Source organism: Peromyscus eremicus, chromosome 8a (assembly GCF_949786415.1).
Source record: "Peromyscus eremicus chromosome 8a, PerEre_H2_v1, whole genome shotgun sequence".
Lineage (NCBI taxonomy): Eukaryota > Metazoa > Chordata > Mammalia > Rodentia > Cricetidae > Peromyscus > Peromyscus eremicus.
Window position 1 is genome coordinate 32,052,623 of NC_081423.1, and position 69,720 is coordinate 32,122,342.

At 45.2% G+C, this 69,720-nt stretch overlaps 3 protein-coding genes, 1 long non-coding RNA gene and 7 other non-coding genes across 12 annotated transcripts in view; 7 read left to right on the forward strand and 4 right to left on the reverse strand.

Annotated features, from left to right (window-relative positions):
- Positions 1-27,283: 27,283 nt before the first annotated feature.
- LOC131916839 (uncharacterized) lies at positions 27,284-32,054 on the reverse strand. The gene is made up of 2 exons (XR_009380605.1): positions 31,737-32,054; positions 27,284-27,869 (listed from the first exon to the last, which is right to left on the reverse strand). It is a non-coding gene; the product is annotated as an uncharacterized LOC131916839 (long non-coding RNA).
- Rack1 (receptor for activated C kinase 1) lies at positions 31,818-37,113 on the forward strand. Its single transcript, XM_059270398.1, has 8 exons — positions 31,818-32,060; positions 33,103-33,274; positions 33,768-33,915; positions 34,626-34,721; positions 35,083-35,193; positions 35,474-35,614; positions 36,580-36,690; positions 37,001-37,113. Exons 1-8 carry the CDS (start codon positions 31,952-31,954, stop codon positions 37,064-37,066), a joined length of 954 nt encoding a protein of 317 aa, XP_059126381.1. The 5' UTR covers positions 31,818-31,951; the 3' UTR covers positions 37,067-37,113.
- Positions 32,336-32,403, forward strand: LOC131918122 (small nucleolar RNA SNORD95). Its single transcript, XR_009380864.1, has one exon. It is a non-coding gene; the product is annotated as a small nucleolar RNA SNORD95 (small nucleolar RNA).
- On the forward strand, positions 33,532-33,611 carry LOC131918112 (small nucleolar RNA SNORD96 family). Its single transcript, XR_009380856.1, has one exon. It is a non-coding gene; the product is annotated as a small nucleolar RNA SNORD96 family (small nucleolar RNA).
- On the forward strand, positions 34,329-34,396 carry LOC131918121 (small nucleolar RNA SNORD95). The gene has a single exon (XR_009380863.1). It is a non-coding gene; the product is annotated as a small nucleolar RNA SNORD95 (small nucleolar RNA).
- A 582-nt stretch (positions 37,114-37,695) lies between the features above and the next one.
- On the reverse strand, positions 37,696-49,662 carry Trim41 (tripartite motif containing 41). The gene is made up of 6 exons (XM_059270399.1): positions 48,125-49,662; positions 44,135-44,230; positions 40,473-40,703; positions 39,974-39,996; positions 39,622-39,749; positions 37,696-39,262 (listed from the first exon to the last, which is right to left on the reverse strand). The coding sequence occupies exons 1-6, from the start codon at positions 48,929-48,931 to the stop codon at positions 38,661-38,663; spliced, it is 1,887 nt and encodes a 628-aa protein (XP_059126382.1). The 5' UTR covers positions 48,932-49,662; the 3' UTR covers positions 37,696-38,660.
- Positions 49,663-50,965: 1,303 nt separating this feature from the next.
- Trnav-cac (transfer RNA valine (anticodon CAC)) lies at positions 50,966-51,038 on the forward strand. The gene has a single exon. It is a non-coding gene; the product is annotated as a tRNA-Val (tRNA).
- Positions 51,039-55,599: 4,561 nt separating this feature from the next.
- On the forward strand, positions 55,600-55,672 carry Trnav-aac (transfer RNA valine (anticodon AAC)). Its single transcript has one exon. It is a non-coding gene; the product is annotated as a tRNA-Val (tRNA).
- A 9,891-nt stretch (positions 55,673-65,563) lies between these two features.
- Trnak-cuu (transfer RNA lysine (anticodon CUU)) lies at positions 65,564-65,636 on the reverse strand. Its single transcript has one exon. It is a non-coding gene; the product is annotated as a tRNA-Lys (tRNA).
- A 408-nt stretch (positions 65,637-66,044) lies between these two features.
- On the reverse strand, positions 66,045-66,116 carry Trnaa-ugc (transfer RNA alanine (anticodon UGC)). The gene has a single exon. It is a non-coding gene; the product is annotated as a tRNA-Ala (tRNA).
- Positions 66,117-69,659: 3,543 nt separating this feature from the next.
- Trim7 (tripartite motif containing 7) overlaps positions 69,660-69,720 on the forward strand; it is an 11,244-nt gene continuing 11,183 nt past the window's right edge. The window contains exon 1 of one of the 2 annotated variants that reach the window (XM_059270401.1): positions 69,660-69,720. This exon is cut by the window's right edge and continues 742 nt beyond it. The gene's annotated coding sequence lies outside the window, so the exon portion shown is untranslated. The other variant, XM_059270400.1, reaches the window with a different exon arrangement.

The following is a 69,720-nucleotide window of genomic DNA, read 5'->3' on the forward strand; positions in this document are numbered from 1 at the left end:
GTGAAGTCAAATCTGAATTCAGTTTCTAACTCTGCCACCTGTTGAGCTGTTGTGATCCTAGACAATTTATTTCATTTTTCTGACCCTCAGATTTCTTTTTTAATTTATTAAGTTATGTGTATGAGTGTTTTGTCTACATGCATGTCTATGCACCACGTGTGTGTCTGGTACCAAGGGAGGATAGAAGAGGATATTGGATCCCCTCTAAAAAGAGAAATTGGATATTGGATTCACAAACAGTTGTGAGCTGCCTTGTGGGTGCTGGAAGTCAAACCCAGGTCCTCTGGAAGAGCAGCCAGTACTCTAACCCACTGAGCAATCTCTTCAAGCCCAGATTTCTTATTAACAAAGCAGGAAGCAGACTAAAGCCTACAAAACAGAGTGATTATGAGGAGGGAAATGCATACAAAGCGCAATACCTAGTACACAGTAGGTGTCTGACCACACTGGCAGGACTATATAAAAGTCCAAAGCACAAAACAGCATGTCAGGTGTGAACTACGTCAAGTTTGGCATGATTTCATAGGCCAAGAAGAGGTGTATGGACCTCATCCCCAAGCCTGTGGAAGGCCACTAGAGTCATTTGAGTATGCAGTAGGATAGTACAGAATAAGGCAGAGAAGGGCACGAAAGATGCCTACATGTTTCCCTTAGCCATGCCACTAACAGTGGCAATTAACACAGTGGCTTCAGGGCAAACAAATTCTGAAGGGAGACTGTATCTAACACTCACCAGATCTAGGGGCTCCCCAATTGGGGTGCCTGACCCATCAGGCCTTAAGCATGAACTCCCAAAAGAGTGCTCTCTCCTTCCCTCCCACCTTAAACACAGGATGGGGTGTAAAGGGACTTCCTTCCCTTCAGTTACTTACCCAAGGAATCCCACCTTGTTCTCCATCTGTCCTCTGCCCTGTGCCAAACTTTCTTTGGACCTTGACAAATCTGTAACAAGCAGGCCTGACCTGAGTCAAAAAACAATTTCTCTCCAGTTCCAAGCTATGCATGCACCTAGACCACAGCCTCACCTCATTTAGGGCAGCATCATGTGATCACGTCTTTCCCATCATCCACTTAATGTCCATTAATCACCTGCTTAATGTCCTGCTCTCCCCTGAGTTCTCTCTCCACCTGGGAAACCTCAGCTTGTCTGTGAAAACTCAAGGTAATGAGTAGGCATTGTGTTCCGTTGTCACGGACAGGCACCTACCTGTCTCCACTTTGATAGCAGCCGGAGAGAGCAGCCTCTCACTGCCTCGGAGAGTCCTTGTGAACATTCTGTGGGAACTCCGGAACTCTCTAGAACAGACTTTGCAGCTGAGCAGCGGGAACTCTCCTGCTCCCTCAGCTATTCCTGATTTACTCACTAACCCACACGTGGATTTCAACAATGTTTTACAGCTCAGCTGGTTTCTTCTTGCCCACTCCATCCTCTTTGACAGAGTTAGGTTGCACAGACCCTCTTTCCCCGACACCTAGCTCAGCTCATCTCTCTTGAGCTAGGTTATGCGGTTCCTCACTAACCTTATCTCTAAATGATTCAACAGGGGTCATGAGTTTTGCCATTTGCCTGTTGTTTTTCTCCGTGTTGGGGGGGAGTGATGCATTTTTGCAGCCTCATATCATAAGAAGAAACGTAAATCCATTTAAAGGACAACTTTGTCCCATAACAAATACGTATCCTTAAGCATGAATGAGGACTACTTTTATCGCTACACAAGAAAGCATACTGTTTTCATAACAAACCTTTTCTCTAGCTGCATCACCCTTCAGTCTTCCAAAATTTCCTCGCCCCTTTATTAAGCTTCACAGGTGGCCTTAGATTGATATCATCTGCTTTAAAAACCTGGTGTTTTTTATTAGAATTCAAATGGCTGGAACATTGAGTCATATGGTGTGCCTTACCATTTATTCAAGCTTTCCTTCAGGTCCCTCAGTGATGCTCTACAATTTTATTTATGTATGCCCACATGCTTCATTTATTCCCAAACATTTAGCTTTGTACTAGCTTTTTAAAATTGCTGTCTTGTGTTTCCTGATGAGTGTTGATTTTAAAGGATAAACTCTGAGATTTACAACCCGATTTTCACAGCAATTGCCTTACTGAACTCCACTTCTGAGAAATTGGGAGGGGTCGTGTGTGGGTGAAGTATGCACGTGTGTGTGTGTGTGTGTGTGTGGAAACTGGAAGACAGCCTTGAGTGTTATTCCTCGCGCACTTCCCACTTCTGTTTGCGACAGGGTCTCTGGCTGGTGCGGAACTTCACCCAACAGGCTAGGCTAGCTGATGCACAAGCTTCCAGGGGTCCTTCTGTCCCTCGGCCCATCTCACCATGGGTGGAATTACAAGCATGCACCACAGAGCCTAGCTTTTCACTTGAGATCTGGAGGTCCTCCACTTGCACAGCAAGAGTTTACCAACTGAGTCATCTCTTCAGCCCCTTCTAATCATCCTCATTGACTTTCCTGGGTATCTAAGAAACGCGCAAGTAATAATCTACTCATTTTCAATAAAATCTCTTTGTTTATTTTACCACTTTGACTGTGCTCTCGGAAAATACTAAATTAATAGTGGATACTGGGCCTTGCCTGACCCTGGTGAGAAACACCCAGAGAGTCAGCAATATGATGATACTCGGGGCAGATAAAGTAAATGGACGGAAGCCATCTCAGAACACCAACCTCAAACAATGCTACTCTGAGACTAAAAGAGATGAAGCACGCCAGGTGTGGTGGCGGCGGCCTGTCAACTCTGCACTTGGGAAGAAAGCAGGAAGACCAGGAGTCCAAGGTCCTCTTCAACTGCATGGAGAGTTTGAGGCCAACGTGGGCTTCGAAGGACCTTGTCTCAGAAAAATAGATGGATGGATGGATAGATAGATGGATAGATAGATAGATAGATAGATAGATAGATAGATAGATAGCAAATAAATAAGATGAAGTTAGTCACATCAGAATTTTGTCTAAGAAGACAATAATGGGCCGGGCGGAGGTGGCACACGCCTTTAATCCCAGCACTCGGGAGGCAGAGCCAGGCGCATCTCTGTGAGTTCAAGGCCAGCCTGGTCTACAGAGCGAGATCCAGGAAAGGCGCAAAGCTACACAGAGAAACTCTGTCTTGAAAAACCAAAAAAAAAAAAAAAAAAAAAAAAAAAAAAGGACAATAATAAGGTTATTGCAGCACCCACAAAATGCCAAACATCTCTTTATTTTGGCCAAAAGAGTGACTGTTGAGCTGGCAAGATGGCTCAGTGGATAAAGGCTCCTGCTACCAAGCCTGATAACTGGAGTTCACTCCTTCAAACTCATATGGTGTGAGGAAGGCACCAACTCCAGCAAGTTGTCCTATGTCACACACACACACACACACACACACACACACACACACACACTCACACACACACACCACAGCAAGTGTGTGCCCATATACTTACACACAAAATAAAGAAATAAGTAAAATAATAAAAGTGACTGTTCATTCTTTAGCAAACAATGCCTATTTTCTCAGTCATGCCTCAGCTGGGAACTGGCACCAATCGTCTGTAACACATTTTGTTTGCTAAAGAAGCCACAAAGGGGGCTCGGATGTCAAGAGCACTGGCTGCTCTTCCAGAGGACCCCGGTTCAATTCCCAGCACCCACATGACAGCTCACAACGGTCTGTAACTCCACTTCCAAGAGATGTGACACACTTACACAGATATAAATGTAGGGAAATACCAATGCACATAAAATAAAAATAAATCATTTTTTAAAAGTTTTTTAAAAAAAAAAAAAAAGAAGAAAAGTCACAAAAATCAACCTAGTTTCAGACTCCACTCTCTTATGAAGAGAGCTGCAGAGTCACGTTGCAAAGAGCATGGGCCTGGGAGAGAAGTGAGGGAGGCTCTGTGACAAGCGACGCTTATGTCATCAACATCAAGGCTTCCCACCCTGGAGCCCGCCATGGGCTCTCAGGATTCGTGGCGCTGATCTCCCAGGGGGCTGGACATTTTCTCAAATTAACTCCAGAATGCATTCCTCATCGTGTACATTAAACAACACTTTTGGGTTCATGTGACACTCTTTCCTTAAATTCCACTTTCTTCTACAGTAATAGTGTCATCCTCTGCTTTCCAAAGGGAAATTTTTATGATCGTTCTTAGGCCATAAGTAAAAAAATGATGATTCATTCAAGTCTCTAATGGAGACAATGTTTAAAATATTCTATTTTAGTGCACAAGTATAATTCACCTGCCAATATTTCCTCCCTTATTCAATGTACCTACAATATCATAACAGACATATTCTAAATTACATGTTTAAAAATTCATAGTAGGCTGGTTTAAGAATATAGCCTAGGGCTAGGATGAAGCTTAATTGATAGAGTGCGTGCCTGGCATACACCAAGAAGCCCCGGGCTTAATCCCCAGCACCATATAAAGTGTGGTGGCACATGCCTAGAATCCCGGCATAGTGGGTAGAAGCAGGAGGACCAGAAGTTCAAGGTCATCCTTGGCTACACAGTGAGTTCAAGGCCAGTCTGGGCTACATGAGACCCTGCCTCAAAAAAAAAAAAAAAAAAAAAGTGTAGATATAAACTTGATCCTGGACAATTAAAAGTTCAGAGACTCACCCCCTAAAAGCTTTAATGTCACCCTAGTGTTACCTTCTCCTGCTTTGGAATCTGTCTGGATTCTCACCTAACTCCAAAAACATTTCCTGTTTTAAAAACACGTGTGTAAATGAGCCCCTTTTAATCAGCTAAAATTGGTAGTGCAACCTCTCTGTTAATTAAGAAGAAATGCAGGGAAAATAACTAATTTCACTCCAGCGTTTACAGAGAAGCAGATCCGTTTTATTTTACAGTGTCTGCAGGATATACAACATATCTTTCTCCCTGGACTTAGACCGAGCCCTGTATGGATGATTTAAACCTAGTTATCTCCAAAGGCCATGTGTATACCACCCTGCATTTCACATAGGTCTTGTGAAGGAGTGGTGCAGTCTTGACATTAATACTATAAAAATGAATCCCTTTGAGTTTATATAACTTTTTTTTATGTGCATTGGTGTCTTGCCTGCATGTATGCCTGTGTGAGGGTGTCAGACAGTTACAGACAGTTGTGAGCTGCCACGTGGGTGCTGGGAATTGAACTCAGGTCCTTTGTAAGAGCAGTCAGTGCTCTTAACCGCTGAACCATCTCTCCAGCACAATGTAACTTTTTATCGATCCATATTTTGTCTTTACCTTTTTACTCTCATTGCATCTCTTGTTTTAAAGATTGATTTTAGTTTTTAATTATGGGCAGTGCCCATGGAGGCCAGCAGAGGGCGGCAAATCCCCTTGGAGCTGGAGTTACACGTGGTTGTGAGCCACCAGATGCGGTCACTTAGGAAGTAAATATGGGTCCTTTGCAAGAGCACTTAACTGCTGAGCCATCTCTCCATCATCGTACCTCTTTAAGGAAGTAACTGTCCAGCCTCCTGCCCTTCCAAGTTTGTGACACACAGCAGTCATCACTTTCGGTGGCTGATTTTTAGACTCTTTCCTGTCAAGAAGAATGGACTTCACTGAGCAGTAACTGTGCTTATTCTGTATCCTCAGAAGCAGGTGTATAATGGGTGCCCAGAGAATTATGTGAAGCTGAACAAAACAAAAGCTGGCTACCTTTTTTTTAAAAAAAAAAAAAACACCTTTTATTAGATTAAGATAAGAATCACAGACAAGCAGGGTTGCACATTTAATCAAAGCAAGCTGCAGGCAGAGGCAGAGAACTCTCAGTGAGTTCCAGGCCAGCCTTGTCTATATAGCAAGTGCTAGGATAACCAGAATTACATACTGAGACCCTGTCTCAAAAAAAAAAAGTTACATTTAGGGAGTAGACAAAGAGTAGTTGACTGAGAGCATAAAGGGGACTTTGGGGTTGCTATGACTACTTTGTTTCTTTACCTGGAGGGGGTTATGTGGGCATGTTCACCAGCCAATCATTACTGAGCTTTCTAATGTGCTTCCTCAATGTGATCTGCTCAACAACAAGTTTAAGTCTATGACTCCTAAGTATTTGAAGACTGCACTAAAGAACAGTAGATATTAGCTTCTGAACGTGTAAAGTTAAACTGAAAATGGGGTCCTCAACAGTCTTTTACATTAAAAAGTGCTCAAGCCAGGTATGTTGAGGCACATCTATAACCTGCCCTTGAGAGGTAGAGGGAGGAAGATGACCCGACATAGGTCATATATCAAGTCTAAGGTCAGCCTGGGCTACTTTCTTAACGTGTACCAGGTCTTCTGCACACGCACGCACTCAAATCCAAGGTTTTTCCTGTTCCTTGTCCCTTTAAAATAGCTCACAGAGCCTGCCTGAAGCAGTGTTTTCATAACTTAACTTTTAGTTAAGGCATTCACCTAAGAAGTCAGACCTCCAAGGCTAAGAACCATAGAGCATCTGGGTCAGAACACACAGAACGCCTCTGCTCCACCCGTTCTCCAACATGGAGCTTGGTCATCAGGGCATTTGCTAAAGGGGAAGGTCTCCTGGTCCCCAGTACTGGAGGGGCTGACTCACTTAGTCTGGGTATAGGGCTAAGTACTTTCATTTGGAAATAAATCTTTTCCTTTTTCTTCTTTTTGAGTCAGAATCTCCCTACGTAGCCCAAGCTGACCTCAGACTCCCCTGAGCTGGCATTACAGGCATATAGCTCCACGCCTGGCTCTTCAAGTCATTCAGAAGACTGTCCTCAGAGAACACTCTGGGCTCAGATTCTTGTTTTCTAATGAATGAAATTGGTGGGGAGGGGGTTGCCTCATCCTCCTAGTAAGGAATACACAAGAACCAGAATAAAGTCTGCCTTTCCCTTCTCTGGTGTTATTCTGTGACTCCATGCTGCTCTGCAGCTCAGGCCCCTGGAGGAATCTGGCCTGAAGCTTGGTTTAGTACACGGAGTCCTAAGGCCTTTTCACACATGAAAGAGATTAGCTGGAGAACCCCCAAAACCCACCTTTGCATTTGCTGAGAATGCAGACCCAGCCACTCTGGAAACCTCATTTAAATCGCAGTGCCAATATTTACATGCTGCGTGACTCTGTGACAATTACTTGAATCCTGTGTGCTTCCCTTTCTCCCTGTGTAAAGTGGTAAAACAATACATTTGCCTCATGGTGTGTGAAGAATTGCATCTTAATAAAACACTAGCACAGAGCTCAGCAAATAATGTGAGGTCCCAGTAAGCAGTGGCTATTAATCCATCTTAAAACATGGTACTGCTGAGACCAAGGTTGGATAAAGCACAGGGACAAATAGCCAAACGAATGGAAACACATGAACTATGAACCAATGGCTGAGGGGTCACCAACTGGATCAGGCCCTCTGAATGGGTGAGATAGTCGATTGGCTTGATCTGTTTGGGAGGCATCCAGGCAGTGGGACCGGGTCCTGTGCTCATTGCATGAGTTGGCTGTTTGAAACCTGGGGCCTATGCAGGGTCGCTTGGCTGGGTCTGGGAGGAGGGGACTGGACCTGCCTGGACTGAGTCTACCAAGTTGATCTCAGTCCTGGGGGGGGGGGGGGGGGGAGGCTTTGCCCTGGAGGAGGTGGGAATGGGAGGTGGGCTGGGGGGAAGGTGAGGGGGGCGGGAGGGGGGAGAACAAGGGAATCCATGGCTGATATGTAGAACTGAATTGTATTGCAAAATTAAAATTAAAATTAAAAAAAAAAAAAAAAACATGGCACGGCAACTGCATTCCTTCCCAGAATGTTCTCAGAGTGGGGTGCTGCTCCACGAGATCACCTGGAAGTGCTTGCTTCAATGGTACATTTCCAGGACTAGTGGTCACAAGACCTAGTGGGTCACAACAGCAGTGGGACCCAGAAGTCTACATTAACAAGCAAAGAACCAGAATCTTCCTTTAAAGATTTATTTATTTACCTGCATGTATGCCTGCAAGCCAGAAGAGGGCACCAGATCTCATTCTAGATAGTTGTGAGCCAACGAGTGGTTGCCAGGAATTGAACTCAGACCTCTAGAAGAGCAGCCAGTGCCCTTAACCTCTAAGCCATCTCTCCAGGCCCCAGGTTCTTCCTTTATATACAGAAGTATGAGGTACATTTGACTAGGGGCTGTATGTAGAGTGAATGCTTCTTATCAATGAAAACATGTATCACAGAGGGCCAGGCAGAGTTGAATTCTAATTTGATATGGATAAGAAATAAGTGAGTGCCACCTACTGGTTCATTTTAGAATGCCCAGCTGGAGTTGGGGGGATACCCAGAGAATATGAGTTTGTTAACTCCAGCTCCAGGAGCTCCAATGCCTCTACCCTCTGAGGACATCAGGCACTTATAAGCACAGATATATATAGTCAGAATGCAAGGCCTGGCCTGTGAGATGCCTCAGTGGATAAAGGTGCTTGCCAGCAAGACTCATGACCTGAGTCTGATCCCTGGGACCCACATGGTGGTAGGTGAGAACTCCTGAAGGTTGTCCTCTGACCTCCAATGTGCACTATTTCACACACACACACACACACACACACACACACACACACACACACACAAAATCAGAATGCAAGGCCTGGCCTGTGAGATGCCTCAGTGGATAAAGGTGCTTGTCACCAAGACTGATGACCTGAGTCTGATCCCTGGGACCCACATGGTGGTAGGTGAGAACTCCTGAAGGTTGTCCTCTGACCTCCAATGTGCACTATTTCACACACACACCCCTATCAATCAATCAATAGAATCCAAGGCTGAGATTGATTCAAATCCTTTCTCCATAATTGATTTTGCCTTGAAAAAAAAAAATGGATTGATCCTAAAGGTATCCAAATTGCAGAAAAGCAATCTTTTCTTGGTTGGAAATATGAACATGCGATTTCTTTAACTAGAAAAGAGCTTTCAAAGTTAAAGCATTTCTGTAGTCTGAAGTTAGTGTACCTAATAACTCCTGTCATTTCAAGTCACTGCCAGAACAGTAAAGAAAGACACAATCCCTCAACCCAATCACCCATGGCAACACTAAAAGGAAAAACAGAGTGGCTGAGTGCCTTAAAGCCTCCTAGTAAAACACCACAAAGTTCCCTCACTTCCACTGCCATTTCCCTCACCCCAAGGGACAAGGAAATTGGGACACAAGTCTTGTCCTGGTGTTCTAGTTGATTCTTGTCCCAACTCTGCCACCTGCAGGACAAGACTAGGAAAGTTGACCGTCCCTCCACAAGCTACTCCAGACCGTGAACCCTGATTAGGGCTGTTGCTATGTTTAAGGCTGGCTTCTGGTTCTGGTTGACAGGCCTACACACATGCCCATCCCAGAAGATGGGGAGAGGAGAGAGAGAGAGAGAGAGAGAGAGAGAGAGAGAGAGAGAGAGAGAGAGAGAGAGAGAGAGATGGTTGTTTCTAGCCAACCATTTAATGGAATCCAGTCAGAACAGGATTGCTCTGGACCTATGGAGGGCAGTCTTTCTTTTTCTAATTCTCTTGTTTTCTCCGCTCTGTGGCTGGGTTTGCCTTAGGGTGAGGCTGGTGCCTGAAAAGCATCTGTTACTATAGCAGAGGTTGATTTTGGCACCGGAGAGGCTCATGGCCACTCCCTTGTGAAGCTGGAGGAAAGACCCTCTCTTGTGCCTCAGATACTGTCTAACACGACTAAAAGCAATGTAGAGAGGAAAGAGTTTATTTTACCTTACAAGACTCAGGTCACATTCCATCACTGAGGGAAAATGCCTCACATGCTTGCCTGCACGCCAATGTTATGGAGGCATTTTTCTCAACGGAGGGTCCCTCTTCCCAGGTAACTCTGGCTTCTGTCCCATTGACGGAAAACCAGTCAGCACTCAAGATGATACCTGCCAAAGCCGGGAAGCCTGACCAGCAGCGCTGCAGCCAGACCAGTGTTCATACTCTATGACACTGATTCTGACTCCGCAATGTCCGTCTGTGTTCTGCTCTTCTTCTTTTTATTTATTTATTTATTATTTTTGGTTTTTTGAGACAGGGTTTCTCTTTTGTAGCTTTTGGAGCCTGTCCTGGAACTCACTCTGTAGACCAGGCTGGCCTCGAACTCACAGAGATCCACCTGGCTCTGCCTCCCGAGTGCTGGGATTAAAGGCGTGCGCCACCACTGCCTGGCATCTTTTTATGATTTGACATTGAGTTGCTGAAAGGGTATATAACTGCCAGTTTTGAGTATGGGTGTTTTGCCTGCGTGTATGTCTGTGCACCCTGTGTGGAGAGGGCATTGGATCCCCTGGAACAGATGGTCGGTCGTGAGCCATCTTGTGGGTGCTGGGAATTGAACCGATCCTCTGCAAGAGCAAATGGTACTCTTAACTGCTGGGCCATCACTCTAGTCTATATGCACATATTACATATACACATATGTAAGAGCCCAGGTCCGACCTGTCGAAGGGTTCTTGGGAGGAGGAATGAGGAAGTATTAAATAGAAATATAGACAGAGAAAGACAGAGCCACAGGATAGCTTTAGGAGGGCCCTGGGTCAAAATCCAGTCGCCCTGAGTTTGATCATGATGGGCTTTTTATACATCAGCAAAGGGAGGAGCAAAAGACTTCCCCCTTTGAAGGTCGCGGTATAAAGTATCAACAAGTGTAGACCCTTCAAAACACCTGGTAACCACGCCCTTGGCCAAATCATCCTATCATGCAGCCCTGCTGGGTAAAGTAAGATCAGACTTTCTGACCTTGAGTAAGGCCTTACTAGGGAGCTTCTGTGGGCTCCCACACATACATATTTAGTTTTTCAACACAGGGTTTCTCTGTGTAGCCCTGAGCATCCTGGAACTTACTTTGTAGACCAGGCTGGCCTCAAACCCAAAGATACACCTGTCTCTGTCTCCCCAGTGCTGGTATTAAAGGCATCCACCACCACACCTGGCTCCAGTCCCTAATTTTAATGATTCCATTTATTTCTTTATTGTGTGCACGTATAAACCATGGAGTGGGCATGCGGGTCAGAGGATAGCCAATTCTCTCCTTTCACTATTTGAGTCTCAGGCTGGAGCTCTGCATGTCAGGCGTATGGCAAGACTTTTACGGGTTGAGCCATCTCGCCAGGCTCAGAAGCAAGTTCTATATAACTCTTTGGAAAGCTTTACCCATCTTCTGTGATGGGCATGTGTGTAGGCCTGTCAACCAGAACCAGAAGCCAGCCTTAAACATAGCAACAGCCCTAATCAGGGTTCACGGTCTGGAGTAGCTTGTGGAGGGACGGTCAACTTTCCTAGTCTTGTCCTGCAGGTGGCAGAGTTGGGACAAGAATCAACTAGAACACCAGGACAAGACTTGTGTCCCAATTTCCTTGTCCCTTGGGGTGAGGGAAATGGCAGTGGAAGTGAGGGAACTTTGTGGTGTTTTACTAGGAGGCTTTAAGGCACTCAGCCACTCTGTTTTTCCTTTTAGTGTTGCCATGGGTGATTGGGTTGAGGGATTGTGTCTTTCTTTACTGTTCTGGCAGTGACTTGAAATGACAGGAGTTATTAGGTACACTAACTTCAGACTACAGAAATGCTTTAACTTTGAAAGCTCTTTTCTAGTTAAAGAAATCGCATGTTCATATTTCCAACCAAGAAAAGATTGCTTTTCTGCAATTTGGATACCTTTAGGATCAATCCATTTTTTTTCAAGGCAAAATCAATTATGGAGAAAGGATTTGAATCAATCTCAGCCTTAGATTCTATTGATTGATTGATAGGTGTGTGTGTGTGAAATAGTGCACATTGGAGGTCAGAGGACAACCTTCAGGAGTTCTCACCTACCACCATGTGGGTCCCAGGGATCAGACTCAGGTCATCAGTCTTGGTGACAAGCACCTTTATCCACTGAGGCATCTCACAGGCCAGGCCTTGCATTCTGATTTTATGTGTGTGTGTGTGTGTGTGTGTGTGTGTGCTTATAAGTGTTGGTGCCCTCAGAGGGTAGAGTCATTAAAGCTCCTGGAGCTGGAGTTAACAAAGTCATATCCTCTGGGTATCTCCCCAACTCTGCCTGATCCTCTGTGATACATGTTTTCATTTATAAGAAGCACTCACTCTACATACAGCGCTAGTCAAATGCATGTGCATGCTTAAAAATAATGAACAATGGAGCTGGAGAGATGTCTCAGGGGTTAAAAAGACTTACTGCTCTTGCAGAGGATCCTGGTTTGGTTCCCAGCACCCATAGGGCTGCTCTCAACTGCCTCTAACTCCAGTTCCAGAGGATTCAACGCTTTCTTCTAATTCTTCTGATCTCCATAGTATATGTACACATACATACACATATAATAAATAATATTAAAAGTAGTAAAATACATAATAAAAATAAATATAATTATATAATTATAGTTATAAATTATAATATGTTATAAATAATATAAATATAATAAAAATAGTGAAATAAATAATATTAAAAGAACTCAGAAATGAAGACTTTACAAATTATCTTTTAAAAAAATAAAATAGTATTCTATATATCTGTGAAAATGTGTAACTTTTTCTTAGTTTTAATCAATTATACAACTGGGTCACCATTAATCTCAGAAGTCAGGAGGCAAAGGTAGGCAGATATCTTTGAGTATTTGGCCAACCTGTTCTACATAGTAAGTTTCAGGCCAGTCAGGGCTACATAGTGAGACCCTGTCTCAAAAAAAAAAAAAAAATACACTACTACCAGTGTCATCAAAATATCTAAATATCCAATAAAACCTGTACTTTTATCATGCATATTTAGGTTACAATATTTTGAAAAGTACCAATAGGATTCCTGGGGCTGAGAGCAGACTGTGGAGGGAAGCAGGCCTGGATCTAAACCTCCATGATTTACTAAAGTGAATGGCCTCAGGGACGTCACATAACTGTCCACATCTCAATTTTTAAAAAAGTAAATAGAAGCCGGACGGTGGTGGTGCATGCCTTCAATCCCAGGGCTCAGGAGGCAGAGCCAGGCGGATCTCTGTGAGTTCCAGGCTAGCCTGGTCTACAGAGTGAGATCCAAGACAAGCACCAAAGCTACACAGAGAAACCCTGTCTCCAAAAACCTAAATAAATAAATAAATAAATAAATAAATAGAAGTACATAGAATAATAGCAACTACTTCATCTTTCCTAAGAAACTCAAACGAAATACCAAGAAAAGTAATCATCAGTCTTCCCAGCTGTGAACCCTGTGAACTACAATTGAAAAAAAAAAAAAAAAAAAAAAGGAACAGTCTGGTTAGATGTGTTTCACAGGTGCGACAGTGGCCCAAATGTTCTGGGAGTAACCACTTTCTGATTGAATTGAAGGCCACTCCACAAGACAGAACTCATGCCTGGCACCATTAGCGGTGTGAAGAACCCATGGTTAAGAAGGTCAGAGTCCCCAAGAGAGAAGCTACTACTGTTATTCTGCTAAATGGATGCAGTATTCAAATGACTGCTAGAGACTTACTGTTATCCCTATAGATTAGTGCCTCACTCAACCCTCATCAGAGAAGCTGCTTTTTGCAGTCGATGGTTATTAACACAGGGACCCCAAACTCGTCAATTTGCAGGCTGAGCACTAAACGGGACATGTATATCCAACCCCCTCCTCCAACGCTCAGGAATTATCATAGAAGAGGAGGCAAAAAGATCGTAGAAGCCAGAGGCAGTGGATGACTACAGCAACACAGTATTTTCTGATTCCAGCGAGACAGTTGCACATTTGAACACACAGCGGGGTCTCCACAAGATCAAGCCACACAAAATCCCGGCGTGGAGAGGGGAGGAGGTCAGAAAGCTCCACCATCAGCTAAAAGCAATTGGCAGGTGGTGGCTGCTGGGAGAAGGGCAGTCAGTTTTCTTTGGGGATGCAGCCCTCGAGAAGCTACCCATTCTCCAGTGGATGATCGTATACATATGCATGTACTGGCAACACTAAGTGAACTCAGTATTTCTTTTTCCAGTGTGCAGGGGTGTTTCACCTGCATGTGTATCTTTGTACCACTTGAGTGCTAGGTGCCCACAGAGGTCAAAAACATCAGATGCCATAGAACTGGAAGATGGTTGTGAACTGGTATGTGGGTGCTGGGAATCAAACCCAGACCCTCCAGGAGAGCAGTCAGTGCTCTTAACTGCTGAGCCATCTCTCCAGCCCCCTGACTCAATGGTTTTGAAAGAGAGTTCACACATTACATGAAATCTAGAGAGAACAGTGTGGGGGCGGGGGAGGTGGTAGAGAAGGAATTGGAGGGAGGTATGGGAGATAGACTTGATCAAAATATATGTGTATTTGAAACTCTCAAAAAATATAAAAATACAAAAAAATGACAATAAAAGGTTGGGTATCATTTTTAAAATTCTGCACATACTCTGCTGGGTAGTGTCACTTTAATCCCTGTAGAAGCACAGGCAGATGGGTCTCTGTGGGTTCCAGGTAAGCCAGAGATACAAAATGAGACCCCCACATCAGAAAAAAATAAGAAAGAAAATATGCCATTACAATCACCAGTGACATCGATGGAGAAGGATGTGTGTGCCACAGCACATATGTTGAGATTAGAGACAATTTGAGGGAACCAGTTTTTTTCCTTCTACCATGTAGGTCCTGGGCATCAAACTTGGTGGTAAGTACCTTACATGCTGAGCCATCTCACTGGCCATAAAACAGATTTCTTCATGATTAATTGTCAGTAAATGTTTATTCCTAACACTATTTTATGTACCTATTGTAGTGGTTTGAGTAGGAAATGTCCCCTAGCCCCGTCGGTGGTGGCAACACCTTTAATCCCAGCGCTTGGGAGGCAGAGGCAGGCAGATCTCCATGAGTTCGAGGCCAGCCTGGTCTACAGAGTGAGTTCCATGACAGCCAGGGCTGTTACACAGAGAAACTGTCTCAGAAAAAAGAAAAAGAAATGTCTCCCAAAGGCTTGTGTATTTGGACACTTGTTCCCCAGTTGGTGGCGCTGTTTGGGGAGGTTATGGGACCTTTGGGGGTGCAGCCTTCCTGGAGGAAGTACATCACCGGGAGCTGGCTTTGAGAGTTTATAGCTTGATTGCATTTCCTACATTCGCTCTCCTCCTTCCCTCTCACCTCCCCTTTTCTCCCACCCCGCCCGCCCCTGCAATTGAACATGTGATCAGCCAGCTTCTTGCTCCCGCTCCTCCATGTCTTCCATCAACATATGGACTCTAACCCCCTAGAACCATAACCCAGAATAAACCTTTCTTCCTTAAGCTGCTTTTGGCTATGGCATTTTGTCACAGCAACAGAAAAGTAATTAATATATCTACATATCCCCAGTTGCCTAAAAGTTTCTTGGGCAAAAAGGGGTCCCAAATAGAAAAAGTTTACGAAGCTCTGATTTAAATAGAATATGATGCCTAGAGCCATAATGCCTGGATCAAAAACCATAGTGCTGGGTTCAAATCCCAGCCTCTCATAAAGTACCTGGCTTTGCTTTGGGCAGATTACTTGATTTCTATTTGTCTTTTTTTTCCCCCTTCATGTGCAAAATAAAATTCCTATCTCAAAGGGCTGTTGAGTGAGCAACTACAGGCAAAGATATTTAAAAGAGGCCCTCCCTGGGACGGTTGCTGGTTGTTACTGTGGGGTCATCAACACAAGTTTGAAGCTCATTCCAAACCGCACACTTCCTTCTGATAAAGGCCCAATCTTCTCTCCACTCTCCCAGGAGTCTGATGGTGGGGACCCGATGCCACCTCTGTTGGAATGAATAGATGGGGGTGGGGGATAAGCCTTGGTGTTCCCCTGCTTACAATTTTTGTGGATCAGCGTCCCCACACCAGCCGCCGGCTTTTCTAGCTGGGCACCCAAGCTCCTGTGGTCTTGAAAACCTACCCCACAGCGTAACTTTCTCTTTCCTTTTTACCGCCCTCCGCTCCACCCACGTTGACCACATTCCCTACCCGGAGCTTTCCATCCTCGACTTGCTGTTTCTTCAACCTCTTTGCAAAATCCCAGCCAGATACCCTCCTCTCGTAGGGCTTTCCCCTCACTAGCTCTTCTTCCAGCTCAGGGTCCTGGTTTCACCTGTGTGGAACGTTTGTCAGAGCCAATCAGAATGAATCTCCTTAGTACAGAGATTTCAGAATACCTTTACTGCCCTGAGGGGAAATCCAAGGGTGACTTCATCTACATACCATTATATTTTGAAAGAAAAGCCAATACAATTGTCCTAATCACAGGAGAAAATACTAAACTGAAAATTAAATGAGGCCTGACAACAGGGCTCGGTGGGTAATGGTGCTTGCTGTCAAGCGGGAACCAGAGCAGACACTAGGTGGCAGCACCGAGCCCTAGAGTCGGCGTTTTGTGGCTGTGTTTGGGGTTTGTTGTGCCTTTTTCTGTGGAACCGTTCTCGGAATGTCCATTTATTTCCTGATGAGTGCTTTACCCTCTGACCTCTTCCAGGGGTCATGAGTTCAATTCCCAGCAACCACATGGTGGGTCACAACTATCTTATAATGTGTTCTGGTACCCTCTTCTGGCCTGCATTGCAGGCATACATATAGGCAGAACACTGTATACATAAGTAATTTTTTTTTTTTTTTTGGCTTTTTGGAGACGGGGTTTCTCTGTGTAACAGTCCTGGCTGTCCTGGATCTCACTTTGTAGACCAGGCTGGCCTAAACTCATCGCCTGTCTCTGCCTCCCAAGTGCTGGGATTAAAGGCATGTGCCAAGCTGGGCGATGGTGGCGCACGCCTTTAATCCCAGCACTCGGGAAGCGGATCTCTGTGAGTTCGAGGCCAGTCTGGGCTACAGAGTGAGTTCCAGGACAGGCTCCAAAGCTACACTGAGAAACCCTGTCTCGAAAAACCAAAAAAAAAAAAAAAAAAAAAAAAAAAGGCGTGCCACCCGACCTATGTACTGTTCTTGACTTCAGCTGGACACAGAGAACTCTGATGTGTTTGTCTTCTTCCACGTGACTATTCTTAGCCTCATGCTCTCCTCTGCCCCCAACACCCCCGCCCCCCCCCAAGTACTGGGATGGCAGGGCATGTGCCACCATGCCCAGCTCATGGTACTAGATATCAAACCCAGGGCTTCATGCCTGCTGGACAAGTATTCTATCAAATGTGGCACATCCCTGACCTCATTTTTTTTTTTAAAGATATTTACTGGGAATGATGACTCAGGAGATAGAAGCAGACAGATCTGTCAGTTCAACTTCAGCTTGGTTGGCATAGTTTATTCTAGGCCAGAACTACACAGCAAGGCCCTATCTCAGAAGTATAACTTTTAATTATGCATATGCCTGTGTCTTTGTGGGGCTATGTGCATGAGTGCAGGTGCCCTTGGAAATCAGAGGCATCAGGACCCCCGTGGAGTTGAAGTCACAGGTGGTTGTTAAACCACACAATGTGGATCAAGCCCTGTACATGCTCAATCTCAGAGCCAGCTCTCCAGCCCCCACCCATCTCTCTCCAGAGCCCCTTCGGGTATTTCTTAGTTGAGTTCTTGCCAACGGAATCTCAGGGAAAAGTCTAACTTATTTCCTACTTAATGGTGCTGGGGAGTGAATACAAGGCCTTGCATACGCTACTCAAAAATCCTACCATGAGCTCCAGTCCCTGCCATCATTTTGTTTGGTTTTGCATTTTTATGGCTTTTTTTTTTCTTTTAATTCCTCTCCATTTTAAAATGTTTCCTTTTCTTTGGGAGTCTGTTTGTAATGCCGATGGAGACGGCTGCCCAGAAGATTTAAAAGCACAAGGCCCAGGGCTCAACTTGCAGAGCTTACAGAACTCCAGGTTCTCTGAAAAGCTGGGAAGTAAGAGCAACTAAGGAATTTTTATTTGGGGAAACATTTTACTACAAAGATATTCTTAGTGGGCTGGAGACGACTCACCTGTTAAAGAGCACTGGTTGTTCTTCCAGAACACCAAGGTTCAATTCTCAGCACCCACATGTGGCTTACAACATCTGTAATTCGTTTCAAAGGATTCTATGCCCTTTTCCGGTCTCTGCCAGCGCCAGGCACACATTGGGTGCACAGATATACATGTAGGCAAAGCACTCATACATAAAGAAAAAATATTCAGTTTAAAAAAAAAAATGTTCAGTGCTCTCAAGTACCTGTAACTCCAGCTCCAAGGATCCAACACCCTTCTCTGGCCTCTGCCAGCACCAGTGTAACAAATACACTCGTTAAAAAAAAAAAAAAAAATCAATCTTAAAATACATATGTGTACAAGTGCATGCATGTACACGCTTGTGCGTGTGTGTGTGTGTGTGTGTGTGTGTGTGTGTGTGTGTGTTGTGTTTTCATTCTTAGTATGAAACAGAGTGAAAAGAGAAACAGTATGAAAAGAGCCAGGAATATCTCACAAGTTTTAAAAGCAAAAGGAGCTGGGCAGTGGTGGCTCATGCCTTTAATCCCAGCACTTGGGAGGCAGAGCCAGGCGGAGTTCGAGGCCAGCCTGGGCTACAGAGTAAGTTCCAGGAAAGGTGCAAAGCTACACAGAGAAAAAACAAACAAAAAAAGAGCAAAAGGAAACAGGGGCAGGTGAGATGGTTCAGTGGTAAAGTTTGCCACCAAGCCTGACAACATGAGCTCTATCCCCAGAGCACACACGTTGGATAGAGAGAACTGACTCCTGAAAGTTGTTCTCTGACCTACACACACACACACACACACACACACACACACATTTAAATTAAAGAAAAGAGGTGAAGTACTATCCTGTTTTGCTTTCCTCTTACGGTGATAAAACATTCTGACCAAAAACAACTTGGGGAGGAAAGGACTGAATTTTGATTACAGGTTGTTATGCCCTGGGCATGAGACCACCAAAGAGACCACCAGAGACACGAACTCACCGAAATGCAACAGCAAGGTTTATTGAAGCAGTATAAGCCACGCAGCAGGGACCTCGTCAAGACATCCAACACAGTAGAGGCTGGAGGAGGTGCCCGCCCCTCTGCAAGCTCAGTTTTTAAAGGCAAAAACCACAAGGTTACATCATTTAGGGGTGCTAGTATGGGTACAATTCTGATTGGCTCAAGTTTTAGGGGCTTTTCAGAATGTCTGTGGTTTTTTTTTCCCCCCTTGGTTTTTCGAGACAGGGTTTCTCTGTGTAGCTTTGCGCCTCTCCTGGAACTCACTTGGTAGCCCAGGCTGGCCTCGAACTCACAGAGATTCGCCTGGCTCTGCCTCCCGAGTGCTGGGATTAAAGGCGTGCGCCACCACTGCCCGGCTTCTGTGTTATCTTACTTTCTAGTTTTAACCTGTTGTTTGTCAAACTTTATAGACTACCTCTGGCATTGGGGCATTCTGTGGTTAATCAATTGTTACCAGATAGTCCTTCAAACATCCTGACTTTGTACTTTTGCCCATCTCCGGCATTGGGGTATTCTATGGTTAATCAGTTGCTACCAGATGGTTCTTCAAACATCCTGACTTTGTCCTGAGACCTATGTCAGCAGCTCTGAGAATTTTGAAACTCAGGCCTGTTTCAAGCTGGGGTGAGGGGCTTGCTTGAAATGAGGGTGTTTTGGTTCTTCAAGGTCATAGTCCATCATCAAGGGAAGCCAAGGCAGGAACTCAAGCAGGAACCTGGAGTTGGGGCGGAATGCCTACTAGACTGCTTCCCTTGACTTGCGCAGCTATCTTCCTGACACAGCCCAAGCCCACCTGGCTACAGATGGCACTGCCCACAGTGGGCTACGCCCTCCTACATCAATAGGCAATTAGGAAAATGCTTCACAGACTTGTCAACACGTCAGCCTGAGAGAGGCGGTTTATCAGTTGCTGGTTTATCCTCCTCCCAGCTGATTCTAGGTTTGCGTCAAGTTGACAGCTGAAGCTAACTATGACGGTCACCCTGGAACCACGGCAGTTCTCCCCAGTCATCTCATGTAGTCTCTTGTTCAGTGGAGCCTCTGCTGTCCCTGCCCAGCAACAACAAACAAAAACTTGAAAAACAAGAACGAAAGATGCTCGGGGACAGAGTTCCTGGCTAGAATATCTGATAGAAGAGCAGCCTGGGCCACACCAGTGACTCTCAACACTCCCTAGTTGAAGTTAACCATGAACTGTAGCAATGGCAATGGTTCAGACAATGGGAGGTTGGGGGAGGGGGAGCTGGAGCGCCTCCTTTTGGAAACCTCCACAATGGGGACGCGGAGAAGATTCTTCTAGATGCACATGATGAATCAGAGCAGAGCAGCTGGAGAGGTGGTTCTGTTGTGTCCCTTAAGCACCAGAAGATGGGCAGCTCATGCCTGCCATGGAGATGCACACCAGTAGGCACCACAGCTCTCAGTCAGTTCAAGAGACCTGAAAACATTCCACTCAAGTTCTGCTTGAGACACCCTGAGCATGCTATGTCTCTAAACACAAGGAAAAATGAAGCCAGAAAGGGAGTGTTTTCTTTGCAGTTCCGGAAAGTGTTATCTCCCCACTAACCTACTCCATCTCTATCTCTCTCTCTCTCTCTCTCTCTCTCTCTCTCTCTCTCTCTCTCTCTCTCTCTCTCTCATTTTGGTTTTGGGGCTACACAGCTATAGAGGAGACACTGAGCACACCCTCTGCCAGCACCCGCCCAGGAAAGGAAAAGCCCCTGGGAATAAGGGTGGCCTGTGGAGTGGCACATTGTCACGGTAGCTAATTTCAACTTGAAACCGCTGCAAGCATAACCCTAATTTTCCATGGCCAATTCCAGTAACTCTCGAATCCAGTATTTTCTTCAAATGCCATGGAAGTGGTTAACTAACCTTGTCCCTTTTTGGTCTACAAGACACTTCAGAATTTTTAACAATTTACCGCTGTTTGGGGTTTCTTTTCTGCAAACTGACAGCAGATTACAAATTTGTCAACAACACTATTGTCTCCTGTTAGTCCCTAGAATCAGGCCTGGATCAGTACGTTAAATGGGGGAAAGGGAGAAGAAAAACATTATAAAACAGGAGCAGGAACATTTGTAACCCCAGCTCTTGGGACAAAGAGGTGGGTAGATCAAGAGTTCAAGGTCATCCTTGAGTACAGAGTTTGAGACCAAAAATATTGTCCCAACAAAAGTGTAATTTTGTTGTTGTTGTTGTTGTTTATTTTGAGACATGGTCTCTTGGAGTGGTCCTAGTGGTCCACGAACTCCATAGATAGACCAGGGGGGGCCTCGAACTCAAAGAATCTGCCTACCTCAGCCTCCTGAGTGCTGAGATTAAAGACATGTACCATCACACTCAGGGTGAATTTTTGTTTGGTTGGTTGGGTTTTTTGTTTTTGTTTTGTTTTTTGAGACAGGGTTTGAGTAGCCTTGGCTGTCCAGGAACTTGCTCTGTAGACCAGGCTGGTCTTGAACTCTGAGATCCACCTGCCTCTGCCTCCTGAGTGCTGGGATTAAAGGTGTATGCCACCATTGACAGGCTTTTTCATTTTTTTTTCTTTTACATTGGTGTTTTGCCTGCATGTATGTCTGTGTGAGGGTGTCACATCTTAGAGTTACAGACTATTGTTACCTGCCATGTGGTTGCTGGTAACTGAACAGGGTCCTCTGGAAGAACAGTCAGTGCTCTTATAAGTCTCTAGCCCCTTATGTGTATGTTTCTGTATCTGTATGAATGTATATCATGTTATTATGTGTGTGCAGGTGGCCTTGGAGCTATAGTACTAAGAACTGGGGTCTTCTGTAAGAGCAATGTGTGGGTCCTTGGAAGTCCGGCTCCGACCTTTCCCTCCTTTTCTAGGGTTCTTAGGAGGAGGAGAGAGGGGGGTAAGAAAATATTAGAGAGACCTAGCCGACGAGAAGAAAGACAGAAACACAGGATAGCTTCGGGAAGACCTAGATCAATACCCAACAGCCTCCAGGCTTTATTCAAAAGGCTTTCTATAACATGCTAGGGGGAGAGGCAAAAGACTTCCGCCTTACAAGATCAAAGCACACCATACAGCCAAGGGTAGACCCTTCCAAACACCTGGTAAACACGCCCGTGGTCAAATCATCTCATTACAGAGCCCTGCTGAGTAAAGCAAGCTAAGATTCTCTGACCCTGAGTAGTTTGGGCCTCCACAGAGCAGCAAGTGCTCTTAACCACTGAGCCATCTCTCTTCAGCCCTGGGTAGGTGTCTGGTGTGTGTTTTATTTCTTACTCAGGCTCCTTGATCTCAGCATGTATCAGGAGTAAACCTTGACATCCCAGTTCTGCTGCTTCCACCTCCCAAGTGTCACTTGTGCTGGGAATGCTTGCTGTCTGTTCAGGACTAAGTCAGGTATGTATAAAATGGTGTGCAGAACCCCCTTCCTCTCTGCAACTTAACAGTTTAGCTCAAGCCCAGAAATAGAGAAAAGGGACTTCAGAGTGTGTTGAAGGCTCCACTAGGGTAGCTGCTGTTGTGGGATATTTGCACACTGTGTGAAGATATATTGCTGTAATTGGTCTAATGAAGAGCTGAACGGTCAATAGCTAGGCAGGAGGTATAGGCAGTACTTCCAGGCAGAGAGAGGAAGTAGGAGGAAATAATTGAAGCACAGGGGAGATCCAGGAGAGGCAGAGCAAGCAGGATGTACAGGAGGAGAGGTAACAGCCACAAGCCATGTAGCAAATGTAGATTAATATAAATGGGCCAATTTAAGTTATAACAAGCCTAAGCTATAAGCCGAGCTTTCATAATAAGAAATCTCTGTGTCATTACTGGGATCTGGCTGGACAGCATTTTATATAAGCTGCTTGCTATTCCTAACTTCAAACATCCCACATTGGACATTGAGCCTAGGGCCTTGAATATGCTAAGCAAGTGACCTACAACTGAACTATGTTCCAGCCCTCCTTTTGTATGTTCAGTCAGGGTCTCTTAGTGGTGGAGGCTGTCCTTGAACTCACATCATAGTCCAGTCAGACCTTGAACTTGCAATCTTCCCACTTTAGCTTCCCAAGCAGCTGAAAAGACAAGCCTGCACCATCAGGACAATTTTATACTGTATCTTAAACAACATTTTATTTAATACAAGAGAAAATGTTAGTTCCTTAAAAGCATAAGGGAGGGAACATTAAAAGTTTCCAAGAACTTTACTTATGCTGTACGTATTTAAGTCTATACTGGTATATCTTAGTACTATGTACTTCTCACCAGGGCACAAATCAAGGAAGGAGAAAAAGACTGAAAAACTGGATAAAGCTGGATGAAGGGTTACCATAGGCCTTTTACTTGGTACTCCTGAAAGAGATTGATCATGTTTTACCTATCTTTTATTTTTAATTATGTTTACGTGTGCCCATGTCTGTGTGTGGGTATGTGCATATGAGTTCGGGTGCCTGAGGGTGTCAAAGCCCCTGGAACTGGAGTTCCAGCCGGTCATGAGCTGCTTGACATGGGAGCTGGGAACTGACCTCCCCATTTGCCGGAAAAGCACTAAGTTCGCTCACCAGTTGAGCCATCTTACTAGCCCATATTTGTTTTTGTTGTTGTTGCTGCTGCTGTTTTTTTGCTTGTTTTGAGACAGGGCTTTATTTTATTTTTAATGGGGGGGGGCAGGTAGTGTGCACATAAGGCAGGTGACCAAGGAGGCCAGACGTAGGTAAATATTTCTCCTATAATTGGACAAAAATCTCAGAGGCTAAATCAGAACATGAATGAGGAGAAAAATCTATTGGTATAATAGCCACAAAACTTCTGGTGATGCTTCATGTTTAGTGTGTGTGTGTGTGTATATGTATGTGTGTGTGTGTATGTGTATGCGCATGCTATGCATGTGCTGGTGTCTTTGGAGGCAAAAGAGGGCATCTTGATCCCTAAAGCTAGAGTTACATGTGGTTTTGAGTCACCCAATATGGGTGCAGGGAACACAACCCAGGTGTCTAGAAGAGCAACAAGTACTCCCAGACACAATTAATACTGGGGTTTTTGTTGTTCTGGTTTTGTTTTTAGACAGATCTCATGTATCTCAGGCTGGCCTTGAACTCAATATATACAAAAAAAAAAATGATCTTAAATGTTTGATCTTTCTGCCTCCACCTCCCAAGCTTTGAGACTATAAGCATGTGCCACCACACCCAGTTTTATGGGGTGCTAGGAACTGAAGCTGGGGCTTTATCCATGTTAGGCGAGTACTCTACCAACTGAACTACATGGAGCTCAACTTCGAATTTTTCAGTAGCACTGAAGGAAACAGAATTGAAAATTTTTGTTTTTTTTCAAAACAGGGTTTCTCTGTGTAGTTTTGGTGCCTGTCCTGGATCTCGCTCTGTAGACCAGGCTGGCCTCGAACTCACAGAGATCCGCCTGTCTCTGCCTCCTGTGTGCTGGGATTAAAGGTATGCACCACCACTGCCCGGCCAAAATTGGAATTTTTTACACCTTTAAAATAGCAGTATGTATTACTAAAACTTTGGCCGGGGGGGTGGGGGGGTGGGGTGGGGGGGGTGTTGTTACAATCATACGTACCAGGCACTCATTTTACTGAATGTCTTCCTTTCCAGGTTCAGCTGTTAACTGCTGCATCACCTGCCAGACTGTTAAAACTTGCTCCTCTCTACTGTGGCTGCACCATGGACCCCATCTCACACAGATTTCCTACATCTAAAATCCTCAACTCCTAGCCTGTTGGTGGTGGCAGAGCGAGATCTAGGACAGGCACCAAAGCTAAACAGAGAAACCTTGTCTCAGGAAAACAAACAAACAAACAAAACAAAACAAATCCTCGGCCCACCTGCATCATCACCTTAGCTCTAAGGCTTCCATTATATTTAAACACACTATGGTTAGAGTTACCCTGCAGCTTCATAGAGCCTGATGACTCTGTAGTTTTCCTTTCCCAACTTATCAGACACTTGCTAGCCTTATATCTTATATGACTGGGCCTGGACATCACAGGCATGAAGACCTGGTCTACACTTCAACTATACTAAAGTTTCTCAAGCTCAGAATTAATACTTTGAACAAGAGATAATTCTTTGGGGTTGAGGGGCTGTTCTGTGTGTTGTCAGATACTTAATGTCTCAGGATTCCAGTTAACAGAGATACACTTGCCTCCTCCACCAGTTATGACAGCATCAAATGTCTCCAGACTGCAAAACATCACCTGTGGGGACATTCAAAAATCATCCCCATAGAGCTAGAGAGTTGGCTCAGCAGTTAAGAGCCCCGGCTGCTCTTCCAGAAAAACCCAGGTTCTATTCCCAGCACCCACATGGCAGGCAGCTCACAACCCTCTGTAACCCCATTTCCAGGGGATCCCACACCCTCTTCTAGTCTCTTTGGGCATTGCACACACAGACACAAATATAAGCAAAACATCCATCACATTAAAAAAAAATTAAGCCAGGCGGTGGTGGCGCACGCCTTTAATCCCAGCACTCGGGAGGCAGAGCCAGGCGGATCTCTGTGAGTTCGAGGCCAGCCTAGGCTACCAAGTGAGTTCCAGGAAAGGCACAAAGCTACACAGAGAAACCCTGTCTCGAAAAACAAAAACAAAAACAAACAAAAAAAAAAATTGTTTAAATATCCAATTGAGAACCACTGGTGTAAATGCAAGCCCTGTAGACTTAGTAGTGTAGACTAAGGCCCTATAGCCAGAACACGGCCTTGGTGTTCAGAGTGTTCAGTGGAAGGCCAGCCTGGTCTAGCCAGAACCTTACTAACAGTATCCATAGCATCTGTGGATTAACAGATATAATGCTCCACTTCTCCAGCTCTCAGAGTAGAGGCAGCAGGATCCCCTCAATATTTTTTAAATGTTAGAGCTGTTATGTCCAGCTGAGAAAACAAGGTCCATAAGTGACAGAGCAGATACAAAATCAAGATCTCAGAACTAAATAATAAAAGTAACTGCAATAGGGCAATGGTTTCATTGCTTAGATTTTATGAAGAATCACGAACCAAGTCTAGAGTTTCTCTGCTCTTTTTTTTTTTTTTTTTTTTTTTTTTTTTTTTTTTTTTTTGGTTTTTCGAGACAGGGTTTCTCTGTGTAGCTTTGCGCCTTTCCTGGAACTCGCTTTGGAGACCAGGCTGGCCTCGAACTCACAGAGATCCGCCTGCCTCTGCCTCCCAAGTGCTGGGATTAAAGGCGTGCGCCACCACCGCCCGGCTCTCTGCTCTTAACCTAAAGAGAAGCTGGAGAAGACTTGAGAAGCTGGGCAGTGGTGGTACACGCCTTTAATCCCAGCACTCAATTCTGGAGGCAGAGGCAGGTGAATCTCTGAGTTTGAGGCCAGCCTGGTCTACAGAGAGAGTTTCAGGACAGCCAGGAGAACACAGAGAATTCCTGTCTTGAAAAACCAAAAACAGAGGGGGGGGAGGAGAGGGAGAGGGAGAAAGAGAGAGAGACTGAGACTGAGACTATTATCAGGACAAAATTCTGACTCTTTAGCAAGAAACACATTCCTCACTAGTGATCCTTGCCTATCTAGGGTTTCTGTCTACTACTTAAACTTTCAAAGCCAAGACTCTGAATCCATGCTGAACCCTCTATCTGGAACACCCTTCCTTTGCCATTTAAAAATAAGTCTGTGAAGCTGACTATGAAGATTAGAATCTTTTACAGACCAAGTCCTCAACATGGTGCTGAAAATACAAAATGTGGGCAGAAACAGACCAATGCTATCCCCAGGACACTCATAAAGGAAGCCCTAAGAGTCTCGTAAGTAGTCACTGAGCTTAGGACCAGTGACTACAAGCATGGCCATGAGAGCACCAAAGGAACCTGACCTTAACCTGGGGGTCACTGAGCACTTCCCAGCAACCTCAGGAAAGATCCAAGGAAGTTTAGTTTTAGCTATGAGAAGGGAGGGTAGGCTATGGAGGGCCTTCTAGGCAGGAAAGTAATGTGTAAGGGCTTATGTGGAGGAAAATGATGAGTGGGAGAAGCAGAGGAAGATTCATGCAACCACACAGGGGCCTGACAAAAACAGTCACCAGGAATCTGCATAGCCAGGAGAAGGCTGGTTGATTCTGACCACATACCTGTCAGTCCCTCGGTTATCTACAGAGCCCCCACCTCCAGAGTAATAAATGCTGGCAAGAACGGGTGGAGCCCAAGATCACAGAGCTCCAGACAGCCTGAAGAGCTAGCATACACTGGCATATACTGGGTGGGTCCTGAGGGTTTCTACAAAAGAGAGACTGACTTTCCAATGTCTCAAGGGCTGCTTCCCTTGTGTGGAATGGAAGCAGTTCATGAGCTCAGACACATGGTGAAGCACAGCTGAACTTCAGGACAGGAACGGTGAGCACAGCCAGGAAGGGCTCTGCCAACATGGTAGGGCCAACCCTGAATCTTTTCCCAAAACCAAATTAGGGTGTGGGGGGGAGTGGGGGGTGTCCAGTAGGCTTTCCATCTCCACATGGCTAGAAGAATGACCAGGGGTGAGAAAGGAACTAGAGTCATTCATTCCCAACATTTGCAGACTTATTTTGGGAGGAGCATGGCTAACACTCAAACATCCTGTGGCTGAGAGGTGGCTCTGACAGAAGGAGCTGGGAACCCTCACTGACCTCGAGTCAAATGTACAGATTCTCCCCTCAGAAGCAGGGTTTCCTGGCCCCAACTAGGCAGGAGCATTTGCTGATGCTGGTAGGGAGCTTCAGAAAATAAGTGATGAAGGGAGGCTCAACTCCAGTGAGTGAGGAGCAGGCAAGGTGGCCCCTCTGCCCCTCAGGCCCATGCCCCAAGCTACACCTCAAGAAATCTCCAATAATACAAGGTGACTGGCTAAGCTCTGTTGTCCTCCAGCAACCATCATGGTCATCAGTACATATCCTCTTTGGTTCCTGTGAAGGAACTGAAAGAAGACTTGCAAAGGAAATCCCAATCCTTCTGAGTCTGGTTGTCCACAAATCCCTGTTTTATGGTTGGCATCACCATCTCAGCCAACATGAAATCCAAAACGACTACTAAAGTCTCCCTGTAGGGGCTTGAACTGCAAGAAGGATGACGGCAGCTTCAGGTCTCAAGCCTCAGTCGGGGTCTCATGATCCTAGGAACAACAGAGATAGAGCAAAGTCACGGTAGGCAGGAACTCTGTGGAAAGTAGAGTCTCTGTGGGCAACGCTGCCCAACACATAAACCCCGCCCCAACCTCCAGCTTCTGGGAAAAAGATCTGCAGTAGTCCTATCTCAGGCAGCCCCGGAAGGTCTGGGAAGGGTTCACTGAGCTAAATCCCCAACCCCTGGAAGGGCTCATTTTAAACTCAGACTTCCAGTGTTAGTTCAGAGATGCTGATTCCTTGGGACACCCTAGGCAGAGATCAAGAAAAAAGAACAGACATCAGGGCTTGGTGGAACATGCTTATAATTTTAGTACTAGGAAGATAAAGGTCAGCCATGTATTTACCCTCTGTTGGGCTAAAACTCTACTGTCTAAATGGGGCTCTGTTTTGGATCCTTCCAGGCTGTTCTGCTATTGTCTGAACCATAGGTTTGGGGCTGAATGGAAGCTGATCTGGCCTTTGAATGACAGTTCCCTTTAGCCCGACATTCCTGGCCTCTGGAGTGAGTGGAAACTCTCTCGAGGGGGTATGATGTCATGGGCTAACCAAGAGTGGAGGACATCAAGACCCTTGACTGCCTTCAGGCTAGTGGGGGAAGGTCTTTTGTCTCACAGGAGGGTTAGATCTCACTGTTTTAAGGGACTTCCCTGCCTAATAACTTTAGCTTAGTGGAAATTAACTTTTTTTTTATTACCTTCAATAAAATGCTGTACTATCAAAAAAAAAAAAAGCTACATAGTGACACCTTGTCTTAGGAAGGAGATGTAGAGAGGCAAAGAGGGAGGTAAGGGAGGAAGGAGAAAAAAAAGGAAGAATCACTTAACGGGCAGCAAACGGGTTATAGGGTGAGTAAGAACAGGTGACTTCCAGGACCACCAGAGAAACAAAACAATGGCTCAAGACTTCGAAAAAGGAAAGGCAGTCAGTTGGGTTTACCACGGATACAGGTGATATACAACCTTAGGATCCTAAAAAGGCACTCATCAGGTTGTACAGGAACACATCCAGGACAACACCCTGTGTAGTCCACAGAGTGACTGCGGGGAACCCAGGGAGGCTGCGACAGGCCAGAAGAGCAAGTGATCTCAAGTGAGAAGCCCTAGCCTTTGCACACCTGGGCAAACAAAGGGAGCAGCAGCTTTGCCACTATACCCACCCAACACAGACCTTCCTTTCCAGATGCCTTCCAACGCACCTTGAGAAGGACCTACCCTAATCCTGTGCCAACCATCACTGCTCAGTCCTCAGATACGAGCCAAGAACCTTGTTCCCACATGCCCACAAGAGATCACTTTCACATATGCCTATGTCTTTACTCCAAACTTCACCTTTGTTTTTGTTTTTCAAGACAGGGTTTCTCTGTGTAACAGTCCTGGCTGTCCTGGAACTCACTTTGTAGACCAGGCTGGCCTCGAAGTCACTGAGATCTGTCTGCCTCTGCCTCCCGCGTGCTGGGATTAAAGGCGTGCACCACCACCGCCTGGCCCAAACTTTGCTCTTAACCACACTGCCTTACTCTGCCACAAGATGTAAAATGCAAACAAAACAAAATGGCCATCGGGTTTCTTTCTCCTGTTCATAGCTGTACTCTAAGGCTAAAGTGCTTAGAAGTGCTCCCTACATTCTATAGCATTTACTTGATAAGCAATGTTCTGGGCATTTCTTTGTCTATTCCTTTTTGGCTTTATTTCTTGTTTTTCCTTTTCTTTTCTTCTTTTGATTTTTCTGCGTAGTCCTAGCTGTCCTGGAACTCGCTCTGTAGACCAGGCTTGTCTCGAGTCACAGAGATCTGTCTGCCTCTGCCTCCCGAGTGCTGGGATTAAAGGTATGTGCTACCACTGACCAGCTGCTTTTTGGTTTTATTATGAGGTTTCATTATGTAGCCCTGGCTGGTCTGGAACTTGTTATGTAGACTAGGTGGGCTTTGAACTCACAGTGATCCTCCTGCCTCTGCCTTCTGAGTGCTGGGATTACAGGCCTCTTACACCATGCCTAGTCTCCTATATTCCTTTATTCTCCACACTACTATATTATGTAAGTTCTAATTTCAATCTCATTTCACAGATAAGAAACTAAATTGAATGCATTTTACACATCAGAAAACAAAAACTTACGTTTAGGGCCTGGTGTCTTATGTCTATAATCCTAGCTATTTGGAAGGCTGAGAAACCGGGACCTTAAGTTTAAATCCAATTTGAGCTATGTAGATCCTGTATCAAAAAATAAAGAAGGGCCGGGTGGTGGCGGCGGTGCAAGCCTTTAATCCTGGCACTCGGGAGGCAGAGACAGGCGGATCTCTGAGTTCGAGGCCATGCCTGGTCTACAGAGCAAGATCCAGGACAGGCACTAAAACTACACAGAGAAACCCTGTCTCAAAAAACCAAAACCAAAACCAAACAAAACAAAAACAAGGTTGGATAGGTGACAGATGCCTTTGATCCCAGCATTCCCAGCACTCGGAAGCAGGTGGTTCTCTTGAGTTCCAGGCCAGCCACGTCTACAAAGTGAGACAGTGTCTCAAAAACATAGAAAAACTAAACAAGGTTCTTGAGGGGAGAGAGGTAGATTAACTCCACATGGCTCTTTCCTAGCACGTGAGAGTTCAAGCAACAGTACTAAAATAAATAAATACGTGTCTTTTCTCTCTTTTTTTTTTCAAGACAAGGTTTCTCTGTGTAGCTTTGTGCCTTTCCTGGATCTCGCTCTGTAGACCAGGCTGGCCTCGAACTCAACAGAGATCCACCTGGCTCTGCCTCCCGAGTGCTGGGATTAAAGGCGGGCTCACAACCAAAACTACGTGTCTTTTAGTTCACATAGATATTAGTGGTTGCTACCATCCTGACCGGTGCTCCTTTTTAAAAATATTTGAACTGAGCGAGAAGTCAAGTCACCTGCAGCCAAGGCCACATGGCAGGAGAGAAAGCTCCCGACTTCCACCTGCGCGCTGTGGCAAGCACAGGCGCACTCACACTCACATAGTATTTTAAAACATAAAATTGGCCGGGCGGTGGTGGCGCACGCCTTTAATCCCAGCACTCGGGAGGCAGAGCCAGGCGGATCTCTGTGAGTTCGAGGCCAGCCTGGACTACCAAGTGAGTTCCAGGAAAGGCGCAAAGCTACACAGAGAAACCCTGTCTCGAAAAACCAAAAAAATAAAAAAATAAAAATAAAAAAAAATAAAACATAAAATTATAAAATCTGAGGCGAGATCTCTGACGTTAGGGGGACGCTACATATTTAAACAAGCGTTGAGAGGAAGGTCGTCCGGTTGCCCGGTCAACTGTGTTCCTCTGCTTCCCTGTCCAGGAACACTTCAGGGTTACACAACACAAACTAGCCGGCTTTTCTGTGGAGTGGTCAGAACCACAGAAAGAGATTCCAAGAGGAATCCTCCGAAATCTGAACCTAGTACTTCCTCTCTAGCCGCGCCGGGCGACCTCGGCCTATAATCCCAGAATTTGGGAGACAGAAGCAGGAAGATCACAATCATCCTTGGCTACAAAGCCAATTTAAGACTAGCCTTCACTACAGGAAACCTTGTCTTAAAACCCCAGAAGGCCAGATGTGGTGACACACGCCTTTAATTGCAGCTCTAACTGCAGTTAAGTCATGGCTAAAGTCGCTGTCGCCAACCCAGGAACCGAACACCAAGCGGAAAGGGCGGAGCTCCGTCTCTGCCACGTAGAGGGGGTGGGGAGAGGAGCCGCAGCGGTGTGGCAATGAGCGGGTCGCCTCACTTTTTCTGCTTCTACAGCACGTTCTAATCTGCTGAGGAGCCTTTTTAAAAACCTGATACACCTAGCTTCAGAATGCATTCGTACAGCGCTGGCAAAAACGGCAATGCGGCGACTTACCTCACCCAGCTCCTCCCACTACCCAGTGCCGCCATCTTTGGGCAGCAGTGAATCATGGGAATCCCCGCCTTGCTCTCCGGCTATTTCCGGTTCCGGCGGAGGCCGCTCTTTCTTTTTCTCCGCAGGGCCGCCGTGGCTGCCGCTGTGGTGCTTGGCTCCCTGAGCTATCCGGTGCCATCCTTGTCGCTGCGGCGACACTCGCATCAGCTGCAATCATGACCGAGCAGATGACCCTCCGTGGGACCCTCAAAGGCCATAACGGCTGGGTAACACAGATCGCCACTACCCCGCAGTTCCCGGACATGATCCTGTCCGCGTCTCGAGGTACGGGCTGCATGCCGAGCAGAGCACTGGGTGTCCCAGGGATTGCGTGCCTTCTTGCTTCGCAAGTGGCTTGCAGATTGGCTGGCTCGGTTCATTCCCCCACCCGGGTATGAGTTGGGGCGTGCGAACCTGAACCTGGGCCCCAGCCTGGGCCACCTTTTGCACATGTCAGGAACAGAGACGTGTCGTGTGACTCTCCTAAGAATTGGCGATTTTAAATCTCTCACTTGCCTCCTGGAGACGTATTTAAGTAGTTAAGGGGCTACAAGCCAGGCGGGGCAGTGATGACCCCAACATGCCATCTGAGTTACTTTGCTGAAATCCAGAGGCTGTTTCTGAGCCACCGCCGCCTGGCCCTAAGCTCTGTGGACAGTGGGTAAACTCTCGAGCTGCCTTGTTCCCCAGGTGTCTAGGCTTGCCCTTCCTGCCCTGGGTTTTCTTCCCTTGGAACTAATGGTGTTTTTCTCCCAGATTTCCCTACCCACCCAAATTTATGTTCGTTCTCTCCTAATGTAAGGCTTATCAGGCATTGTATTCGGAACTGTACAGTTTGAAATGGTCTGTCGCTTGGACTGTGTCTGCTGCCATAGGCAGTCTGCTTATCCCAAGTGACTGCTTGCTTCTGCTATTGAGTTAGCCTTGGGCTGGAGCGGTGGATAGATAAGACTGGTTACTCTTAAACGGGAGTAGGTAGGGTTTGTTTCCTAGAATGTACAAGGTGGTTTGCAGTCATCTGTAGCTAGTTCCAGGGGATCTGACATTCTCTTCTAAGTTAGGGCACTATAGGCATAATGTAGGGGAAACATTCAACGCAAATTAAATTTTTTTTGGTTGAATTTAAATTTCAGTCCCAGGAAATGTAGTACCCATAGTCTCGGGTGTACCTTTTTATATATTCTGGAGTAATAAACTCCTAATAACTTTTTCCCCGCTAAATGTAGTGATGCTCCCCTTACTAATAGAACAGTAACCTTAAGGCACTGAAAACTGCAGTAAGTAGGTTGTGGTGGTCCCTATGAGATTTCTTTGCCAACTTTTTCAGACAAGACCATCATCATGTGGAAGCTGACCAGGGACGAGACCAACTATGGCATCCCACAGCGTGCTCTGCGAGGTCACTCCCACTTTGTTAGTGATGTTGTTATCTCCTCTGATGGCCAGTTTGCCCTCTCAGGCTCCTGGGATGGAACACTGCGCCTCTGGGATCTCACAACGCAAGTAGCTGCTTTGGGACCTTGGGGGAAAGCTGGGCAAAATTGAGGTAGATTCTCTGGGGTGTGGTATCCCCTTGGAAATTGGTCCTTTTGTGGAGGGTGGGTTAAGATGTTGGGGTATCAGCCTCCTTTCTTGGGAGTAGCTGAGGGCTGGTCTGGTCTAGTTGAACATTTTTTTAACCAGGTACAGCACCCTATTAAAACAACTCTTTGTCTTGAGAGTTGTCCTAGATCGGCATTTGTCAGGTGTAATAGAGGATCCTAGTGATGACAAGAAGACATTGTCAACCAATCCCCACAAGGGAATGAGGACATGTCCTGCAATTCTGAATGGGTTCTCTGGCACATACCAGGCATAGGTTGCTAATGGGACCTAAGCCACATGTGAGCCGTGTGGAGTGATAAAGCCTACTGGGTCAAGGATACCAAAAAAAGGATCTGACTGTAAATGGATAAAAATTTGTCTAGAAAGTGACCAGGTTCTCCCTCTTAGGGGCACCACCACGAGACGATTTGTAGGCCATACTAAGGATGTGCTGAGCGTGGCCTTCTCCTCTGACAACCGGCAGATTGTCTCTGGATCCCGAGACAAGACCATAAAGTTATGGAATACTCTGGGTGTCTGCAAGTACACTGTCCAGGTAAAATGATGGAAGTAGTAGGAGCTACGAGTTAGAGATTAATTCCCATCCCCTGAGGATTTTGTTGGCTGTTTTTGAGATGGGTTCCTCACTATGTAACCCTGGTTAGCCTAGAACTCAGATCTGGCTCTTTAACTTTTTGCAATAATGTGCCATTTGTCCTGTGTGGGATTTTGGTTTTTGTTTCTTTTTTTTCTCTCTCTCTCATTTGCTGATGAGTGGCATGGGACTCAGGTGATTTTTCTCCTGAGTTGGGGCATGGAATCCTAAGCCAAGGCATCAATTGGGCAGGCCCTTCCTTGCACATGAGCAAAAACCCAGATGTGTCCTATAACTTCCCTAAGGGTTAGGTGATCTTAAACCTCCCATCTACTTCCTGGAGGTGTGTTTAAGTACTGGACTACATGCCAGGCGGAGCAGTGATGACTCCAACATGCCATCTGAGTTGCAATGCTGAAATCCAGAGGCTGTTTCTGAGCTGCGCCTGGTCCTGTACTCCATGAGGAGTGGGTAAACTCTGGAGGCATCCTAGGACTCAAACATTCACGTCAACAAGTTTGACAAGTCTTTACCAATTGTTCTATTCATCTTGAAGTAAAGGTTCAGGTTCTGAGGAAGTGAGACTGCTGTTGTCACCCCTTAAGAGTAGTTACCTGCAGTCTGGGGAAGACTGCTTTCTCTTACTTTTCTTACCCCTCTATCTTCTGTAGGATGAGAGTCATTCAGAATGGGTGTCTTGTGTCCGCTTCTCTCCGAACAGCAGCAACCCTATCATCGTCTCCTGTGGATGGGACAAGCTAGTCAAGGTGAGCTTCAACAAGGGCATAGCCCTGTTAGAAATCCAAAATGTGTTCCTGTTCTTCTCAGATGGTAGTACACTCCAGTTTAGAATCTTTTGCCGATTACCTTGACTTTGACTTTTGATGGTTTGTTGTGGTACGTTAGGGATTTGATTTGTTTTTGAGGCTAGGTTTCACTCTGTCCCTATCTGTCTTGTCATCCAGGCAGGCCTCAAATTAGCAATCTTCCTGTCTCAGCCACCCAAGTATTGGTACTACATAAGCTTGCCCCAGAAGCCTGTTCAGATACACCTTTAAAGAAGATGTCCGTTTCTTGTTGTAGAATGTAGACCATAATCCTGGTCACCATGTACCTCTGCTTTTCTAGGTATGGAATTTGGCTAACTGCAAGCTGAAGACCAACCACATTGGCCACACTGGCTATCTGAACACAGTGACAGTCTCTCCAGATGGATCCCTCTGTGCTTCTGGAGGCAAGGTAATTTGGGGGTTCGTCATTCTCTTTAAGGAGAATGCTTTTATCTGACAGCATGCACCAGTTACAAGATTAGCTAAACTTCAGGAATGTTTGTGAGCATTATCCTAAAATATGTAGAAAGATATACCAAAGAAGTTTTCCTTTAAAAGTAAGTTGTTTTTCATGTGCGTTTAAAAGTTGGTGTAAGTATTGTACATTAGAGGAAAAGGCTTAGGAGCATGAACATGGACTTCAAGTCATTAACTTTATCTGTCCTAACTTACATTTTCTATCTGTCCAGGATGGCCAGGCTATGCTCTGGGATCTCAATGAAGGCAAGCACCTTTACACACTAGATGGTGGGGACATCATCAATGCCTTGTGTTTCAGCCCCAACCGGTACTGGCTCTGTGCTGCCACCGGCCCCAGTATCAAGATTTGGGTAAGTGTGGTCTGTTGTACAGCATATTGATTTCACTGTCAGAAATCTTTTCCTGGACAGTTTGAAGCACTGGGTGACATCTGCCTAATGACAGAGACTGCCTATGCATAGCAGTTTGTTGAATGTAATAATTGCCATTTGGGCCAAAGTAATTTTCTTATGAGGGGCTGTTCTGTCTGCATCTACCCACTAGATAAGTTAACAGCCACACACCATGAAGACGACCAAAAATAGTCCCGCCAGTAGTATCTCTAGTACATTGAGACCTAAATTCAATCCCCAGAACCATTTTAGAAGAGACCTTCCCTGTGCTTCTAGTATCAGCTTAGATTCAATTTAGTGATCTTTATTAAGGGATTATTAGACTACTAAAAGACTGGGGCTTACTATGTAAGCTAGACTGGCCTTGGAGCTCACGGATAGCCTGCTTCTACTTCCTTAGGCATGCACACCCCACCACAAAGTTGCTGTTTTGGGCCCCATCTGTTTCTGTACTTTGAACATTTGTGGCCTTTCCTGGGTGAATGTGGTGCCCCTTTTTAGTTGGTGGCATTTGTTTTTTATATTTTGGACAGTGTATGTGTAGCCTAAGCTGACCTCAAATTCTGTAGCCATTTTTTGTGTAGGGTTATAATTGGGGTTGAACCTGGGGCCTTGCACATGCTAGGCAAGTGCTGTACCAAAGGATAAGCCCAACTTTTTTGTTTTGGTTTTTTGGACTTATTTTTATGAGGTGTCATAATCTGTTGGAAATCTGAATTGTAAGTGGTCTTTTTAAAAATAGTTCATTACTATCTGTATATATACCACAATATGCATATTGTGTTACACGTGGGTCCAAGATAACTGGCCCATGGCCAGGCACTTCTGTCTCCTTCATAGTTTAAGTTGTCAGGCAAGGCACTTTAATTTGTGCCATTAAGTCCATGGTTACAGGTGTCCTTACCTGGCCGGTCTGTTCTCAGGACTTGGAAGGCAAGATCATAGTAGATGAACTGAAGCAAGAAGTTATCAGCACCAGCAGCAAGGCAGAGCCACCCCAATGCACCTCCCTGGCATGGTCTGCTGATGGCCAGGTAAGTACTTCAGTCTGCCAGCTCAGCTTGCAGCTTGTCTCCCTTGCTCTTCACAGGCACATGACCAATATCAATACAAGTGAAATGATTTATTTAGGATAGACTGATTAGATGTGGAGAATGTATTTCTGTCTGGGGAAAGATGATGTGGAGTTATTAACCTGTAAACTGAAATAGGCTGAAAACTGCCTGGATCTGTATGGCAAGCTGTTTCTTCCTCTGGAGTATACGCTTAGCCTGTCATAGACAAGTTGTTTTAGACTACAGAATTCATTGCTGGGCATGACCCTGTCGTCATTCTCTTTTACAGACTCTGTTCGCTGGTTACACAGACAACCTGGTGCGTGTGTGGCAAGTGACGATTGGTACCCGCTAAAAGTTTTTAACAGAGTTTTAGAAATAAAACTGGCTTTCTGAAACTGGTTTCAGTTACGGTTTTTAGGAAGTATCTTTGTGTGCTAGTGAAATAGTCTGCTATAACTGCCCTGAAACTGCTTCTGCCCTCCATGACTGGGATTAAAGGTGCCCACAAGATGGTGTGTTAATATATATGCCCGCAAACTCAAGAGGCCTAGCTATTTGTCTTCCTCCATGGTGTTTCATTATCCTGGCTTGTTTGCCTTACTTAAAGCCTATTTTAACCTGTAAGCAGTAACAGCTGAGCTTATTCAATGCCACATCCCCAACAAGGCAAACTTTCTGAAATTTAGTCTCAGCCAATAAAAGTTGATTCTGATCCCAGGACTCGGGAGGCAGAGCCAGGTGGATCTCAGTGAGTTCGAGGCCAGCCTGGGCTACCAAGTGAGTTCCAGGAAAGGCGCAAAGCCTCGAAAAACAAAGTTGATTCTGCATGGGCTGCCCATAGCATTGGGAGCCAGGAGTTAAGAAGGATTGGTTCCATGGGGCCAACCTGCCTCATGAAAGACAACAGGAAATCTTGTGTGGCAGCTAAGAAAGCTAAATAGCTCTAGGAGTCCAGCTGCTTCTAAAGAAAGACTCCACAGCAGCAGCAAATAAACACTTTATTTCTGCAACACAACCCACCTTTTCCCCCAAGAACATGGATTGACCTCAGCCACCAAAGCAGAGGACAAAAGCTGTTAAGTGACAGAAGGCAAGGGGTTACTAGAAAAATAGATTATACCCAAGGCTCTCCCAAGGATCCGGACCCCTGTCCAAGCACCCCAACTGGGCTTACCGAATGGAACTAAAAAGTGTGGAGAGGCCAGAAACTGAAAATGAGGGGAAAAGAGCCTGGCAGTGAAGACTTGGAGGAGGGGTAAGGAGCTTAGCTCCTAAATAAGAAAGCTGTAAGACAGAGAGAAAATAATTTATTGGGTCATGTGCGGTGTCAAGTTGACCATTCCAGATCTCACTGAAGCTAAATTCTGGCCAGTCTATGGAGGTAGAAATTGGGGGTGGAAGGAAAGCTTAAGAGTTCCTACTTCCCCAAGAAAAGTAGACTTTACATAGCTCTACCCTTTTGCCCAGCCTGCCTTCCCACAAAAGCTTCCAAATCCCTTAGCTGGGGCTTGCACCAAAACATAGAATTGGAATGAGCAGGTCTTGCCCAAACCCTCCAGCCTCAGAAATGACAAGGGTTGAAGAGTAGATGTGGAAAACAGAAGGGATAAAATTATAATCTCCACTCATCCTCCTACTCAAACTGGGACCCAGAGCTGGACTGAGCTAGGCAGACGGGGAGGGAAGATCAAGCAGCTGTTCTCATTATCAGGGACCCATGCAGACCTGTCTGGATAGACAAAGTAGGTGAGAAGACTGAGCTGGAGGGAGACTAGGAAGTTGTTTAGGCTCCTAGAGGGAGAAGCAGCCTAGCTTCAAGGGGGAGCAGGAAGCAACTCAGTAACGAACAGTGGGAGGAGCCTGAGCTCACAATAGAGTGGGCAAACATCCACCACCACCCGCCCCCCCAGCAGTGACTGGAGGGGCCCCTGCGGGTGGCAGGCTGATCAAGGGCAGAGCTTGATGCGGGTGCCCTTGGAAAGCACCCGGAAGAAAGGGAAGACACGCTCGCCAAGGAAGGCAGCTGAGAAGGTGTGCACGTGAGCTAGGGTATCTGCATTGTAGAATCCCAGTCGCCCAGCCTCATAGTCCAGGTAAACGCCAAAGCGCCGTGGTTTCTCACATGGGCTCAGCAGTGTCTGCTCCGTTGAGCTCTGTGCCTGGTATCGTTTGCCGTGGGTACCCACACACCACACTTCCCGCTGGAGCAGGAGCTGCTGAGGCAGGTGGAGCCGGCGGCGGCGATGGTGATGGCGTGAGGAGCTGGCATCCCCACTGCTAACAGATGACCCCCCAGAACTCACTTTTTCTTTATGATGGGTTGATTCACGGGCAGCACCCACTGCCCAGCCCCGCCGCCCACCCACCTCTACCTCCCAGTAGTGACGGCCAGAGCGGAAGCCCTGGGCCCCTAGTACACAGCAGTCAGCTGAGAAGCGCTTGGAATGTTCAGGAACCTCCTGCCGACGTTCTGCCAGGCGGACCCCACGACGATCAGGGGACAACATAAGGGCTGGGTGAGCTGTATCTGGGTCCAGTGTCAAGTCCACTTGGAAAGAGGAAAGACCAATATAGCAGAGCTAAAAACACCTCATCCTTCACAGGCTCACCAATGCCTTTCCACCTCTATCCTCCACTTCAACCCCATTCAACTCTTCTTAGCTCCCACCCGTATTGGAGGCCAAGCTCCGGATCTATGGGTTCTAGCCTTCACCCTAATTCTACCATCTGCAGGCCTTCCCCATCCCTTTTTTCCACCTCATCTACCCAAAACAGCTGGACCACCATAAAAGCAACTCTTTGCTTGAACACTCAGAGTAGCCACCATTAGAGTCTACTCCATCCCCAAACCTCAACTCAGAACTTCAACTCAGGTCTGTAAAAAAGGAAGGTTATTGACCTCCTTACCTCTTGCAGCCTGACAGAACATCCGGCTCATTTTCCTCACGATGGCGTCCGTCAGGAAGTCGTGGCTATGGGGTTGCCCTGGGTCAGGGGACCAAATCTCTGGGGGCTGCAACTGTATCTCTTCACACCTGAAGGAGGGGGACCAGGTAGGGGGTGGGAACATGATATTCCCAGAGTAAAGAACAAAAGCTAGCAGGGAAGAAGTGGAGGGAGACTAAGAAGCAGAAACTTAGGTCCTGGGGCAGGGGGAGGGGAGAGGAGAAAGGACGGGAAAGAGGAAAGGAAGTCTCAAGAGAGGCAGGAATGGGGAGCCAGACACTACTGGGTCACAAAGGGTGGAGTGGGAACACACCTATTGAAAGTCTCCTTGATGTCCTGGGAATAACAGAGAAAGAGAAAGAAAGTGTCAGCTGCACAAGGTTCACTGCTCTCTCCCAGTCCCCAGTTAGAGAAAGGTCTGAACTTGAACAGGAAGGGAGAAAGCAGCACTTTCCAGGACCACAATAAATATGAATACTCCTCAGTTACCCTGCTACCACCAGACCTAAGACATCTCACCCTGCCCTAAGCCCCAGTAACAGAATTTTCACATATGACCCAGCTATCACTCTTCTGTCAACTCTTAAGCCCCTATCTCTAACAGCATCTGCCTTCTTTAGGTATGACTGGGACATACATCACATTCAGTACTGTAACTAGCCTCAAAAAAAATGCCTGATCTTCAGATTAAAAGAGTTGGGATTCTTCCCAGTGAGGAACAGACAGTTCTGGGTAGTAGTTGGTGAGCACTGCCTAACAGGACAAAAAGGGAGCTGGGAGTGTGGAGCAGGGTAGACGGGGACAGTGCTCACCTGCAGCAGCCGCAGGCCCCCCTGCTGGCTCCGTTCTTGGGCCTCAGCTAGCAGGCGGCTTAGCTGGGCAGCCTGCTCCTCAAGACGGTTGGCTGCTGCTCCTGCACGTCCCAACTGAGCTTCATGCATCTCTCGAAGGCGCCGCTCTAGTCCTGCCTGCTCTTCAGCCAGAAACCGTGTTAGGCGCCCAAACTCTGAGGCCACAGCTGCCAGCTCTGACTTCATCTGGCTCTGGAAAGATGCAAAGGCAGACATGGAGACATAGTCAGTGGTTATGAGCACTGTCTGATCTTCTAGAGAACCCCAGTTTGATTCCCAGCATCCACATGGCAGCTCACGACCATGGAAATGTGATGCTCTCTTTTGACCTCTTGGATCCATATACACAATGCAGGCAAAACACCCATACACTAAAATAAATTTTAAAAATTAAAAATTGGAGAGCTGCAAAGGGAATGGAGGCCACCACCTGAATACACAGAAAGGTAAGCTTGCAGTTTTCTCTCTGCTGACTCTCAATCTCAGGCAGGAAGCCTCATGATCCCTTACTTCACCAAGTCCTGGGAATGGAAAGAGAGGTTTCTTTCTCTCCATCTCGTCTTACTGTACCACTGTGATAGCACAAACCTGGCATACTGATCCAAATTCACCAACTGTTTTCTGGAATACTTATCTCTGCCCTACCTAATTTTCCTTTCTAATGGAAGCTTACATGTTCCAAAGGAGCAACAACTCCATATGTCTCTCTCCATAATATATGGTATTGGAGATACTATTATAATGGATGGGCTGGGGGAATGTGTGGAGGTCAGAGGACAACTTGCTGGAGTTGGTTCTCTCCTTCCACCACATGAGTCCCAGGGATTAAACTCAGGTTATCAAGCTTGGTGGCAGACTCCCTTTACCCACTGAGTCATCTTGCAAGGGAAGCTGTTTTGTTTTTGAGACCGAGTCCTGCTTTGTAGCCCAGGCTGGCCTCAAAAATCACAATTCTCCAGCTTCAACTTCCAGTTTGCTAGTTTAAAGATATAAGCTGCATGCCCAGCTTTGTATTATCTTTTTTTTTTTTTTTTTTTTTTTCCCTTGGTTTTTCGAGACAGGGTTTCTCTGTGTAGCTTTGCGCCTTTCCTGGAACTCGCTTTGGAGACCAGGCTGGCCTCGAACTCACAGAGATCCGCCTGGCTCTGCCTCCCGAGTGCTGGGATTAAAGGCGTGCGCCACCACCACCCGGCTTGTATTATCTTTTAAAATTCTCCATATGTCCTCACAGATAGGACCTGTGCATGCCTGTTGGCCACACTGCCACTAGAGGCTTGCACAGTGCCAACCACAGGTAGGTACTTGGTAAGAACTTTTTTTTTAAAGATTTATTTATTTATTATGTATACAAAAGAGGGTACCAGATCTCATTACAGATGGTTGTGAGCCACCATGTGGGTGCTGGGAATTGAACTCAGGACCTCTGGAAGAGCAGTTGGTGCTCTTAACCTCTGAGCCGTCTCTCCAGCCCCAAGAATTTTTTGAAATTAGTAAATAAGAGAATTCAGGAAGCTGGGCAGTGATGGTGCACGCCTTTAATGCCACAACTCGGGAGGCAGAGCCAGGCGGGTCTCTGTGAGTTCAAGGCCAGCCTGGCCTACAGAACGAGATTCAGGACAGGTACCAAAAATACAGAGAAACCCTGTCTGGGAGGATTGGGGGGGGGGGGTGTTCAGGAAGCAAGACCCAGAGTAAAGATGGACGTGAGGGCTCATGCCTATAATACCAATACTCTTGAGGCTGAAATAAATGGATTACTCCACACTTGAGGCCAGCTTGGGCTATAATATAAAATCCTGTCTCAAAACACAAAAGGAAGATGCTACAAAATTAAGTCCTGACCCTCAGGAGTCACAGTTGCCACAGAATAGTCACTCAAATCCTTTACAAACTCTTCTGTAAAGGTGCAAATATACACTTAGGGGCCAAAAGGTAAAGTACTTTGTAGGAATAGTTGTTCCTAGACATTCAAGTGAGTCTGGTTCCAAGAGACCCAAATCAGCCGATCTGCAAATCCCTTATATAAAATGGCATAACTGTATATCCTCCCATATACTTTAAATGTCTCATAATACCCAATACAATGTAAATACTACCAAACAGCTATATTTTACTTGTGGTGGTTTGAATGAGAATGAGCCCCATAGGCTCATATATTTGAATACTTGGCCTATACTTGGTCCCCAGTTGGTGGAACTGTTTGGGAAGATTAGAAGCTATGACCTAGTTAAAGGAGGTGTGTCACTGCGAGTGGACTTTAGGAGCTGTGGCCTTGCTGAAGGCATGTCACCCAGGATGGGCTTTGAGATTTCAAAAGCCTATACAATTCCCTGTTAGCCTCCCCCACTCTGAACCATGAGGACCAATAAACATTTTATAAGTTGCCTTTATCATCATGTTACTTCACAACAATTGAAAAGTTACTAAGACAACACTGTATACTTTATTTTAAAGACTGGCTGACAGTAGTGCCTTTAATCCCAACATTTGGGAGGCAGCGGCAGGCAGTTCTCTGAGTTCAAAGCCAGCCTGGTCTATAGAGCAAGTTCTAGGACAGCTGGACTATGTAGAGAAACCCTGTCTCCAAAAGCCAAAAAAAAAAAAGTCTGTATATGTTAAGTACTGATGCTATTTTTTTTCTCTTGAAGGACTACATGAGGTAGAATACAAGCTATATTTAGTATCCTATAACAACAGAAAATTGCCTAGTCCCAACCCATTTGCCTGAGCTAGACCATTCTGAATGATAACCACTTTTTCCATCAATATTACTCTAGACAAAGATTATCAAAGACAGAGATCCCAGCATACATTCTCTATAACTCAGAGGACTCTAAAAGTATTAGCTTGGGCAGCTGGACAGAGGCAGAATGATTCCCCATTTACCAATTCTTCTTATAGCTCATTGTGATTGGCATTTCACAGAAGTGAGTCCCTAATGTGCAGATGGCACTACTATGGGTTGTAGATGTGGCAGGGCCTGGAGTTGGTAAGTAAGAGGTAAGAGGGAAAGGGCATCCTCATTTGATGGCTGAAGCTTAGCTTGGCCACAGTACCAGTCCATTCCAGCAAGACCTGCTAGCCTTCTAAAAACAGACAGGAAATGAGGGAATGAGACTCCTTGGAGAAGGGTGAATAAATGTAAAAGGGCTGAGAACACTGGGAAAGAGGACAGAGGAATCTGCAATGCCAATAATCACGAAGTCTTCCTTTTCCTAACAGGACTGCCTTTCTTCCAGGGCACAGCAAGCCTTTCAGACCACACCTCTTAGTGTTCAGGGCAGCTCTGCCTGCCATCTGTGTGTATCCTGGGACTTGGTACTCTTCTGGCAACTGTTGTATGTATTTGCTCACTTGCTTTCTATGCTATCCAGAGTCAGGGGCTGGGTGTACTCTGTAGCTTTAGACCAGACAACCAGCCTCAACAAGCCAGGCCTCAAGTTTTCACTACATTTTACAAATGAGAAAGAAACATGTTTCCAAACTCTGAAGGCCACATCACCTCCGATATCTACCCACCTCCAGGCCCTGGCTATCCTTTCTTCAGGGACAGTCATTCTATGTGATAGCTCTTCCTTACCCTGACAACAGAACCGGTCGGCCCATCCACAAACATCACCTACCTTCAGTTCTGTCATCCGCCTCTCCTCCTTGGCCTTCATCTTCTGCACAGCCTCTAGGTGCTTCCTAAGTGGTTCCACGTGACTTTGTAGCTTGGCCTGAGGGAGCAGAAAAGGGAAGGTTAGTCAGGGGGATGATGAGAAGCACCTACAGAGCCTCTCTCTCTCCAATACTCCCTACAAGGGAGACTTAATGCCTGGTGTTACCTGGTGTCAAATAAGCCCTTCTTTCCCACACCCCTTCTCTCAGATGACCATAAATGCCTCCAACTCTCCCCTGCACTCATGATGCAGAAGCCCAGTGCAAGCCTTGAGAGGCTGCATCTTTATGGCTACTGAACTCCATTCTCCACGGCTGACATAACATGCCTTAAGCTCCTCACCACATGAAGTCCAGCCACAGAAATATTCTTGCCTTTGGTCCCTTCCACTTGATTAAATCATTTTCCTCAACATCGAAAATCTAAACACTTTTCTGGAGATTTTGTGCCTATGCTAAAAGTTGTTTTTTGTTTTTTTTTTTAAATAGGGTTTCTCTGTGTAGCCCTGGCTGTCGTGGATTTCAATATGTAGACCAGGTTTAAAGTGGTTCTCTGCCACTTTCAAAATATAAACCCCACATTTCTAATGTCACTTCGTCCCGTCACCCCCTCATGTTGTGACATCATGCTATTCCCTTGGCCTGGGATTACCATACTCCACTTAATCCAAGGTATTCCACCTTTACAACTCAACTTCCTGAGCATGATTTTGACTCTACCTATGGAACTTGAAAAGAGTCTATACTACCAGAGCAGTGGTTCTCAACCCTCTCAATGCTACAACCCTTTAATACAGTTCCTCATGTTGTGGTGACCCCCTAACCATAAAATTATAACTTTTATAACTGTAATTTTGCTACCGTTGTGAATTTGATATGCAGAATATCTGATATTCAACCCCTGTGGAAGGATTTATTCCCCCAAAAGGGTCGTCGTCGTGACCCACAGATTGATAGCCACTATTCCAAAGCATAAACAGTTTTACAGATGTGCTTTCCAGGAATTGCAGGGTCCTTCACCCTCATTTTTCTTTCCTGGGGCAGAGTCTCATATAGCCCAAGTTAGTCTGGAACTTGTCTTATAGCTGAGGATGACCTTGAACTTCTCATCCTCCTACTTCTACCTCCCTGGTGCTGGGATTGCCATTTTACTTAGTTTCTAGGTCCTGTTTGCTTTGTTTTCCATTCAATTGCCATGACATGAAAAACAAAAGCCCTTTCTTCTTTTAGCTACAATTCTAACAGCAATCAGATACATGGGCTTTCCATTCCAAGGATTTATAGCCATGTCTTTTTCCTTAAGGGGTGTTGAAGAGACCAGGATGGTTATAATAAACTCTGCCTTTTGCTCTTTCCCTTTTTTCATGTCTTCTCCTTATGACTTGCTCCCTTCTTTTCATTAGGGGAAAATACAGGATGAACCTCAAGCCTAGCTCTAGGAAAACCAAAACTGCACCTAGGTGATTTGAGGCAAGCCATGCTTCCACTTTCCTTTAAATGTCAACCTCACCAATAGCAAACTTAGCAAAGTTTCTGACATATGGCAAAAGATCAATAAACATTATCCAGCATTTGCTAACTATGGCAGTAAGCGGCCAGTGACATCCTGATAATGACCCATGAACTAAAAAGATAACTGACCCTGAGTACAAAAGGCAATTGTTACACAACTGGTTGTAGGAAGTATCAGGAGTAATAAATCAGTCATTCCATTGAACAGTATACACAAAATTATGCCTTTTGATATTATTGCTATTTCTCCATAGTACAATCGTTTCTACTCCATCAATTCAATTCAGAATTTACAAAGCTTTAATTTACCCTTTAGTATTTGTCTAAATTGACAAATAAACTGCAAGCATGAATCCAAATAGAATATTACAGGGGGTTGGTTTTGTTTGAGATTGTGTCTCACTATGCAGCATGGCTGACATCGTACTTGCTGAATAGTTCAGGCTGGCCTAAAACTCAGAGATCCGAGAGCTTCAGCCTCTAGAGTGCTATGATGAAAGGTGTATGCCACCACACCTGGCCCCTTTTCTTTTTTTTAAAACAAGCTCTCTGAGCTGGCAAGATGGTTTAGCCAGTAAAAGCTTGTGGCTAAACCTGATGATGAGCTCAATCCATTCGACACAATGTGGAGGAAGGAACCAATTTGCATGTTCTTACACTCACACAAAATAAAAACATAATAAAGCCAGGAGTGGTGGCTCACGCCTGCAATGGAAGCTCAGTGAGTTCCAGACCAGCCTGGTCTACATATCGAGTTCTAGGACAGCAAGGGATATAAAAACCCTGTCCCCAAAACCAAAAATAAATAAATAATAATAATAATTAAAAAAAAAAAAAAGCCAGCTGTGGTGGTGCACATCTTTAATCCCGGAGGCGGAGGCAGAGGCAGGCAGATCTCTGTGAGTTCGAGGCCAGCCTGGTCTACAGAGTGAGTTCCAATATAGGTTCCAAAGCTACACAGAGAAACCCTGTCGGGAAAAACCAGAAAAAAAAAAAAGAAAAGAAAAGAAAAACAAGGGCCAGGTGCTGGTGGTACACACCTTTCATCCCAGCACTTAGGAGGCAGAGGCAGGCAGATCCATCAGTTTGAGGCCAGCCTGGTCTACAAAGTGAGTTCCAGAACAGCCAGGACTGTTACACAAAGAAACCCCGTCTAGTAAAGCAAAACAAAACAAAACAAACAAACAAACAAACAAAAGGGTTTCCTGTAACTCTGGCCGCCTATCTTGCTATAGGATGACCTTGAACTGCTCTTCCTGCCTCCACTTCTCAAGTGTTGAGGATAAAAGGCTTTCACTACGATGCCCATCTTAGGTTGAATTCTCTACAGATATTCACACTGATTCAGAACTTCTGCAGTAAGGCCCGCTGTACTTTCGAAACCTCCTCTAGTAACTGACAATCAGCTGTGAAGCATTAGACTCTAAAGTTGAGGGGATGATCATCACCTAAATGAAGTTACTGAATCAGGAGGAGGTGTCGAAACACGAACAGAGCTCTGGCAGCCACAGAGGCTACCCTCTCCTAGTTCCATGGCTTCAAATCTGAAGGTAGTTCTATCTGTGCTGGCTGTTTCATAGACAAATGTCCTTTACATATATCCAAAGAATTAGAAAAATAAAGAACAAGACAGTTAACCAAACAAGAATTAGACTCTAACAACAGTCAAGTCAGAAAAGTCAAACTAAAATATCCAAGTAGTTTTACTTAGATGCCCCAAGGAGAGGATGTTCATCTCCAAGTCTATCACTTACTAAAGCTATGTATACATAAACCACCATGTTCAGAATCTAAACCTGTTTCCCAATCAATAAAATGAGAATGGCAAACATCAAACTCACAGGATGCCTTTGAATTATGAATGATAATCCACAAAAAATGGCCAGCACAGTACAGACTATATGTAAAGTACCCTATAAATATTAACTAACATTCCTGTGGTAAAGTTCAAAGACACTCTGAAACTTGAGCAAGAATTTTTGCCCTAAAAGCCTGTTTTCCAGTTAATACATGAGACTGTGTGCAGAGCCAACCAACAAAGCCGTATCATAGGATGGGTGTGGAACCCATTAGGAGACAAGTGCAGAGTATTTGGATCTGACACTGGTTATTCTACGCTCCTGTTTCAGACTCCCTTGTTCTTTTTGGTCCCCATTTCTTTCCATCTTGAAGTGACTGTCATGGATAAGACTTCAGATTCCTCCAGAAGGTTGTAGGACTGGTAGTGAATGAAGCGCTCCCTGCCACTTGCACCCCTATCCTTGAGCCACAGGGGAAGTTATAGGATCCTTCTCATTTATCCACTTTGGAAGTCAGCGCTTGGACAGGGAGAATCGTTTCTCCAATACAGGCATGAGGTCCTGTAAAGAGAACCCGCGTTCCCTTTCCCCAGTTTCCTGTTTCCTCCCTGCTCTTACTAAACTCTTGCCTACTGCACTCACCTTGTACTCCTGCACCACCTCCTCCAATGGCACCACACTATGCTGTTTGTGGCTCCTGGATTCTCGGCACACCACACAGATGGCTTCCTCATCCACCTCACAGAACAATTTCAGGGCTTCTTGGTGCCTGGGACAGATGCCTTGTTCATTCACACGACTCCCTCGACCAGGGGTTGGATGCATCTGACGAATCACCTGGACCATGTTGGCCAACTGCAGGTTGGGGCGGAAGCTCCGCCGAGGAAAACTTTTTCGACACTGGGGACAAGTGAAGCACCTCCGTGGGGCTGGAGGTGGTGGCAGCTGGGTGATCGGATCTAGCTCCTCTTCCTCGTCTTCCTCCAGCACTTCCTCCTCCTCGTCCTCATCTTCCCCCCTCAGGTCCTCCACATCTCCCAAGTAATAGTCCAGATCTTCCTCCTCCTCCTCCTCCTCCCACACATAGTCCATGTTGTCCCAGCTGGACCCGCCTATACCACTACTCCAGAACACACCCTCCTCTTCCTCCTCGGCTTCCTCCTCCATGTCACCCTCATAATCTTCATCCCGCATGGGGGTGTCCCAACCCCCGCCTGCTCCGACAGCCTCCACTTCTTCCTCCTCTCCGACCTCCTCCTCCTCCTCCCGATCCAACTCATCCCGGTCCTCCTCATCCTCCCCGCCCCACAACTGGGTTACACACACTCGGCAGAAGTTGTGCCCGCAGCCGATGGACACGGGGTCCGTGAAGTAATCGAGGCAGATGGCGCACACCGCCTCCTCCTGAAGGGTCTGCACAGGGTTTGGTGTCATGGCAACGGCAGCCATCTTAGTGTCCAGTCAGCCAGTGTAGAAGTGCGGTGGGGGCCGAGGGGGGGGCGGGGGTCTTCCTTCTCAGAAGCCCAGGAGACCCGTCCCCACCCCAAGCCCTGCTTCTCCACACCTTGCCTGTGGCGAGGCCAAAGGAATGTCCTCCGGACCAGCCCACCCCTCCACTCACAGTCCCCTACCCCTAGACGACAGGCGTGTCTCGGAGAGGAGAGGGCAGGGGACAGAGGTGAGCACCACCGACAAGTACCTCAGGTGGACCTGAGTGCAAATCTGCCCCAACGCTCCCCCGGCCTCCTCATAAACCCCCGCCCCTCCTCACTTCCTGGCCCCGCCCCCCAGCTTCCGGCCTCCCTCCCGACACTTCCGGCGTCTCCACACGACCTAAACTCACAGGTTCCCTCGGAGGTTGCGCTACGCCCCCCTTCTCCCACACCCCGCCCCGGACTCCGGGGCAACCGGAAACGAGGAGGAGACGCTCTAGCCGACACGCGGGAACAGGACGGGAGGGCTAGGACGGCGGAGGTCCACATCTCGGTGATGCCTGGCCGCGGGGAACGCGTACAAAGCGGAAGAAGCCCCCACGCCCCGCCAGCGGAGCCAGACGGCGGAGGGAAGCGAGGACGTGGAGCAGCACCCTGCTCTCCGTGCTACAACCGCAGCGGCCTAGCGCCATCCTACCGACCAGGCACGGACGACTGCAGGAGGGACTCCCAAAGCCAGAGCCGGAAGCTGAGGGGCGGGCCCGCTCAGCGTCCTCATACTTCCGGCCCCTCTAGACCAAGAACTTGCTTGAGTCTCTGTAGATCCCTCCAAGTAGGATCGTGGGCGGCGTCTGGCGAACTAGAGTGGAGTTAGAGGGGCGCCGCCCTCCAACTGTACTGGGCATTTCCACGCCCATTTTAAAAACTGCAATCTTGCCAGCGCTCCTACAAGCCCAGCACCTGAGAGGGAGAGGCAGGAGGATTGCGGCAAGTTACAGGCTCGTGTAACCTGGACTACAAAGTGAGACGCTATCCCAGAAAGTAACCACTAACCAACCAAAGCAAGCAAGCAAACAAACAAAAACCTGTCAACTGGCCACTCTCCCAACATTTATTATTATTATCTACACTCATATTAAATGGAACACTGTTCAGCTATGTGAAAAAGAATCTTTAGAATGTGCTATGTTTAAAAAGCGCAGATTGCTGAACAGTCTGGAGTATACCATCTAGGAAGGCAGGCGATGTTAAGTGTATTTAGTATTTTGTATGTCCACTAGTTTAAAGTAAATCATAGTTGTTGCCTCACAGGGTTTCGTAAGGATGTCATGTAAAGCGATCAGAACGTTTCCTAGAACCTGGTAAGACTGTTAAGGGTCAGCTAGCTACTCTACCATATCCTCGTCTGTGGAAGAAGACAGTAGAATTTCTCTAGGAAAGATGACCGGGTAGGAAAGACACTTCTCCCAACATGTAGTTCTTTCTATATCCTTTGAGTTTTGAAACAAGTCTATATGTTCTCTTTAAAAAAAAAAAAATGTTTCCCCGTGCTGTGGATTCAAATTTTAACACTTTATATTGACCATGGACACCTTTCATATTTTGAAATCCGAAATGCTTTTGAGATTTGTATTCGTTGAATTCCAGGCTAAGAGAAAGGAGAGTCTTGAATTGCTTTTGTGAAACTAGTTGTGTGTGTGTGTGTGTGTGTGTGTGAGAGAGAGAGACAGAGACAGAGACAGAGACAGAGACAGAGACAGAGACAGAGACAGAGAGAGAATCTTGTCCTGGCTATATTAATAAAGATATCCCTGTGGTCCCCAAAGCATTTCTGGTGTCTTTTTTGCTTGTTTTGTTAGTATGTTGGTTAGAAATAATTGTTGCATTATATCATCTGTTCGGAGATTTAGTTGGGAACCGTGACTCAGAGCAACTCCAATTGATCATGTCAAAATCACGAACCTTCGTGGGACAAATCATCTTATGAAGCGAGCACAAGTTTGTCGAATCGTAGCTTCAGGAGTTTCCCGGTCAGCCTCCTTGCAGCTTTGTTTCCGTAGTGTAGTGGTTATCACGTTCGCCTCACACGCGAAAGGTCCCCGGTTCGAAACCGGGCGGAAACAGTTTTAAACTGATTTTCTTGGCTTCCACAAAATCCTGTGTCGTGTTAAAAAAAAAGTATCCTTGGGAAAAACAAATGAGTAAAAGCCAGTGTACGAAATAAACATACGTCTCTCCTTTCTCCAAAATACTCCTGAAGCCATTATCTCTCCAAGAATAGGGGCGCTTCAGATGCACATGCCATCTTCATGAGACAGTTGTAATTAAAACTGATTAAAACTCTAGGCTCTTGATATGTAGAACTGAATTGTATTGCAAAAAAAAAAAAAAAAAGAAGAAGAAGAAAATTCTAAGTTATTAAAACATTTTAAATGCCAAAAAAAAAAAAAAAAAAAAAAAAAAAAACAACTCTAGGCTCTTAATCTCAAGGTCGTGGGTTCCAGACCTACATGGGGTGAACTTCCTTTTAGAAAGGACAACGATTTGAGGCACTTTTGTGACCAAAGCAAGATGGTGCTGTTGTCTGCACTATTACAAAGATGGACGAAGACCATTAAATTGGAAAGCCCGCAAATGGGTACCATTTAGCAAATTACTGGAGGCCGGCCATCATCAACCTAAATTCACCATGTATTAGGCTACACCCAGGTGTCAGGACCAGCTGCACTGATAGGGGCGGTGTGGCTACTAAAGGTAGGCTAAGACTCCAGGATCAGGGAGGCCTGTGTAAGCTTCCAAACCACAGTTAGGATTCAGACTTGCCGGGCAGCGGTGGTCCCAGCACTCGGGAGGCAGAGCCAGGTGGATCTCTGTGAGTTCGAGGACAGCCTGGTCTACAGAATGAGTTCCAGGGTAGACTCTAAAAGCTATCCAGAGAAACCCTGTCTCAAAAAACAAAAAAACAAAAAAACAAAAAAACAAAAAAAAAAAAAAAAAAAAAGGATCCAGACTTGCATTTCTAAGGTGTTTTGTGTGGTGAGAACGTCAACTCTAGTCGATTTTTCTTTTTTTAATTAAGAGTGTCTACGCTGAGATGTTGCCCTGCCTACTTTGCCACCACACATAAGGGACTATAAAAAAATGTTCTTTGTTTTGAAAAGCTCTAGCATGAACATCTGCAACTCCAGGAAATTCTTCATTAATGTCAAGTGAGATACACCAACTGCCCCTTAGTCTTGTAAGTACAAGCCCAGTTCTACCTATCAGCTGTCCTCTCTTTCCTACAAACACCCTGGGCACTACAAGCCTAAGGATGACATCATGTTAGTTTATTAAACTTACTAGACAAAAGACAGCCTCACCTTCCATTTCAGAAGCATGTCAAAGGTGCAGTTGGGGACTGGAGAGTGGGTGTATTACCCTATAGAGTAATCATACCAAAAATTAGTCAGAACTTGTAAAATAGGCAGAGTTCCTAACATGACCCTAGCACATACATTCCTGGAGAGTTATTGTGACTATGGTCCTACCTTGAAATGTATGGATCGAAGTAAGCTGCTTTGGGGTTTTGGAGAAGTGTTTGAGCACCACCCCACTGCCCCAACAACTGAAAATTTCCCAGCCAACCTTGGTAGCTCAGAGCTACTTGGGGGACACAGCAGACGATGGTAAACTTAGGGCCTGTCTGAGCAATTTAGTAAGAGATGTCTTAAAGCTCAGTGGCAGCATGCTGTCACTAAGTATGAGAGCCCAAGTTCAATACCTAGTACTGCAAAAGAAAACCACACAGGTATATGTATATATGTATATTTGTATATATGCATGTTATGATATGGCCATTGCCCTCTTGAATGTTCAGCGACATGAAATTGGACCCATTAACAATTCCATCATTAAGGGAGGGTTCATGAAGCCCCAACCCTCCCTCTTGTTCAGCGAAGGTAAGATAATCCAGCCTGAGGATCTATAGGCAGTTGACAATTGCTGGGAAAGGGGTTTGGGAGACCCTGCCCATCCCTGAGGATATGGCAGCAGTTAGGGGTTCCAGGGAAGATATTTTCTTCAGTAGTGTAGCCACTAGTAAGCTGCCTATGCTCCCATTAATCCGTCCCATTGTAAGCAACCCTAAATAAATTCACTGGTTCGCCAAGCTAGACAAGGGTGCAATCGTTTCTTTGTTCCGCCATTGATGATGCCTTATCTGGGGCAAACAGATGTTTGTTCATCTCCCCAGGAAAAGTTCACACAACAATCATTTTTCTAAATAGCTGAAGTTCCTCTTTACTCCCTGTGTGGTTATGTAGTCATTTGCAACGGGATTGGGTATGTTTGCTATTATGTGTGCTTGATTTTGCTTTCCCAAGCATCGTGGTTGCCATTTTGGAAAGATATGTTCTAAAGAATCGCGCATTGTAGAAGGCATCCTTAGACAAGCATCATTCCTTTAGCTATTCCATTCCCATCCACCCTATGGTAGTCACTTATCTCATTTGTTTCTGGCATATTCTTCAGACATTTCTTTCTTTCTTTCTTTCTTTCTTTCTTTCTTCTTCTTCTTCTTCTTCTTCTTCTTCTTCTTCTTCTTCTTCTTCTTCTTCTTCTTTTTGGTTTTTCGAGACAGGGTTTCTCTGTGTAGCTTTGCGCCGTTCCTGGAACTCACTCTGGTCTTTTGAAGCAATGATAGATAAACATGCATTTTTTTCCCCCACCACCACTCCTTTCTGGAAAAAAGGATAGCACACTGTAGATGCTTCTTTACATCCTTCTGTTCAGGAGCATACAAACGCCTTGCTTTGTTTTGTGTTTTGAGACAAAGTCCAAGTAAGTAGTAGCTCAGGCTGCCCTCAAATTGACTATGTAGCTGAAGATGGTTGAACTCCAGATCCTCCTGCGTCTACATCCTAAGCACCAGGATTACAGGTGTGCATTACCATGTGCAGCTAAAAATGCCTTTTAATTAAAAAATACAAACTAAATTACATTCAGGCATGGACAGCAGCAGAGCTAAACCATTGATTGTTTAATAATCATGATTATTATTATTTGTTTTAAAACATCAGCCAGCCGTTCATCAGACTTCTCTAAAGTGATCGGTGAGGGACACAGACTTCAGCTTCCCAGCCAGTTCACTAGCAATGGTAAGCACTATTCTAGGAGTAGAGTGACGTCACTTTGGAGATTTGGAACTTCTTGCACTAATGCTTGCAGGGTCTTTTGCAGATTTTTAGGGTCATTTCTTACCATCATTACTGGCATTGGAAAACTTTCCTAAAGAATCGTGGCTCTTCCATTAAAGAGACATGGAAGTGGACAAGTTTCTCTCCCTTGCCCTCCCTACACACATAATGCATGCCCTCTAGAGATTAAAAATGGGGCAGGGACAGGGACAGGGACACAAAATCAATGAGCTCAGACAAATAGGCTGAGAGGCTATAAGAGATCTTAAAGGACATGTTCCAAGACACAAGTGAGTCCGAGTTTTGGGAGAGTGGTCACTGCTATTTCCTCAGACGCAGAGTGAGGGTGTGGATCGTGCTGTGAGCCCAGATGTGACTCTCCAGGAATATGGCTCTAAGCTAAAAAGAGGATGAGTTGGCACAAGGAGAAAAGAGTAAAGCTCCCACTGGATCCGGAGGCAGAGAAGTGGGAAGAGTTAAACCCTGCATGTCATCTGGTAAGAGGAGGCAAAGCATCCCTGGATTGGTCACCTAAAGCCTTTGTTCACCTCAACCAGAGACTCAAGCTAGCCCAGAGGCTCCAAGTTCTGGTGGTGAGGAGATTCTGAGACACAGGCCCATCAGGAGCCCCTGCCTTACAAATCCTGGCTCCTCGGGTATTCGGGAATCAGTTTGGATGACAGGAAATCATTGTGAAATATTAAGCAATCTACGCTATTCTCAAATTTGCACAACACAGATCCATATTTAACATTTAATATATGCTAAACTGTGTCTCAACTCTATATAGCTTTGATGAGATTTATTTTTATTTAAAAAGGTCCTTCAGTGAAATTTTAAATTTTAATAACACTTTCAGCTTTGCATAAGATTAGCTTAAAAGTTGGTACCTGGGCTGGAGAGATGGCTCAGAGGTTAAGAGCACTGGCTACTCATCCAGAGGTTCTGAGTTCAATTCCCAGCAGCTACATGGTGGCTCACAACCATCTATAATGAGATTTGGTGCCCTCTTCTGGCCTGCAGGCAGAACACTATACACAACTAATTAAAAAGAAAAAAAGTTGGTGCTCACAAATTGCAATTTTTATTTAAAATTTTATTTTAATAATTTTTCATACAATTATTTCTTTTTTTTTTTTTTTTTTTTTTTTTTTTTTGGTTTTTCGAGACAGGGTTTCTCTGTGTAGCTTTGGAACCTCTCCTGGAACTCACTTGGTAGCCCAGGCTGGCCTCGAACTCACAGAGATCCGCCTGGCTCTGCCTCCCGAGTGCTGGGATTAAAGGCGTGCGCCACCACCGCCCGGCTTACAATTATTTCTGAAAGCATACATAAAAAAGATTTCTCTTTTGACATTTGAGTCCTCCTTCACATCTCCTCCCCTCTGAATTGTTAGTATCAATGAAGCCCAGATTAATGAACAGGATCTAGGAATCAGGGGAAGCAAAGTGGGAGCAAGAAGCGTCACGATTCCTCCTTCAAGAAGGAGGAGAGCTCACTGGGACGCGAGTTTCCGTAGTGTAGTGGTTATCACGTTCGCCTAACACGCGAAAGGTCCCCGGTTCGAAACCGGGCGGAAACAAGAGGGAAAAAGTTTTATTTTCATCTCCTATTTGCAATATACCTCAAGGACTTTCTGCTAGTGAATAAATTCTTCATCTATTTATCGTGGGAATGTATATATATGTATGTGTGTGTCCCGCTTTCATCTTTACTTCTTTTCCCAATCCGTTTTCAGTTTACTTAACACTACACCCCAGGTCTAAGTCTCAGGATGCAAGAGGTAAGTCTTTTGTCCTTAGACTTTGTTGTCCTCAAAGAACTAGAAGTCCTAGCAGATCCAGCGGGTCGGGAACGCAGTGAATCCACAAAGGAAGCACACTACAAGAGCGATGTTTGGAAAACGTGCGTTGCAAGTCCAGGCTGCGGAAGACGTTCACAGGAAAGGTTAGGAGCCGTGAAAACAACCACACCTACAGTGAATTGCGCCTCCCTTGGAGGAGCTTCTCCATCCAACAAGTAGGACAAAGTGTCCTCCCGGTTTACCGCGAGACCCTGAATCAGCCGTGGGGCAAAAGGAGAAAAGAAAGGCAAAGCACTCAATAGAGAAAGGGTTATTTTAAACAGTAAGATATTTTCTCTGTAGGAAATAGTAAAAATGAAATGTTTTTACATTCAAAACAAAGGGACAAATACTATAGAATTGTATCACTATAAATATACAAATTTATATTAGACGTTATCTCAAGATGGAGAAGAAAGGAATATAGAGCAATGATTTCCTAAGTACAGAATCTCTGTTTTGTGTGATGGAAAAGTCCCACAAATGGACAGTAGTATCAGGACATAATATGAATGTAATAAATCAATACAATTAATGCAATTAATGAATATCATAAATATAATTATTGAATGAATACTGCAAATGTAATTAATATTAGTGTAATTAATGAATATAATGAGTGTAATTAACTAATTAATTTTTAAAAAGAGAGAGAAAGGGACAAAAGGAGTCCTGCTACACATTCATGAGAAGTGCCGGGCAAGTAGAGATTGCTGGCCAGGGGACAGCGGTAGCTTCCCTGGATCTCCTGCTGTCTGCTCAGTTTCCGAAACTACCCTGGCTTCAGCCTCTTTGGCCACCCTTACCTGCAGCTGGGGACAGGCGGACAATTGGGGACAAAAAGGGCTCAGCCGCCACGAGGAAAAGGAACAGCGTGGCCAGCGTGACTGCTGGTCCCCTATCCACAGGTCTCGACAGAGGAGCGACTCAGTTGGATGCACCCCACAGCGCAGCCTGCTCCCACAACGTCTTCACACACCAACAGAACATGCTTACTCCTATACTAGGCAATTTGTCTCTCAGCGGTACTGTCAGACTTGAAAGTCACACAAAACATCCACCGAAGTAATCAACGCTGTCCTCTTTCGAGATCCCACACATCCGGAGTACAGGCACAGCCAGTACAGGTTCAAATCAGCCCAGTGGTGGCCAAACACCTCAGGCCACCTGCATTAATTAGTTCACCTTTACCCAAACCACACCAAGATGGTGCTCATTAAGTAGTTACGACTGCTCTGTCCCAGAATCTACAGATCAATAAATCCAAGATACTTAAAAAACCCATAGAGGTGAAGAGTGAAAAGATCCTAGACTCATTTTGAGAATTTTCTCGGAGTTCCTCTGCTTACATGATTTTTCCTTTTATTTCCTCCACGTTTTCACATAGCAGAGTTTTCGCTATTAGACTTAATTAGAGGTGTCTCTCCATGCTCCTACCCCAGGCTCTGGATTGCACGGATATTTTCAGCCCCACCCCACCCCCATCCCCTCCAGCTGACCTATTTGACCTATACTGGAACTCTGGGATCTCAGAATCCCATGACTCACCCCTTTATCAATCTTTGTTTGTTTTTCGAGACAGGGTTTCTCTGTGTAACAGTCCTGGCTGTTCTGGAACTCTCTTTGTAGACCAGGATTTCCTCGAACTCAGTGAAATCAACCTGCCTCTGCCTCCCAAGCCCTGGGATGAAAGGCGTTCATGGTCACCACCACCTGGCTTCCCTTTATCAGTCTTATCCAAGTGGATTCCACTGATGGCCCAGCTAAGAAAAGGCAGTTTCAATGTCCTTCGATGTGGATGCCTAACAGCACTTACAGATAGATGGCAATTTTGAACCAGATATTTTTTGAAAGACAACGCTAACTTGTCAGAACTTTACTGAAAGGACCAAGCAGATGCCATAACAAGCTGCTCAGTCTTCTCTCAGAGATCAGGCCTCAATTTCAGTTTCCTGAGACTTGAGCAAGCAGTTTCTGGGAGGGCTATGAACAAAAGACATAGTCCTTGAAGCAGCTCCCTTTCTGCACGTACTCTGACTGCTCAAAGTTCAGCCAGATGTTTACTCTCTGGGGCCCCTCACCAACTTAGAGTTATGTGCAGTACGTGCTTGGCCAGCCAGCCCCCATGGTGGCTCAAGGACAAAGCCTGGGACTTGTGCTGGACTGCCCCCAAAGTAATAAATTGTAACCACCAACCAGTAAATTCAAAGGTTACATACCCTCACCCAATTAAAAGAGAACAGAGATAAAAATAAACCAATCCGAGTTGCACCCGTGCAGAACTCCCCCAACCCCCCTGAAGGGCTTGTGGATTTTGCCTTTAAAAAGCTAGCCACACAAAGAAAAAGCAAGTTCCTCCTGGCCTCACGATTACGAGTGAGTGCTTTGGAATCGAGCTTCCCTGCCCGCGGCTTGTAAACAAACAGAAATAAACCATGCTGTTGCATTCTGAACCTAAGGTCTGTGGTGAAGTCTTTGGGGTCCCTATCTGGGCATAACATTTACAACCTTCTTAGACTCTCTTTTTCAGCAGAGCAAACACAGCTTTATTGATGAAAAGTAAATAAGGACTCCCAAGAGAGGGGCGGGCTTCCAGCAGAACAATACCCTTCCTCTCCTTTTAATCAACTAACAGCTGATCTTTGTAGCTGGCTGTAGTGGAGTGTGAGAACAATCTCAGTAGGAGGGAGGCAGAGGCAGGAGGGTCACTACAGATTCAAAGCCTCCCTGGATAACAGACTATCTTAAAACAAAAAACCTCTTGTTGGTGTTTAAATTGTAGCAGCTTATCGGCAGGCACTCCCTTACACTGTCCCTCTGTCTTTTTAGCCCTGGCAATCTGAAAGCACTCTTGCTGCCTGCCTTTTCTGGAATTTTCTCTGTCCTCTGTTGCAGGAGAATGTTTAAGAAGTTTGAGTTTTTGTTTGTTTTCATTAAAGTGTTAAAAAAGAAAGAAAGAAAGAAAGAAAGAAAGAAAGAAAGAAAGAAAGAAAGAAAAAACGATAAACCATTGTTGTAGGAATTTAGCAGAGTCACTGTGTCCGATGTAGATATTAGAATGAGCAGCCATTTTCTAGAAGTACTTTGACCTTGAAGAATCCTTGTGGAAAACAGTGATAGTTTTCCATGATTTGTAGAATTGTTTTTCAGAAAGGGTCATTGCAGCCATCCCATGACTTTGGTCTTTTATTATTATGTATTGCAAACGATACGTAATAAAGGACTAAGAGTCATGGGAGGATGTAAATTAGATTAGGTACCTTGGTATATGGAAATACTTGGTGTAACAATCAATAAATGTGCCATTGTGATACATACCTTTAATCCCAGCACTCCAGAGCAGAGACAGAAGGATTCCTGAGTTCCAGGCCAGCCTGATCCATTAAGCAAGTCCCAGGACAGCTAGGGCTACACAGCGAAAACCTGTTTCCAAATCCAAAACCAAAACAAACCAACAAAGCGTATCTATGTGTGTGCAGCTTCTTCACTCAGGATTACCCTAAAGAAACAGTTTAGGGGTTGGGGATTTAGCTCAGTGGTAGAGCGCTTGCAGGCAAGTGCAAGGCCCTGGGTTCCGTCCTTAGCTCCAGAAAAAAAAAAAAAAAAAAGAGAAGAAAGAAACCAATCAAATAAACAAACAAAAAAATCTACAACAAAAAAAGAAGCAGTTTAAAGGACCCAAATTCACATGGGAAATTCCATCTAACAACAACTTTAGGAGCTGATGAAGCAGAACTGTGCATGCGTGAGACTTTGGGTGTGATCCCCAAGGGCTGGAAAACACTACAAAAAATCTTTGCTACACATTTATAGGTTCGGTTGTCTATCCATACGCGCGCGCACACGCGCGCGCGTACACACACACACACACACACACAGAGTACACGGGTTTTTTTTTGTTTGTTTGCTCCTTTTTAAAGATGTATTTATTTTATGCATATGAATGAATGCTTGCCTACGTGTATGCAAGTGTACCGTACTCATGCAGTGACACTGAGGAGTCCAGAAGATGGCTGCAAGCCTCTCATGTAGGGGACAGGAACCGAACTCAGGTTCTCAGCCAGTGCTCTTACCCCCTAAGCCATCTCTCTCACCCCCATCTGTCTATGTTTAAGACCAGGTTTCATTCTGTTGTCTTGAACGCAAAGGCTTGTGTGATCGTTTTTTTGTTTTACTATGGGTTTTTATTTTGTCTTGTTTTCTCAAATAAACCTCAACGTTGTTTCTTTACAAAATCGTCTACATAAATTTTACCCCCACTTTTTTGTTTTTTTGAGACAAGGTTCTAGCTGTCCTGGAACTCACTCTGTAGACCAGGCTGGCCTCGAACTTAGAGATGAGCCTGCCTCTGCCTCCCGAGTGCTGGGATTAAAGGAGTGTGTCACCAATGCCCGGCTGTACATAGGTTTTTAATCAACACATGAAAGTCATCATTTCCTCTTTTGCTTATTGTTACATTTTTCGATTCAAAAATTTAGAATGGAGGCAGGCGTGGCTGCCCACATTTTAATTCCAGCACTTGAGAGGCAGAGGCAGGAGGATCTTTCTACACAATGAGTTCCAGAACAATACAGAAAGACCCTGTCTCAAAAAGAAAAAGAAAGCCGGGCGGTGGTGGCGCACGCCTTTAATCCCAGCACTCGGGAGGCAGAGGCAGGCGGGTCTCTGTGAGTTCGAGGCCAGCCTGGGCTACCAAGTGAGTTCTAGGAGAGGCGCAAAGCTACACAGAGAAACCCTGTCTCGAAAAACCAAAAAAAAAAAAAAAAAAAAAAGAGGAAGAAGGGGAGGAGGAGGAGGAGAAAAATGATGATATAGATTGAAATTAGAACATGAATCACTCAGCTTCAACAAGTTTTACTCTACCAATATTCATACTCTTTTGTCTCCACCTCCATCTCACTCTCATGGGCCACCCTCCCATAGTCATTTATTGGCCATCTCCTTCTGACTGGCTCATCAATTCCTTTCTAGCCTTTTGAGTTTAGAGATTAATATGGATAGCTTCAGATTCCAGGTGTTGAGCCCTTACTATGGATTTAGCATGGTTCTAGGTGCTAAACATTGATTTATTGGCCCTTGCAATAAACCTGTGGTATCCCACTATTTAGTTCTTCCCTTTCTATGGCAGTGATGGAAACACTGCCATTCAGGACAGAGTCTCGGCTTCTCTGAAGTTCACTTTCTGATAGGCTATTTAAATGAGCGAACAGATGTAGAAATAATGTCAGAGAGTGATATGACCATAGCCATCTGACAGGATGGGAGTAAACAGAGTGTTAGAGAGTGCTCAGGGAAAGACAGATCAAAAAAAAGTGACAAGTAGCTGAGTCAGGAAAGGGAGGAGTCAGCCATCATCCAAAGATCTAGGGGAAGAGGCTTCCATGAGAAGAAACAGAGGAAGTTCGAAGCTCTGAAGAAGCAGATGGATGGTTTAAAGGCAGGTGTTGCCTGTGGAGGGAGTTGGGAGAGGAAAGGTCCTACCTATACTTCTAAGGATCTGAATTCTGAATTCTGATTTCATCTATACCCGTTGTTTATGCTTTATGCTTGTATAGAAAGTGTGCGGGAGACATGGATTCTGCTGCCTCAAACGGATTCCCAGGCTAGTGAGCACACAGCATCAGCACAGGATTTGTAAAGATGCATGGATGCATATCTATCTTTATCTAGGGGATTACAGAGAAACAACACCCAGGAGCATTCTTTCTAAGCATACGGACTAGTGGATGGGTAAACCGCGCTGGTTACCGGCCGAAAAGTCACGGGCTATGGCTAGGACTACCAGAGTTATAAAGAGCTTTATTAGAAAGAAGGGATAGGAGGGAGGAGCCAGGCCTAGCCGGGGAGGGAAGCAGGGAGCAGAGCAGAGAGCAGAGAGGAAACAGAAAGAAGAGGGTGGGGGTCCGCCTCCCGGCTTTTTAAGGCGGGGATTGCGTGACCATGCCGGGTTCGCTGATAAGGTAAAATGCAAGACTCCAGGCCCCGAGCTGCACATGTGCAGAATTCTAACACCAGTGGCTAACACAGCCGAGCATCTCTAATAGTACATGCGGTTCAGACATGTCACTCCACTCCCAGCTGGGACCTAGTTTCTCAGGGCCTCATCTTCTCACCTGATAGGTGAAAGTTCAGAAATACAAACTTCATAATTTGTGAGGGAATGTCATCATTTCTTAGATGTTCACGATAACTCCATGTGATGATAGCTGTAATTAATGAAAGTACTAGCCAAAGGGATTGTTTCAAAAATTGCTACAATAACTTTAGAGAAAGTCAACAACATTTGTAAAAGAATTCAAAGCCTTAAGGCAAACTGGGTTTTAATGTCTTCAGCTATAATAAACTGAATATCACAAAATTTTCACAAAAGGAAGTAGGTGCTCTTTTCCTATTTTCAAACTCCACCCATCAGATACTATCTCCAGTAACCGTGGTAAACTAGGAGGTTTCCCAAAATAGCCTGTGGTTTTAATCCAACTTGTCCTGCCCAGCGAACAATGGAGGCTTGGGTTATTCTGGTTATCTTCCTGTTCCAGGCATTCCTCTAGAATTAGGTGTTTCAGGTTGACATTTTGGCTTCTTTCTGGCCTACTTTTCATATTCCTCAGAACAATGGCAAGTGACTGACATGGTCTTGTGTCTGGAGACTTGAGTCCTTACACTGGTGTGATACAGCAATGAAATAATGACATGAGCCCTTGAGGACTGTTCAGTCACACTCTTGACCCTCTGCAGACCCTGGGAGAACGATCTCAAGTTAAGCAAAGGGAAATCAGTGCTGGTTGAAAATATGGGATTATTTTTAGACTAGTTAGATAATACCCACAATATACTAAATGTGGTGATAATTTTCCACATCCAATGAGGCTGTTTTTGAAGATTTTGTTTTTATTATATGTGGATGAGTGTTTGCCAGCATGTATATATTGTGGGGGGCCCAAAACAGCTTGACCACACAGCTGCCATGACAGGCTTAGAGGCCCAGACACAGCTTCTGTGACAGGCTTACTGGCAGGCAACACCAGATCCAGGAAAAGCCATCAACTGACCCCACCCAGAGAGGGCCTACATCTAAGGGGAAATACCTGACATCCCAAACATTCCAACCATTAGATAAGGTGGCCAGATGTCCCTGAATCTAGCACACCTATTTCTGTTTTACAGATACTCCTAGACAAATGTCAGCCAATCAGGGTTCTGAACCCTGGAAATCCCCTCCCCCCAACCTCTGCTAAGATAAAAAAAACTCTACCCCACCTGGGCTCAGGGCTCTCTGCTCTCACCACGGCGTCGGACAAACAGAGAGACAAAGCTCAGAACTGGAAAATAAAGGCTCTTTGCTTTTACATATGGGATTAGGTCTCCGTGGTGATCTTTTGGGGGTCCCCGAGATCTGGGCATAACACATATGTGCACCACATGTGTGCCTGGTGCCCTTGGGTGCCAAAAGAGGGTATTGAATCCCTGGGAACTCCAGTTAGATAGAGATGGTGGTGAGCAGAGAGCCAAGCTCAGGCTTCTGGTTTGTTTGGCTTAGTTTGGTTTGTTTCTCTTCCCCCCACGCCAAAAAAGCGTCTCACAGTGTGGATCAGGCTGGCTTCAAACTCACAGAGACCCACCTGCGTCTGACTCCCAAGTGTCGCTATTAACGGCATGCAACCACTATGATAGCCCAAACTCAGGTTTTCTGTAAGCACAGCAAGTGTTTTAACCACTGCATTATCTGTCTTTTCTGCCCCTCCACGAAAGCTTTTAAATAAAAAACATCTGTTGGGGAATATGATTTTAAGGTGTGTCACTTTTGTTTATGTTGCATTTGTTTAACTCTGTGCAGCTGTGTTACTTTGCCTGTCTAAAACACCTGATGGTCTAATAAAAAGCTGAACGGCCAATAGCAAGGCAGGAAAAAGGCTGGGCAGGGCTGGCAGGCAGAGAGGATAGTTAGAAGGAGAAATCTGGGAGAGGAGAGATCTAGGAGCAAGAGGAGGAGGAAGACTCTAGGGGCCAGCCACCCAGCCAGCCACAGAGTGAGAGTTAAAGTAAGATACACAGAAGTAAAAAAAGGTAAAAGCCCAGAGCCGAAAGATATAGACGGGATAATTTAAGAAAAGCTGGCAAAAAAAAAAAAAAAAAAAAAAAAAAAAAAAAAAACCAAGGCAAGCTAAGGCCAGGAATTTATAATTAAGAATAAGCCTCCATGTGTGATTAATTCATTTAGGAACTGGGTGGCAGGCCCCCCAAAAGAGCAAAAACAACCAACAACAAACATCCATCATACAGCAACTGTGTGATACTCCGCTGTAGAGGAATCATAGGTTAACAAATCACTTACACATGTTTTCTTTGCTACCAGTCTCTTTACAATTAATGCTCCAGCTACTAGGCTTGCAGTGATTATTATTTTTATGCCTTTGCATCGATGTATCCATGTGATTAATTCCCAGAACTGAGATTTGCTGATTTGGGGTTTATATATATAATTGTAATTTTATAGAAATGGGTAAACCTCCTATTTCCGGGTTGATCCTTCCCAATCCCTCCCAAGACAGAAGGTGGGAGGAATTCAAACATCCAAAAGTAGATGGATGAATAAAGAAACTGTGGTATATACATGTGATGGAATGTTATTTTACCTTAATGGAAGAAAATTGAATACACACTACAACATGAATGAACCTAGAAGATGTTCTGTTCTGTGGGATAAGACAGTTAAAAGGCATAAACGGGTTTGGCATGTAGAGCCTTCCTGTACCCTCAGCACTTGGGAGATGGAAGAGCTCTACACACACACACACACACACACACACACACACACACACACACACACACACACACACGTGATTAATTGAATTTGATAGCTCTAGGAAAAATAAAGAGTATTCACAAAGACAGTGGAGTAGTGTTATCAGGGGCGGAGTAAAGACTGTAGTGAGGAGTTAGTGTTTGATAAACAGTTTTGACAGGACAGATGGGAAAGGTCCACGAGGCCAGGTGTGGTGGCACACGCTGGCAGGCCGATCTCCGAGTTAGTAGGCCAGCCTGTTCTACAGAGCGAATTCCAGGACAGCTAGGGCTACACAGAGAAATCTTGTCTCCAAAAACCAAATGATGGATGGATGGATGGATGGATGGATGGATGAATGGATCAATAAAAAGGTCCGCTTGCCTAGAAATGAATAAAAGTGTAAGCAGTACAGCAATGTGAATGTAGTTAATGCTACGGAACTGTACGGTTAACATAATTAAAACAAGCTCGAAAAACCAAAAAAAAAAAAAAAAAAAGAATTGGAGATGTAACTCAGTGGTAGAGCTCTTGCACACTGCGTGCAAGGCTCAGGGTTTGATTTTAAAAAGAAAATATTTGTTAATATGATAGATATCGAATATATTTTGCCACCACAAAACTGAGGGCCCGACATCAAGGACTTTACAAGCAGGTAGAAGAGGAAACGGCCGATGAACGTCTCGACGCTGAAAGTGAAAGGAATTAATTTCCATTTTCAAGTTTCCAGAGTGTTAGTTGTTTTTCCCAGTGTACCCAATGAAAGGTATGAATTTTGGAATCAGCGCTGTCTGAATTTCATTTTTCACAAACTCCCGGGCGTCGTGAAGTCTAAAAGTACAGCCATGCGCCCAACGTGGGGCTCGAACCCACGACCCTGAGATTAAGAGTCTCATGCTCTACCGACTGAGCTAGCCGGGCGCTGTACAATAATTGTTTTTCTTCACGACTATGTTTGGAGAAAAGTAAATCAGGTTTGGCGTTGAACCCAGAACTACAGAAATTCGGAAAAATTCAATTCAGCCGTTGGTGTATAAACATCCTTCCTATTTCCTTCCATTTTTTGCTTATTATTCTCTACCAAGAGGGGGAAATTTGGGGAGGGGGGGACTGGAAGGGAGAGACTACTTACTTTGGAATTTTATCGGGAGAGTCCCAAGCTGGGAGAAGTGAACGAGGCGAAGCCCGCCCTTGCCACCCTGCCAACAATCTTTTTTAACTCGTGCCTCCACCATTTGGGTTTTCTGCAGCTGTGGGTTGCACGATCAATTTGTAAAATTTATCATGAGGAAAAAAACGAAAGCTAATGAGCAAAAAGTGGTCACCACCTGGAGATGCCGGGGATCGAACCCGGGGCCTCATACATGCAAAGCATGCGCTCTACCACTGAGCTACATCCCCGTTCGCCCTAGGTCGCTTCTCAGAGCTCCCCTAGTAATTGCGTAGTGTACGGCTCCTAACGTAGATTGAATTTTACGATCTGCAGACCACAAACGTTTGCAAAATTCGCGAGAGGCCGCCCCGCGGCGTGCTGTTCCAGAGTCTTTCTTCGACCCTCACTAAAGAAGCTGTTCTTTCCGGAAAGATCCCCGAGAGCGGACAGATCCCGGACTGGGAAGAGGGGAGAAAAGAGACTCACTCATCAGGCATTATGACAAAAAAAAAAAAAAAAAAAAAAAAAGAACCGCGACTCGAAAAAGAAAGATACGTTTGGTTTTTGTTTTAAATGCAAGATAATGTAGTGAAACATAAAAAGTTAAAACAAAACAATGAAGTTAATTGCTGTAGATGCGGAAAGTGCATAGGAAATGGGCGGGTTTTCAAATGCTCGGGTTTTTTTGTTGTTTTTTTTTCCTTAATTTTACGTTTAAATCTGAGTGGTCGTGGTGGCCTGTTGGCTTCGTGGATAAGGTCACATCTGAAAGGAGACCTGGAGGAAGTGCACACTACGGATTTCTGCAAGACTCATCAGCAGTGTGAGCCCAGGAGCTGGTCGGCTGGGATTCGATGGTGGTGCAGTTATTTTTGTGTCTAGTTAGCATTTGCAAGTCAAACATAAACCAATCAAACCGCCATGAGTCAGTTGCCCTGCCGTCCACTGAAGAGGTGCTTGCCACATTTGATTGCATGCTGTGTAGGGATGAGGGATTTGAATAGAAAAAGTGATCAAATAAACAAACAACAAACAAACAAACCTGCAAAAGGATTAGTGAGCTACTTGGGGGCTATAGTCCTTCGAAATAACTTTTTTTTTTAAATCTGGGTCTCACATAACCCAAGCTGACCTTCAAGCAGCTGTGTAGCCAGAGATGACCTTGAATTCCTGATCCCCTGCCCTTCAATGCTGTGATTACAGATCTGTGCCACCAGGCCCAGCAAATAACACATCACTGAAGGTCCCTGAGGCCTTTACTCTGACTTCTTGGTAGATGTACTAGCCCTGCTCACCATCTGCAGTTCTGCGCCTGAAGATTCTAAGGCATTCCTTAGTCCCAGGACTCACTTGTTTCTTCAACTGACTTAAAGTTCCTTATCTTAAAAATAATTGTAGTTGAACTTGCAGAAAAATTAAAACGTTCCATCACGGAGGCAGGCGAAGAATCAAGCAAAAGCCGTGACACAGGACTCTTTCCGACGTGTAGGGGTGTCAAGAAGGCTCACAGGGCTGCACTGGGATGAGAACACGGGAGTGTGAGTATAGGAGCTGGGCACAAGGAGAAGGTGAAGTCTTCAGGTTATTGTGAGGACTTCAGTTTGTACTCAGAGTTAGAAGCTACAGGTGGGGTTTGAGCAGAGAGCTCTGATGTATACTGTGGAGATATCAGCTCTTAAAAGGGTTCTCTAAGGTAAAAAAAAGTAGAAGTGTTGGGGGTATTCACCAGAGAACTCTGCTCAGACATGGATTTAAGGCAATAGAAAGTCTTTACTAGCTGGCCGGCAACTATACTGGGTATTCAGGATCACCTTTCTCAGGGTGAGCTTTTTTTTTTTTTTAATTTATTTTTTTAATTACACTCATGATATTCATTAATTACACTCATGATATTAATTACATTTGTGGTATTCATTGATACTCTTTGCAGTATTCATTCAATAACTATATTTATGATATTTATTAATTACATTAATTGTATTGATTTATTACATTCATGATATTATGTCCTGATACTACTGTCCGTTTGTGGGACTTTTCCATCACACAAAACAGAGATTCTGTACTTAGGAAATCATTGCTCTATATTCCTTTCTTCTTCATCTTGAGATAACATCTAATCTTTCTGTCTCTATGAATTTGTACATTCTATATTTCATGTAATACAATTCTATAGTATTTGTCTCTTTTGAATGTAAAAACATTTTATGTACAACTGCAGGAGAAACAATACACAGATAGCTTGAACATAAAAATAGGTTATAATTCAAAAGTCTAGGGTTATTTGAAACTGGAAAATATTTTCTCTGTAGAAAATAGTAAAAATGATATTTCCCAATAAGCCCTTCTAAGCCAAATAATAGCCGAATTATACATATAAATATTGACTAGATTTTGGGATACATAAGAAACCTATCTTCATCTGTTCAGAGAGCTATGTTTTACTTAAGTTGTGTAAGTGAGATTCCTATTCATCTTCCCCATTCACTTTTTTATTTACAGAAGAGATTTTTCTATAGGCTAATCCATAATCTAAAAAGATTTTAGCCTCTCAGGGTGAGCTTTTAAGCACAAAAAATATGCTCTGACATACTTCAATTCGTAAGAACAGTTAGCCAGAAGCAGAACTACAGAAGCTAAAAAGCAGGGTTAGTTCACTTAGAGACTTTCCCAGAACTATGTGGACTTTGATGGATTAGGCCTTTGTTTTAGTTTTGGCGGGCGGCGCTTTTGTCTGTATGCTGAGTTCTACAGCCTGAAAGGCACTTCCATCATGGAGTCAGTCGTGCTAGGGGCTGGCGTCCTGTTATAGAAGCAGATCACAAAGAGTGTTGACACTGAGGCCTAGGGACTGAGCCAGGGCAGGGATTGGAGTGGGAAGCCTTAGATAGATACTAAGTAGGAAGTAGGAGGCCATGGACTCGAAGGAAGGGGGAATGTCGAGTTCTGAGTGGTCGAGGAGAAAATGCTATCAGGCAGGGCAGATGAGGTGAGGTCTGCCCTTTGGGTTAGAATTGAGTGAGTGGATGGTGGCAATTGACAAGGAAGGTTTTGAGAGGGGTAGAGGAGGAAGCCTGGTCCTAGTGGCCTCCAGAGCGAAACAAGAACACCAGCTGGATAGACAGAGAAGGGTTTTTTTTTCGTTGTTGTTGTTTGTTTGTTTTTTGTTGTTGTCTTTCTTTCTTTCTTTCTTTCTTTCTTTCTTTCTTTCTTTCTTTCTTTCTTTCTTTCTTTCTTTCTTTCTTTCTTTCTTTCTTTCTTTCTTTCTTTCTTTCTTTTTTTTTTTTTTTTTGGTTTTTTGAGACGGGTTTCTCTGTGTAGCCTTGCGCCCTTCCTTGAACTCGCTATGGAGACCAGGCTGGCCTCGAGATCCTCCTGCCTCTGCCTCCCGAGTGCTGGCATTAAAGGCGTGCGCCAGTGTTTTTTTTTTTTTCTTTGTTGTTTTTTTTTGGGGGGGGGGGGTGGCGAAATAATACTGAATGAAACGAGAAAAAGTGGTTGTATTACTTGTTCAAAATTAAAGAGGAAGGGGGAAGAATTGTAAGAAATACAGTTACAAAAGTGGACAAAAGGCCACGCTTGGGGTGAGGAGGTACAGCCAAATTCCAGACCCTAAGTTTAGCTCAGTGCAGTGCCAGGGTGAACGGTTACACGGGGAACCAGACACCTGGCCCCGGGAGGCAGGCCTTTCTTTGCCCCTGCAGTGCAGGGTCAGCCTAGGTCAGCAACTGGGAGTGGAGCCCAGCTAGGCTGGTGCGCTCACCTGTCCCGGACAGTTTCCTTCTGCTGACTGGGTCATCCTGGGGTGGCCTAGAGAGGCCGAGGAAGGGAGGGGCGGGGGTCGATAGAAGG

What these genes read in the sequence shown, in the direction of transcription:
- Rack1 (XM_059270398.1), top strand. Translation starts at nt 31,952, where the DNA reads ATGACCGAGCAGATGACCCTCCGTGGGACCCTCAAAGGCCATAACGGC. An exon ending in GATCCTGTCCGCGTCTCGAG is followed by an intron (nt 32,061 to 33,102) that starts GTACGGGCTGCA and finishes CAACTTTTTCAG; the next exon opens with ACAAGACCATCATCATGTGG. An exon ending in CGCCTCTGGGATCTCACAAC is followed by an intron (nt 33,275 to 33,767) that starts GCAAGTAGCTGC and finishes TCTCCCTCTTAG; the next exon opens with GGGCACCACCACGAGACGAT.
- Trim41 (XM_059270399.1), bottom strand. Translation starts at nt 48,931, where the DNA reads ATGGCTGCCGTTGCCATGACACCAAACCCTGTGCAGACCCTTCAGGAG. An exon ending in AGGTGGTGCAGGAGTACAAG is followed by an intron (nt 44,231 to 48,124) that starts GTGAGTGCAGTA and finishes CTGCTCCCTCAG; the next exon opens with GCCAAGCTACAAAGTCACGT. An exon ending in GGCGGATGACAGAACTGAAG is followed by an intron (nt 40,704 to 44,134) that starts GTAGGTGATGTT and finishes GCATCTTTCCAG; the next exon opens with AGCCAGATGAAGTCAGAGCT.